General features: G+C 42.1%; 1 pseudogene; it reads right to left on the bottom strand.

Moving 5' to 3' along the window:
• Positions 1–22,945: 22,945 nt before the first annotated feature.
• LOC141408096 (uncharacterized) lies at positions 22,946–60,149 on the bottom strand (annotated as a pseudogene).
• Positions 60,150–72,089: the final 11,940 nt, after the last annotated feature.

Below are 72,089 nucleotides of genomic sequence, written 5' to 3'. Positions count from 1 at the left end.
GAATTAAGTGCTGTCCGGATGACTTTACAGAGAGAGGAAAACTAGAAATGTGTTTCTGGTCTCTCCCGGACTCTACCCTTTGTGTCTTTTATTTTGCTGGTTTAAATGTTTATCCTTTCGTCATAATAAACAGTATGAGTTTAACAGCTTTTCTGAGTTTTGTGAGTCCTTCGAGTGAATTGTCGAACCTGAGGGTGGTCTTGGGGTGCCCCGTCACAGCTGCTTAGTAAATGTGTCAACTTTGAGTTTCTTAAGTAGGTTTCAAACCCGACTCTAAAACTTTGTGTGCTGCTGATCAGGTTAGTCAAGTTGTTCCTGCATTTCTGCATAAGTAAAACTAGCATAGTAACAGCTACATTACAGTGTCAGTGTCAGGATTAAAGAAATAATGTAAGACAGGTGCCTGGCAAGTGTTTAACTAAATGCAGCTTTTTTTTTTTTTTTTTTTTTTTTTTATCACATTGGAGTAAGGGGTGGAGGAATACAAGATTATTAAGACATTTTCCAATGGCTAGTAATCTAATCAAGGGAAAATCCTTTTCTTGAGGACTGTGGGGGAAATGAGGTTATTTTCCACTTGGTCCACTCTTTGTAGACTGATAGTTCAGTCAGTCAGTCATACAAACCGTCCCTCCTACTCATAGGCGCTGCTGTCCTGGGGCAGAGACAGGACACGCAAAGAAGGAAAGACTTTTTCTACCTAAACCTGAAGATACAAGATTTATATACATGCAATTAGCCTATATATATCTCTCTTTTATCATATCAGTAGTAGGACATGGACCTTCAACGGGATACAACTGGCCTTTAGTAACTTCGTAATTAATCATTCAGGACAGCCCCAGATGTTCCTTTTAGCCTTATTTTGCGTGAATAATGACACTGGAATGCAAGGGGACACCACGGGAGTGGCCTCCACTTCCCATTCTTTCCATGCCCCCTGGGTCCCCTGATACACATCGGGCCAAGTAAAGCCCTGCCTAGGGAATGGCAAGGGAGGACAGGGAGTCAAATCTGTCTCTTGAAACCCCTGTTAGTAGAATAAACATTTTTAAACATCTGAATCAGTCTAGGTTATTTTTTGTTTAAAGATTTCTTTTCCTGGCCGGGTGCGGTGGCTCACGCCTATAATTTCAGCACTTTGGGAGGCTGAGGCGGGCGAATCACCTGAGGTCAGGAGTTTGAGACCAGCCTGGCCAACATCGTGAAACCCCGTCTCTACTAACAATACAAAAAAAATTAGCTGGGCATGGTGGCACACACCTGTAATCCCAGCTACTCGGGAGACTGAGGCAGGAGAATTGCTTGAACCCGGGAGATGGAGGTCGCAGTGAGCCAAGATCATACCACGGCACTCCAACCTGGCTAACAGAGTGAGATTCTGTCTTTTAAAAAAAAAAAAAAAAAAAAAAATTTCCTTTGTTGCTGAAACAGGATCTCACTGTCATCCAGGCTGGAGTGCAGTGGTACAATCTTGGCTCACTGCAGCCTCAACTTGTTATGCTCAAGCGATCCTCCTACCTTGGCCTTCCAAGTAGCTGGGACTACAGGCATATACTACCATGCCCAGCTAAATTTTTATTTTATTTTTATTTTTATTTTTATTTTACTTTTAAGTTCTGGGATACGTGTGCAGTGTGTAGCTTTGTCCATGATGGTTTGCTGCACCCATCAACCTGTCATCTAGGTTTTAAGCCCCGCATGCATCAGGTATTTGTCCTAATGCTCTCCCTACCCTTGTCCCCACCCCCCGACACACCCCACTATATGTTGTTCCCATCCTTGTGTCCATGTGTTCTCATCGTTCAACTACCACTTATGAGTGAGAACATGTGGGGTTTGGTTTTCTGTTCCTTTGTTAGTTTGCTGATAATGATGGCTTCCAGCTTCATCCGTGTCACTGCAAAGGAGATGATCTCACTAATTTTTTATTTTTTTGTAGAGATGGGGTCTCACTATGTTGCCCAGGCTGGTCTAAAATTTGCTGGGCTCAAGCGATCCTCCTGCCCTGGGCCTTCCAAAATGGGACTACAGGCATGAGCCACTGCAACGAGTAAGCAAAGGAGTTTTCAGAGTGGGACTGTTTGGGTAAAAAAAGACTAAAATGACCTTTCTTTTAATGCATTTAGAGGAGATCTAGACTTGAGGACTCCCCCAGGCATCCCGGAGCTAGGCACTGGCTACTGCAGAGTGTTTTGTAGTTAGGAAACGTGATGTGGACTTGGTTCGTGGCAGAAGAGGGTCAGGAATGGGGAGGGAAGTATTTGTATATATCCCTCATCTTTCCCCTTTCCTACTGTTCCCACTGGTTTCTAAATACAAAATCTGCCCTGGGCCCTGTGAGAAGCAGGGCAGGGCTTTGGCTTCACTGAGGTGGAAGTAAAAGGAATAGGCAGGGAATTCTTAGGCAAGGGAAGCTGAAAGAAAGGAGTTTCTGGGATATAAATCAGAGGCTCCAGTATAAGAAGCCAAATAGCTTTTCAACAGACTGTATTGAGGTCACAGGGAAACTGCAGAGCAACTTGTCTCTTCCTTAAGAATGGAGACGTGTACTGACCCAGTTTAAAGCCACTTACCCTGATTTTTCTGTTCATATCCAGACCCATATCTATGTTATTTCCTCAAACCCACACCCCTCTCGCAGCACAAAGCAAGCCGACCTCAGATATTTACAAATTCACACCTGCAGTAGAGCTCTCTTTCCATTCAAACCCTATTGAATAGATAAAGCACACATTTTATTGCCATAAATACTCAGAAAAGAACAAAGTCCTTTAGTCTGTCTTGAATCAAAAGTAATCTGAAAAATTAATTTTTAGCCAACAATACTGGAAACAATGCGAAAAAGTCCCCACATATACACACATGTAAGCATTATTGAAATTTTCACTCAAAAAGGAAAAAAGCAATTCTTTTTTTGCTTTTTTGAGATGGAGTCTGCTTTGTCTCCCAGGCTGGAGTATCGCAGTATGATCTCGGCTCACTGCTGCAACTTCTGCCTCCCAGGTTCAAGCCATTCTCCTCCCTCAGCCTCCTGAGTAGCTTGGATTATAGGTACACACTACCATGCTTGGCTAATTTTTGTATTTTTAGTAGAGGCGGGGTTTCACCATGCTGGCCAGGCTGATCTCGAACTCCTGAACTCAAGTGATCCACCTGCCTTGGCCTCCCAAAGTGCTGGGATAAAAGATAATTCTAAACCCAATGATATGTGATCTCAGGTAGATAATCTATTTTTCTTTGTTTTTTTGAGACAGGGTCTTACCCTGTCACCCAGGCTGGAGTGCAGTGGCATCATCATGGCTTAATCATGACTCACTGCAGCCTCGACCTCCTGGGCTCAAGCAATCCTCCCAGTTCAGCCTCCCTAGTAGCTGTGACTACAGGTGTGCGCCACCATGCCAGGCTACTTTTTATGTTGTTTTGTAGAGGCAGGGTTTCACCACATTGCTCAGGTTCGTCTCGAACTCCTGAGCTCGAGCAGTCTGCCTGCCGCAGCTTCCCAAGGTGCTGGTATTACAGGTGTGAGCTGCAACTCGCAGCAGCATTTCTGTTAAAACAAATAAAAGGAGACTGAGTTAGGTCCATATGTGCTGGTTCCAAAATCCCAGAAGAGAAAAATTAGACTGTGCAGCTGAAGCCAGGAGGACAGAGACACGTAGCGGCTGAACACTTAGAAAGGATTATGGGAGCAGACTCTTAGAGAATAGAGAATGACAAATTCTCTTTTAGGAAGCATGGAGGCAGAGAGGAAATAATTGGCATTTTGAATGTAGAAATCTTATTCATCATTATATTCCTGGTATCTAGTATATATAATGATCTTAAGTAAAACTGAGTTGAACTAAGGGATAAAAGATAGGCAATTGCAAGTATATAAGATAAAGATTGAATCTATTTTGTTTCAGTTAGGAGGCACTGACTTTCCTTCATCTGTACTGTGGATGCTGTGGTGTGCTTCCCAGACACCACTTCTCATCTAAGGCTTGAAGAATTCCTCCAGCAGTGGGAGTACTGGCAATCAACTCTCAGCCAAGTCTCTCTTCTAGAATTGCCCTTGGGTAAAGAGAACTGCCTAGCCCAAGGTCATACCTCCTTCCAGGAGGCAATTCGTATCCAAAGACTTGTAAATGCAGAGGCACAGAGGCCTAGCGTTATGACTGCAATTTGGGGCAACTCTGAAGGGTCATCCCAACTCCAGATCTCCTAATAGGATGGACTGAGGCCTTTGTTTTGACAGAATCATGAAGTTTGACTTTTCTCTCTAAACAATCTTGGGTTTTTTCATTCCCCCACAGGAGCTGATCCTAAGATTATTTGCCAATACAGTTCCTACATGCAGATCTCTGCCTCAGAATTTGGTTCATGGGGAACTCAACCGGAAATAGCTGGCACCAGGAGTGTCTGAAAATGAAAACTCTTAAGACAGGACTTTGGAAATGGATCATTCACAGACCAAATATCAATGAGGTCCCCATCACTGGTAGTAGGTGGCACACAGACAGCAAATAGTCCATGGCATGCAGTAGCCGTGCAATTTTTAAAACTTTCACTAGCAGTGAACTTGGATAGTCTACCAATGGAAGGAATGTACTTGTAGGTACAATGTATCAGTCATTTGAGAAAGACAGAGGAAATACTAACTATAAGGACTATAAAATTGGATGGCTATTGCGGAGGGCCATTCAGTTCTGCAGAAAGATAATGAAAGAGTCATTAATTATCAATTAATTAAAGGCTAAGTGTGAAAGCCAGAGGGTCTCCTTGGCAGCATAAATAGACTCTCATCTCCTGTAGGATATGTATGGTAGAGCTCCAGAAATGGTAGATTCTCAACCATGGAAAGTTTTCTCTGCACTAATTGGGAGCACTAATTGGGAGCCCTAATTGGGAAGAAATGTAACCCTGACACAGGGAAGGGAGACATCTGGGTTGATGCACCGGAGAATCTTGAATCCTGAAATTCTTCTACAGAAATAGTCCACTTTTCCCTTGTAAAGACTAATTCTCCCTCTTCAGGTAAGCAAACAGTGATCCCTCTAAGTAAGCAAGTAGGCAATGATCCAGCCAGGTGAGTCAGGAAGGCTCTGTCATCAGCCATTCCAGTGCTGGTTCACTGGTACATGAACAGAGTAGTCATGGTGGCAGGGATGAAACCTGTACATGAGTCCAACAAAAGGGGTTGCACTTACCCAGGCTGATCTAGCTTTCATTGCTGTTGAAAGCTATGGAGACAAATCCTGAACCCCAATATAGCACCATCCCTCAAGGAGATCAATCATCCACTTGGTGGCATGTTAACTATTTGGATCCTGTCATGAATGGAATGTTTATTCCTATGTTGAAATCCTAACTCCTTAGATGAAGGTATTAGGAGGTAGGGCCCTTGGGAGGTGATTCCATCATAAGGGTGGAGTCCTCATGAATGGGATTAGTGCCCTTTTAGAAGAAAGCTTGTTTGCTCCTCCTTCCATGTGAGGATGCAGCAAGTAAAAGGCTATCTATGAGCCAAAAAGCAGGCTCTCACTGGACATTTAATTTTTTTTTTTTCTGAGATAGGGTCTTGCCTTGCACTGTACTCTAGGTTGGAGTGCAGTGGTGAGATGCTAGCTCACTGCAGCCTTGACCTCCTGGGCTTAAGCAGTCCTTCCACCTTGGCCTCTCAAGTAGCTGAGACTACAGGAATGTGTCATATGCCTAGCTTTTTTAGAAACAGAGTCTCCCTGTGTTACCTAGGCTGGTCTTCAACTCCTGGGCTCAAGCAATCTGCCCACCTCAGCCTCCCAAAGAGCTAGGATTACAGGCATGAGCCAACATACCTTGACATGTCAAGATCTAGATATAGAATCTTGATCTTGAACTTCCCACCTCCAGAAATTTGAGGAATAAATTTCTGCTGTTTATAAGTCACCCAGTCTATGTTATTCTGCTATGGCAGCTAAATTTATCTTGACTGGAATTGATGTATTCTGAGTATGAGTTTAACTTTCTTGCCTGCAGGGCCTCATCTAGCATAACTTGTTGAGGGCTTACAAAGTATTTGATCTACTTGACATGGGATCTGGATGACATCGCATTGGACTAAGGAACCTACTTAACAGGATAGGAAATGCAGCAGTTCGCACACGACTTAAGATCCACTGGTTCTCTCACCTACCATTCCACCCAGAGCCTGGTGGTCTGATAGAGTGATGAAACAACATTGGTGTAAACAGCTCTGATGAAACCTGTTAAGGTACCAGCTTGGAGAGAACACCCTGAGAGGATGGGGCACCATGCCGCAGAATTAGTATACATCTGAAGTCAACCAGAGCTGTATGGTGTGGTATCTTCAATAAATAAGTCTGATAGATGGAGTGAATTTACAACTGGACTAGAACAGCACTGTCTTTGTCTCTGGTGGATGCCTTGATGTCTGGTTTCTGACTGTCAGACAAGATAAGGAAAATGGAATTTATGATATGCTGTTTGAAGTCTGAAACTCCCCTCCTAACTGCCAGGGCCAGTTTCTATACTGATAGTCTTAAACTGGCCTAACCGGTTTGATAGGCCTGGCTAAGGGGACATAAAAACTCCACTGGGAACTTCCTTATTGAATTTCCCCAAAGCTAAGGTTCCTTGCACAGATCTTGGTGATTTGACCTAGATTCTGAGTGCATTGTGTGCAAGTCAGGACGCTGGGGAGCTGTGTCGGAGCTGTCTCTCAGATTCCAGTGCTTGCCTGTACTCACCATCTCTTGATGCAAATGCATCATTTGCCTTTAAATAAAAACCTTGAGTCTGGTAAGTCGTTTAAAATATCCGAACTTGAGAAGTCTTTGCAGCAGAATATATACGTCTGGGAACTAATGGATGGAGGCAAGAGTGGCTCCACCAACCATTACTCCCCAGTAACTCAATGGGGAAACTGTTTCTTAGAGATCTCGATCCAAAAGAGTGAGCACTTTCACCAGAGGATACAGAAAGCATTGCATTAAACCTCATACCAGCAGTCAAAAAGGAGATTCACTCTCCTGGAAGAAGTAATCAACCTGACCATTAGGAAATAATATGTTTGGCACCCACACAATCCACTTGGTTTCTTGATACAACAGGCACACACGTCCTGAGATGGGGATGATGACCAGGGTGTTAGATCCTCTCAGAGATGACTGCCTGGGTCACCCTACCTTGGTGATAAGGTTTGGCTCTGTGTCCCACCCAAATCGCATCTTGAATCGTACTCCCATAATTCCCATGCGTTCTGGGAGGGACCTGATGGGAGATAATTGAATCATGGGGGTGGTTTCCCCCATACTCTTTTCATGGTAGTGAATAAATCTCATGAGATCTGATTTTTTTTTTTTTTTTTTGAGACAGGGTCTCACCCTGTTGCCCAGGCTGGAGTGCAGTGGTGTGATCCTGGCTCACTGCAACCTCTGCCTCCCAGGATCAAGCAATTCTCCTGCCTCAGTCTCCCAGGCAGCTGGGATTACAGGCACTCACCACCATACCCGGCTAATTTTTGTATTTTTAGTAGAGACGGGGTTTCACCACATTGGTCAGGCTGGTCTCGAACTTCAGACCTTGTGATTCACCCACCTCAGCCTCCCAAAGTGCTGGGATTACGGACTTGAGCCACCGTGCCCAGCTAATCTGATGGTTTTATCAGGGGTTTCTGCTTTTGCGTCCTCCTCATTCTCTCTTTGAGATGGAGTCTCACTCTGTTGCCAGGCTGGAGTGCAATGGTGCAATCTCCGCTCACTGCAACCTCTGCCTCCCGGGTTCGAGTGATTCTCCTGCCTCAGCCTCCCGAGTAGCTGGGAATACAGGTGCGCACCACCATATCCAGCTATTTTATATTTTTAGCAGAGATGGGGTTTCACCATGTTGGCCAGGATGGTCTCGATCTCTTGACCTTGTGATCCACCTGCCTCGGCCTCCCAAAGTGCTAGGATTACAGGTGTGAGCCACCGTGCCCAGCCTGCATCTTCCTCATTCTCTCTTTGCCTGCTGCCATCCATGTAAGACGTAACTTGTTCCTCTTTGCCTTCCACCATGATTGTGGGGCTGCCCCAGCCATGTGGAACTGTAAGTCCAATTAAACCTCTTGCTTTTGTAAATTGCCCTATCTTGGGTATGTCTTTATCAGCAGCGTGAAAACGGACTGATACACTAGGTAAACCACCTAGGTCAGGAGAGAGAAAGGGAATCTAAGAGACCTATATAGTAGAATGATGATGAGTATCATTTGTGCTCTTGAGATTAGCTGCATGGTGGGGATGGAGGCCCTGTGAAAATTTAAGGACCTGCTCTTGGAACTTGAATGAAGCAGGTGGATCCAAGAGACTCAGGAGTGGACGATAATGGATGTTGTACTATCCCACCTTGATCTCCCCACTCTAGGACTGAAGCCTTTGTTACCCCTGCAGCTGGGAGTGTTGTTAGTCAATAGATCTCAGCTGAAATCTTCTCCAGTTCTTGGCCTTGGTTGAAGAAAACAACCTTGCTCAAGGTCTTGCCCCTTTCCAAGAGTAGCTAAAATCCAAGTGTCAGGTTGTTTTGGGAGCATAAAGGCCCAGTCCTCTTGTTCCACTTTGGAGCAACTCTGAAGTGTCATCCTATCTCCAAAGCTCACTTTAAGATGGACTTAGGCTTTTGCTGTGACTCACAGTTTAACTTCTCTCTCTGCCCAATTATACTTTCTTTCTTTTTTCCAATTGTACTTTCTTCATGTCCCCACAGGTTTTGTTCTTGAGAGTACTTCCTAAGAAACATTCTGTACACAATCTCTTAGAGTTTGCTTTTCAGTGAACTCAGTCGGTGACCATCTGAATGCATCTTTCTTTCTTTTTCTGTTTTCTTTTTCTTTTTCTTTTTTTTTTTGAGACAGAGTCTTGCTCTGTCACCCTGTCACCCAGGCTGGAGTGCAGTGGCGTGATCTCGGTTCACTGCAACCTCCACCTCCAGGGTTCGAGCAATTCTCCTGTTTCAACCTACTGAGTAGCTGGGACTAGAGGTGCGCACCCCTGTGCCCATCTAATTTTTGCATTTTTAGTAGAGATGGGGTTTCACCAAGTTGGCTAGGCTGGTCTTGAACTCCTGACCTCAAGTGATCCACCCACCTCGGCCTCCCAAAGTGCTGAGATTACAGGCATGAGCCACCATGCCTGGCACTGAATGCATCTTTCTAAAATCCAGTCTAGTCTCTAAGAAGCCTGTAATTGCCTTCTTATTCTTGGTGTAAAGCTGCAATGGTTTTTAAACTGGTTCCAAAAAACCCTTCTGTGGAGGTGCTTCATTGCAAATATTTAATTTGAATTTCATTCTTAAAAAACAATGAATACATTTTTTTAAATGTGTCTAAGAATGACACATGTGTCATTGTCATGCTGATAATGTGTCATGCCTATAATGTGTCATGCCTATAATGAGCCACTATATTTGGGAGACTAGGGTGGGAGGATTGTTTGAGGCCAGGAGTTTGATACCAACCTGGACAACAAAGCAAGATCCTATCTCTACAAAAAAAATTTAAAAATTAGCTAGGTGTGGTGGTGCATGCTTATGGTCCCAGCTACTTGGGAGACTGAGGTGGGAAGATCGCTTGAGCCTGGGATGTCAAGGCCACAGTGAGCCATGACTACGCCACTACACTCTGGACTGGGTAAAAAGAGTGAGACTCTGTCTCTCAGAAAAAAAAAAAAAAATTAACAATGTGAAAAGCACTAACACCAAAAATACAAACTACTGAGAAAAATGAGCACAGAAATATACATGTGCTATATTCTAAAGTTTACACATGTTTTTACAGTGTATTAACTTGAGGTGCCAACTCCTAGGATTTTTGTGCAGAGCTCAGGAGGAAGTTTCACTTTTCATTATTGTGCACATATTTCAACTTTGAAGAAATTATTTTTGGCTGGGCATGTGGCTCACGCCTGTAATCCCAGCACTTTGGGAGGCAAGTTGGGAGGATCACCTGAGGTCAGGACTTCGAGACATCCTGGCTGACATGGTGAAACTCCGTCTCTACTAAAACCACAAAAATTAGCTGGGTGTGGTGGCATGTGCCTGTAATCCCAGCTACTTGGGAGGCTGAGGCAGGAGAATCACTGGAACCCGGGAGGTGGCAGCTGCATTGAGCCAAGATTGCACCACTGGACTCCAGCCTGGGTGACAGAACAAGACTCTGGCTCAAAAAAAAAAATGTATTTTTGAATATATATGTACATAGTTTGGAATTCAAAAGATATAAAGGAGTATATGTATGTATAGATGTATATACATATACATATGTGTGTATATATGTATATATGTGTGTATATATGTGTATATATACTCCTTTATATACATATGTGTGTGTATATATACTCCTGTATATGTATATATACTCCCTTATATACATATATGTGTATATATACTCCTTTATATACATATATATGTGTATATATACTCCTTTATATCTTTTGAATATATACATATGTGTGTATGTGTATATATACATATGTAGTGAAAAGAATAATTCCCTTTCACCCCCATCTTCTAGTTCCCCAGTACCTCTCCAGGGGCAACTATAGCACTTAGTTTCTTGCATATTTTTCTAGAGATATCTTATGTATTAAATTATGTATATATAGTAAAAGTTTCCAGAATCAAAATGGAGTCTCTTGTGTCAGACCAAATCAACAACAATAAAATGAAGCTGGGAAGTTAAGAATGAAGGGCCCTCACTCACACATGCCTATGATAAGAACTATTACAAAGACTCTCTAAAGGGTTCTTACACATGTATGCCTATAGCAGGAATCTTTGCCAAGGATTTCCAAACTGTATCTTGCTAGGTGAGTCATAAGGACAGCTAGCAAGATCCATAAGAACACTTGCCTGACACAATGTCTCTACTAAAAAACTAGTGTCATCTACTGTGATAAGCCTCTGTAAACAATGTTCTCTGTTTTAGAACAAATTATGTGTACTTTTCTCTTCTGCCTTTAAAATCATCTCCTTGCCTCAACCTCCTTGGATAAAATGGTAGTCTCCTTAGCCTGCATATCTTGGATTTGCAGATCCACTCTGCACTCCCCATTAAACTCATTATGTTTGAAGACTATCTCTCTTGTCTGTTACTCAGGTTGACAACACACACATATGCACATACCTTTTTCCCCTATATACACTGTAATGTATGCTAAATGCTGTTTTAAAGATTGCTTATTATTATTTTTAACTTAACATACCTGCAACATTTTTGTTTATGGAAAAGGTCTTTAATATGTCATTAGTTCGTAACTGCTGCTTTGCGTATTAAAGACCTTTACCTTTTCTAAAAGACCTGATCTTTTATATAATAAATATGTGGATTTTGGGAAAGAGATTCCAAAGCAGAATATCATAGCATGGATTGGCTGATATTAGCTGCATTCATAAGGTTATAAAAGAAAGAAATGAACTCAGAAAAAAAAAATAGCCTACTTGCAAGCAGCACTAAAAAGTAAGAGATAATTCAGACATTTTAGAACTGTGTCGAAAGATACCACTTTTTCTTTCTTTCCAACTAGCAAATGATAGAAGGAGGAATAATTTCATCTAGGAAGGTCAATTAAGCCTTAGGACAAAGACCAAATCAATGATGTAGCTATGAGATGTCTGTTAAGACCTTGGATTGCATTAAGCTGGACCATACTAACCCATGCAGCTGAACAAAATGGCTTCTAGAAAAGCGACTTTAAGTGCAAGGTCCTGTGGAAACCTGATAAACTTAAAGGACCTGTAATTAAATCTAGAAAGAAAGTCATGTTCCAAGAAGAATTGTTGGTGTGACTGAAGTCAAAAAAAATGAACACATGTTTTTGAAAGAGATTTATTGTCGAAAATGCCATGAGCTTGTATTACAGGAAACTGGAAGCGTTTAGGCTATAAACAACTTTCGGGGCCCCAGATTTCCACGGGCCGAGAAAGGTACCCATCTGCCAATGAGACCATTTTCTCTATTGCCCTCGTTATCCAAGGAAAAAAATGAAAGATCTAGAAAGTGCAGCCAGGCACCACAGAGAGAAGTGAACTAGGGGCAATAGTTTGAGGATCAATTAAGGGCCTCCCACAAATGACTTCTCTCGGAGTAGCGGGGTGTCCTAGCCTTCCCAGCAGCCTCCTGAGAAACAGCAAGATTCCAGAGGGAATGGATGCATGGTCTCCAGGGAGGGAAACCACAGGGCTGGATTGGTTATTGATTGCCTGTGCGACAATGTTGACAGTAGTAGTGCACATCTGAGCTATACCCTGTGTAGAAAAATGATTGATTATTGAGGGCTGACCCAGCCCTACAATGCCAGTGCCACTCCACCTCTTTTGCATTTTGGGACTGTATAGGGCTTCAGAACTCTGGGCTGAAGCCAGTTGCAATGACTCATGCCTGTAATCCCAGCACTTTGGGAGCCTGAGGCAGGCAGATCACTTGAAGTCAGGAGTTCAAGACCAGTCTGGCCAACATGGTGAAACTCCATCTGCACTAAAAAAAATACAAAAATTAACCGGTGTGGTGGCAGGCGCCTGTAATCCTAGCTACTCAGGAGGCTGAGGCAGGAAAATCACTTGAACCCATTAGGCAAAGGTTGCAGTGAGCCGAGATTGTGCCATTGCACTCCAGCTTGGGCAACAGAGCAAGACTTCATCTCAAAAAAAAAACCAACCAACCAAACAAACAAACAAAACGACCCACAAACAAACAAAAAACAAATTCTGGGCTGAATGAAAACAACAAATAAGATTGAGGCTGAATTTTAGTCCATCAGGATTGGGATTGAGAGTTAATTAAAATGAAGAATAGAATATAAAGAAGTGAGTTATTTCTTGTATACTGTAGTATACTGGAGTTTTTTGATTCCTATCTGTTATAAATTCACTTACCCGTTCAGTCATCAAACATTTTCTGAGTGTACACTTTTTGTCAGGGCCTGAACTAGGTGCTGGAAATACATTGGTGAACAAAACCCTCATGTAGTTTACATCCTGATACACAGATGTCTCAGTCTGTTTTCTACTGCTGTAATAGAATACCACAGACTGGGGAATTTATAAAGAAAAGATATTTATTTGGCTCATGGTTCTTGAGGCTGGGAAGTTCAAGGGCGTGGTGCCGGCATCTGTTTGGCCCTCTGGTGAGGTCCTATTTGCTGTGTCACACTATGGCCAAATGACGGGAAGGGCAAGAGAGCACATGCAAGAGAGTTTCCTTCTGTAACAAAGTCACTCCTGAGATAACTAACCCGCTCCTTTAATAATGACATCAATTCACTCATAAGGGTGGAGCCCCCATGATCTAATCATTTCTTTAAAAGCCGCTACCTCTCAATACTGTCACATCAGCAATTAAATATCAGCATTAATTTTGGAGGGGGCATTCAAACCATAGCAATAGGATTTGTGACATTTGGCTGGAAAATTGGAAATAAGAGTATATATGTTGCCATGACATCCTGTTTATAAGTCCCACATCCACATTCAAATAATTTACTACTAACAAAGAGGTAGGTGCTGTGTAATTATATTGCTCCTAGAACAGGGTACAAGTAACATTGGAATAATATTTTCTCTAAGGCAGGCTGGCTACACAGCTATCAGCACAAGCAATCTTTAGCTAATTAGGATTTCAAAGGAAACATAAACATTTAAATGTAATAGGATTATACCTGGGTGGAGACATTAAGGATATTTATCTCCCTCCATAGCTTTCAGAGTTAGTCAGAGAGCTAGGATGGTTAAGATTTAATTTTCATTTATTCAAAAAGAAATCAAATGCATTCTTCCAAGTGGGAACAAGAGGATTGGTGTCAATCTGGTCTTTCCACAGTCCCACTCAACCAATTAACCAGACATTTCACAGCAAATATCTATCTGTCTGTCAGATGTTTAAATTGTTAGAATTTTTGTTACATGTTATCTCTTAAAAAATAGACCAATATTATTAATGTGAATAGTTTATTTATATAGGATTGTATTATTAATAGTCACATTAATAACATTAATGTTAATTATTTTGTTATTAACAATAAATATCAATTCATTATTAATACCAATAATAAAATATAGATTAATAATGATTAAGCTAATCAAGTTTACGTTGTATTAGTCTGTTCTCACACCGCTAATAAAGACATACCCAAGATTGGGTAATTTATAAAGCAAAGAAGTTTAATTGACTCACAGTTCAGCATGGCTGGGGAGGCCTCAGGAAACTTACAATCATAACAGAAGGGGAAGCAAATACATTCTTTTTCACACGGTGGCAGGAAGGAGAAGAATGAATGCCCAGTGAAGGGGGAAGCCCCTTATAAACCATCAGATCTCATGAAAACTAACTTACTATCATGATAACAGAATGGGGGAAACTGCCCCTGTGGTTCAATTATCTCCACCTGGTCCCTCCCATGACACGTGGGGATTATGGGAACCACAATTAAAGATGAGATTTTGGTGGGGACACAGCCAAACCATATCACACATATTAATGTGAAAAAAGCAGGTAAAGTTCTGATTTTTTTCCCTTCAAACAACAAGACAATAAAACCCTAAATAAAACAAATAACATGATTATAGAAAGCATAATGTGGCAATAATCTCCCATTGAGGTTGCAATTCTAGTTCTTTCTTTATCAAAGTTTCAATGCCATAACAATTTGTCAGAGGAAAATTAGGCAGAAAAAAAGCATCTTTTCTTTCCCTCAGAAGATTGAGGGAAAGGATAAGGAGAGGGGAAAATAATGTGAGTAAATATGGTCAGCTTAAAATAGAGTAAATGTAACTCCATATCTAAAATTGTTTACCCAGACTGCTTTTTTCCATGAAGAACACCAATAATTATCAGTATTTGGCAACAAAGTTTGCAGATTGCTTCATGTGAGGTTAATATTTAACTTCCATTTTCCCTTGGAAAAGACTTTCAAACAGAATTTCTATCTGGGTGTTCTTGAGGGTATTGTACTGGTTCAATTCTTTGTTATAAACTATTTTGGGGGAAAAGCTGAAATGTTTCATACTTACGTTTCTTTGCTTGGCAAAGTTGATTGTGTTGGATTTTGTAATTCTATTCTTTTGTTAAAATGACAATTTTTTTTTTTTAAATTTGAGACACAGTCTCAATCTGTCACCCAGACTTGAGTGCAGTGGCGTGATCTTGGCTCACTGCAACCTCCGCCTCCCAGGTTCAAGTGATTCTCCTCTCTCAGTCTCTTGAGTAGCTGGGATTATAGGTGCATGCCACCAAGCCAGGATAATTATTGTATTTTTGTAGAGATGGAGTTTCACCATGTTGGCCAGGCTGGTCTTGAACTCCTGACCTTAAGTAATCCACCTGCCTTGGCCTCCCAAAGTACTGAGATTACAGGCGTGAGCCACTGTGCCCAGCCTAAAATGGCAATGTTAATGAGCAGATATTTTCCCCTCTAGAAGCCCTTCTGAATTCAATGGGAGGCCTTCTTTGGATTACTTGTCTTTACTTAGAGGGATATTCTGAAAGCCAACTGTGGTGAATACAAAAATAAGGGAACTACAGGTCATAGAAATGTATCAAAATGTGTGGCTCACAGACGGTGTAACTTAATTGATTTAACAGGTTTTATAATCAAGTTCTAGTGGTTGATTTCAATCTCCTGTCAATGTGGGTTGACCAACTAAATAATTCCAGGTTTTCCTCCCCTCCCCTGGCATGTAAAGTAATCCAGGTTTTTCATAGTGAAATTGGTGTGCTTTTTTTTTTTTTTTTTTTTTTTTTTTTGAGACAGAGTCTCCCTCTGTCGCCCAGGCTGGAGTACAGTGGCGCGATCTCGGCTCACTGCAAGCTCCACCTCCCGGGTTCACACCATTCTCCTGCCTCAGTCTCCCAAGTAGCTGGGACTACAGGCGCCCACCACCACGCCGGGCTAATTTTTTATATTTTTAGTAGAGATGGGGTTTCACCGTGTTAGCTGGAATGGTCTCGATTTCCTGACCTCGTGATTCGCCCACCTGGGCCTCCCAAAGTGCTGGGATTACAGGCGTGAGCCACCGCGCGGCCGGTATGCATTTTTTCAAAAGAATCAACTAAGCTTGGGTGTTTGGGATAATAACAAAAATGCTTTCTTACCTTCTACCTTATTAGCTGAGTTAACTGAGAGGGTGTTACTGAACTCCATTATTTCTCATTCATTCTCCTCCCAGCTCCCTGGGATTCCAGCAATTATGGTAGTTCTTACTTCTGATTTTTTTTTTTTTTTTTTTTTTTTTCCCCCTCCACATGACCTTTGGTATTTATGCGGCCAGTCTCATCAGCATTCAAAGCTTTTCGGGATTTCCAAGTCATAATCTCAGATCCTACAAGGCTCTCGGTTTTGGTTCCTTGGGGAGTTTGCCTCAAGACATCAAGAAATGTTCATCGAGCTGGGCGCGGTGGCTCACACTTGTAATCCCAGCACTTTGGGAGGCTGAGGCGGGTGGATCACCTGAGGCCAGGAGTTCAGGACCAGCCTAGCCAACATGGCAAAACCCCATCTCTACTAAAAATACACAAAAATTATCTGGGTGTGGTGGCGCGCCTAGCAAATTACCACAGGAACAGAAAACCAAACACTGCATGTTCTCACTCATAAGTGGGAGTTGAAAAATTGAGAACACATGGACAAAGGGAGGGAACATCAGGTACCAGGGCCTGTTGAGTGGTGGGGAGTGAGGGGAGGGAACTTATAGGATGGGTCAATAGGTGCAGCAAACCACCATGGCACACGTATACCTATGTAACGAACCTGCACGTTCTGCACATGTATCCCAGAACTTAAAAGTAAAATTAAAAAATAAAAAAAAGAAGAAAAAAAAGTTCTGGCACATAGTAGGTGTTTTATTTAAATTTTTGAGTAACTAATAAATTCACATGGTTTTATAAATAAATAAAGTGGCCAGGCACAGTGGCTCATGCCTGTAATCCCAGAACTTTGGGAGGCCGAGGTGAGCAGATCACTTGAGGTCAGGAGTTCGAGACCAGCCTGGCCTGCATGGTGAAACCCCGTCTCCACTGAAAATACAAAAATTAATTGGGCATGATGGCACACACCTGCAATCACTTAGGTTGGCTGCTCAGGAGGCTGAGGCAGGAGAATTGCTTGAACCTGGGAGGCAGAGGTTGCAGTGAGCCCAGATTGCACCACTGCACTCCAGCCTGGGTGAGGGTGTGAGACTTCATCTCTAAATAAATAAATAAATTAATTAAAATGGTTTTAAAATCAAGAGGTATAAAAAGTTGTACAGTGAAAAGTTCCCTCCTTATTCTTGTATTCAGGTATCCTCATCTATCCCTCTTCCGTTCCTCACTGATCATCCCTGGTACTACTTTTGGTTTCCTTCTGCAGTTTCTTTATGTGCATTTAAGTGCTGTTATAGATTGAGAGATTTTCATCTTTTAACACTCACATGGCTTAAAATTTCATATGTTTATTATCTCCACCTCCTTATCATCTCTCATCTACTTAAAAAAATACTTTAGACTGGGCACAGTGGCTCACACCTGTAACCTCAGCTCTTTGGGAGGCCAAGGCAAGGGGACAACTTGAGCCTAGGAGTTTGAGACCCACCTGGGCAACATGGCGAGACCCCGTCTCTACAAAAAACAAATTAGCTGGGTGTGGTGACATGTGCCTCAAGTCCCAACTACTTGGGTGGCTGAAGTGGGAGGATCACTTGAGCCCAGGCGGTAAAGGCTACAGTGAGCCGTGATTGCACCAATGCACTCCAGAGTCTCACTCTGGGTGACAGAGTGAGACTCTGTCTCAAAAGAAAAAAGTCATAGACTTTATTTTTTAGAACATTAAGTTTCCAGCAAAATTCGGCAGAAGGCACAGAGATTTCCCATATATCTCCTGCCCCCACATATGTATAGACTTCCCAGCTATCAAAATCCTTCACCAGAGTGGTACATTCATTACAAACAATGAACATATATTGGCACATCATTATCACTCCAAGTCCAGAGTTTACATTAGGGTTCATTCTTAGGGTTGTACATTGTGTGGGTTTTGACAAATGCATGATGACATGCATCCACCATTATAGTATCATACAGAATAGTTTTGCTTCCCTAGAAATCCTCTGCCTGTTCATCCGTTCCTCCTAACTCCTAGAAACCATTGATTCTTTTACTCTCCATAGTTTTGCCTTTTCCAGAGTGTCATATAATTGGAATTATACAGTATATAACCTTTTGAAATTGGCTTATTTTGCTTAGTTGATGCATTTAAGTTTCCTCCATGTCTTTTTATGGCTTGATAGCTCATCTCATTTTAACACTGAATAATATTCCATTGTCTGCATGTTCCACAGCTTATTTATTCATTCACCTACTGAAGGACGCCTTGGTTGCTTCCAAGTTTTGACAATTATGAACAAAGCTGCTATACACATTCATATTCAGGTTTTTGTGTGGACATAAATTTTAAACTCATTTGGGTAAGCACCAAGGAACACAATTTCTGGATCATATGGTAAGAGTAAGTTTAATATTATAACTGGCAAACTGTCTTCCAAAGTGGCTGTACAATTTTGCACTCCCACCAGCAATGGATGAGAGTTTCCCACTTACTTTTCAACAAACTGCTGGCACTTTCCCACTTTCCCCACCCCACTAAAACTTCTTTTGCTAAGAAAAGCAATGGCGTCCTAGTTGCTGTCAAAGTGCACTTTTTAACTCTTATTTTACTGGACCTATCTGTTGACGACTCACATATACTTTATTCTCTTATCTCTTCACCTCGAATACTAGTCTTTTTGGTTTCTCTTCTCCCATTTAGATGGCTCCGTCCCTTTTTCTGTTGTTAATGGTTTTTGGTCTTGGTTTATCCCTCAATTGTTGGTATTTTAAAATTTTCTCCTTCATACTTTTGTAACTCCACACACTCTTCAGAGGTGATTTCCAAAATCTAACAGCAATCCAAAGATTGTTTTTGTTTGTTTGTTTGTTTGTTGTTGTTGTTGTTTTGATTCAAAGTCTCGCTCTGCACCCAGGCTGGAGTGCAGTGGTACCATCTCAGCTCACTGCAACCTCTGCCTCCAGAGTTCAAGCAATCCTCCCACTTCAGCTTTCTGAGTAGCTGGGACTACAGACATGTGTCATCACACCTGGTACTTTTAAAATTTTTAGAAGAGACAGAGGTCTCCCTATGTTGTCCAGGCTGGTCTCCAACTCCTGAGCTCAAGTAATCTTCCTGCCTTGGCCTCTCAAAGTTCTGGGATTACAGCAGAAATTCTTAACTAAGTTGGAGATACACATTTTCATCAGCTTATTGCTAATCTCCACCTGGATGTCTATTAGACTGCTAAAATTCAGCATATTACTCCATTCCTGAGCACCAAAAATCAGCAAATCTCTGCTTCTCTTTCTTTATTTTTGATCCAGGTGGGTGGCACTACTGTCCATCTTAAACTGCTCACACCTGAAATCTGAAGTCTTCTTAGATGCCTTTTTCTTGCTTGGCCCTCCACATTCAGGAAAATTGATTTTACTTCCTAGAGGAGCCTTCAGTCTGCCTCTCCTTCACATTGCCATAGTCACTGCCTTGGATCAGCCCTCCTTCTTCATTTCCAGTACTGATGCAATGGCCTTCTGATTGTTCTCCTACTTCTGGTCTCACTCTCTGCTCTTCGCCCTCCACACCAGTGTCTGGGTGATCTTTTTATAAAGTAAACTTCAACAGTGTCATTCCTCTGCAATACTCACGGCCTTGAGGAAAAAAAGTCTGAGCTCTCAAGTGTGGTGGGCAGCATCCTTCATGGTCTAACTTTGCCTGTTCTTTTGACTCTTTTCCTCCCTGAATTTCCTGGGGCTTTCCGTGCTTTCTTAGGCCCCTGGAATGTCACATCTCTGCCTGTGCCTGAAATACCCTTCTCTTGTCTGCCTAGGTGCTGTCTTTATTCTAAAGGACCTCTTTTATTTGGAGCTTCTCCCTCTTCTACTCCCATCCCCACCCCCAGCTGAGTTAAGTGCTTCTTTCTTTCTGGACCATAATCCCTTGACATCTCAGCAGCACTGCCAGTCACGCCATTTTATACCGCTCTATTTTCTCGTTCAAGATCCTGTGGACTTTTTATGTGCATAACTTTTACTTTAACACTTACAAATGACTTTCCCATACACTATTTCCTTTGATCTTCATGGTACTTCTTTTGTCCTTGAATTGTGTATAAAACCCTAAAAGCTAACAACAACAACAACAACAGAGTCTGAAACAAAGTTTATACATTAACACTTTATTTGGAGTGGAATTCCAGGGCAGCAAGAGTGAGGGAAGAAGGAAGGGGGGAATTCAAGCAGAGAGGGAGGGTATGCAAACATAAGGTGGCATCTTTCTTATCCTGCAGATCCCTATTTCACAAAGAGACGCAGCCAAGCCCACATACAGGGCATCTCCTGAGAGGCTGCATAGATCCACTGAGCCCTGGAACAGACCATTAGGTTTGGAAAGGTGGAAAAGTAAGTCATTTATTAGTCAGTGGCTTCTTATTTTGTGCTTTTCATTGGACAAAATTTAACCAATTTCTCTTTCTTGCTTTCTTGCCTTTTTAAAAATTTCAGAGCAGAAGAACTTGGCCATCTAACTATTTTTAAATTTCCCGGACCTCCAGGGTGTTACTTGCCTCCCCACCCGCCCCCGCTGCCACCTTTCCCCAGCAGCTGCTGGGGATGCCAACAGCTGGGGCTGGTTGGGTAGAACTCGGGCGCCTGAGCAGCCCAGGCTCCTGCTGGGGCAGATACGATGCAGCTGTGTGGAAGCTCAGCCAGTGGCATGAGGAGAGGAAGCAACTGTAGTGGCAGGGGGCTGTCACTTTGGCAAATTGCCAAGGGGCCAGGGCAGGTTGGATCAAGCAATTCTTTTTTTCTAATTGAGATTTTATTGGTTGTGTTGGGGATCAGTAAGTACATAGACATTTCACAATTTTGCACAATTTGTACATAATTTTGTACCAAAAATCTAAAAAGCCATGTATTGTAAGCTTTAAAAGCAGATATTCTCATGACTTTGCAGCTTGAAATTTGAAGGCCAAATTTCCTTAAGAAGATATCAAATGCCAGTGTCTTCAAACGTGGATAAACTGTTATGTAAGTACCACCAATTAACAATTTTTTATTTTTATTATTATTATTACTTTTTTTTGAGATGGAGTCTCGCTCTTTCGCCCAGGCTGGAGTGCAGGGGTGTGATCTCGGCTCACTGCAAACTCCACCTCCCAGGTTCATGCCATTCTTCTGCCTCAGCCTCCCAAGTAGCTGGGACTACAGGCGCACATCACCACTCCCGGCTAATTTTTTGTATTTTTTAGTACAGACGGGGTTTCACCGTGTTAGCCAGGATGGTCTCAATCTCCTGACCTCATGATCCACCTGCCTCAGCCTCCCAAAGTGCTGGGATTACAGGCGTGAGCCACTGCACCTGGCCAACAATTTTATATCATAGACACTACATACTGAAATTTTCTTTTTTTCTTTTTTTTTTTTTTTTTGAGACGGAGTCTCGCTCTGTCACTCAGGTTGGAGTGCAGTGGCCGGATCTCAGCTCACTGCAAGCTCCGCCTCCCGGGTTCCCGCCATTCTCCTGCCTCAGCCTCCCGAGTAGCTGGGACTACAGGCGCCTGCCACCTCGCCCGGCTAAGTTTTTGTATTTTTAGTAGAGACGGGGTTTCACTGTGTTAGCCAGGATGGTCTCGATCTCCTGACCTCGTGATCCGCCCGTCTCGGCCTCCCAAAGTGCTAGGATTACAGGCTTGAGCCACCGCGCCCGGCCCATACTGAAATTTTCAATCTTTCACAGCACATTAACAAAGTTCCTAGGAAAACAGGACTGCCACAACCACAGATGCTACAGAGTGCACACAGTTTTGACAGGGAGGGCCACCATCAAGGAATGGTTTTCTTTTTTTATTGAGACAGAGTCTCGCTCTGTCACCCAGGCTGGAGTGCAGTGGCGTCATCTTGGCTCACTACTACCTCTGCCTCCCAGGTTCAAGCAATTCTCCCGCCTCAGCCTCCCAAGTAGCTGGGATTATAGGTGTGTGCCACCACACCCGGCTAATTTTTTGTATTTTCGGTAGAGATGGGGTTTTGCCATGTTGGCCAAGCTGGTCTCGAACTCCTGATCTCAGATGATCCACCCACCTCAGCCTCCCAAAATGCTGGGGTTACAGGTGTGAACCACTGCACCTGGCCCAAGGAGTAGTTTTCTTAGGAAACAATTCTACTAAAAAACAACATGGGAATAGGATTAGAAATGTTCAAGGCATTAAGTACGGAACTGTGACCCCATATTGCCATGTAGTATGTTTTCTATATAGGATATAAAAACTATCCCCCATTTGTGGAATATTAAGCTGACACCCAAGACAGTCAAGATACTGGATACTCCCGTAATCCAGTATCCCACATTATTTGCTTGTTGTACCAAAAAATAAATAACTAGAAAATGATTCCATCTCTTAAATAAAAGCATTCACACTTAAAAAAATGGGATGAAGAGGGATTCCCTCCTCTTAAAAATGTTTCTAGAGGCCGGGGATGGTGGCTCACATCTGTAATTCCAGCACTTTGGGAGGATGAGGTGGGTGGATCACCTGAGGTCAGGAGTTCCAGACTAGCTTGGCCAACATGGCGAAACCCCATCTCTACTAAAAAAAAAAAAAATTAGCTAGGTGTGGTGGCGGGCACCTGTAATCTCAGCTATTCGTGAGGTTGAAGCAGGAGAACTGCCTGAACCCGGGAGGCCAAGGTTGCAGTGAGCCCAGAATGTGCCACTGCACTCCAGCCTGGGCAATAGAACGAGACGCTGTCTTAAAAAAAGAAAAAAAAAAAAGTTTCTAGAGCTACTAAAACACTTGTCATTTACAAAATAGTTGATAAAAAATATTCATACTAGGAAGGGAGACAGGAACTGCGGATAAGACAGGGCATATGATACTAATCAGACGTGGCTTCTTTGTCTCCAGCTTCATCAGAGGCTGGACTTTCCCCATTTTCAGTTTCTCCATTTTCTGCAGGTAAATCTTCTTGAGTTTCTTGGTTAGCCATTTTGGCTTGTTTTCCCTTTACTCTTCTTTTTCCCTTTTGTTTCCTTTTTTTTGTCTGAAGGTTTATCCTTTCCTGCTGCCGTTTTTGTTTTTGTTTCTACTGTTGCAGGAGCAGGTTTAGCTGACAACCTCACCCATCTCCTCTTGGCATCTTCCTTCCCTGTGTCTTGGGCTGAGCTGACCTTCCTCTTGTGTATCTTGGTGGTGAGGAGGCCACTGCCGCTCTTACAGCTCACGCTGCTGAGACCTGCAGCTAGGGCAGTGGGAGAACCTGATGGAACCTGGGTCAGGTCAAATTGATACAGCACATACACAGTCAAATTCACCAACGATGTTAGAAAAACCCAGTTTTCCTCATATTGCTGGTGAGGGAACTGAAACTAGAGAAACAAAGTAATTTGTCCAAAGTCACACAACCATTATGATTGAGTTAGAATGTATTTCAAAGTACTTTTCCCTATATATTTTACAATGTTTTGCACTGAACAAATGTTATGTCTGAAGTTTCTATTCTTTTTTTTTTTTTTCTCTCCTTCCTTAAACACTTATGACGTTTTTTGTTTTTAACTTTTATTTTAGGTTCAGGGATACATGTGCATGTTTGTTATATAGGTAAATTGTGTGTCATGGGAGTTTAGTGTACAGATTATTTCATCACCCAGGTAATAAGCATAGTCCCCGATTGGTAGTTTTTTGATCCTCACTCTCCTCCCTCCCTCCAAACTCAAGTAGGCCCCAGTGTCTATTATTACGTCTATGTCTATTGACATAAAGTCCACTCATTGTGAGAACATACAGTATTTGGTTTTCTGTTCCTGTGTTAATTTGCTTAGGATAATGGTCTCCAGCTTCATCCACGTTGCAGCAAAGGACATGATCTCATTCCTTTTCATGGCTGTGTAGTATTCCATGTATATACATACCACATTTTCTTTATCCAGTCTTCCACTGATGGACATTTAGGTTGATTCCATGTGTTTGTTATTGTGACTAGTGCTATGATGAACATACACATGCATGTGCCTTTATGGCAGAACAATTTATATTCCTTTGGGTATATACCCAATAATGGGATTGCTGGGTCAAATAGTAATTCTGCTTTGAGTTCTTTGAGAAATCTCAAAACTGCTTCCCATAATGGCTGAACTAATTTACATTCCTACCAGCAGTGTACAAGCATTCCCTTTTCTTTACAACCTTGCCAACATCTGTTATTTTTTTGAGTTTTTCATAATAGCCATCTGACCAGTTTGAGATGGTATCTTATTGTGGTTTTGACTTGCATTTCTCTTTTGACTAGTGATACTGAGCATTTTTTCATATGCTCTTTGGCCAGGTATATGTCTTCTTTTTTTTTTTTGGAGACAAGAGTCTTGCTCTGTTCCGGAGTGGAATGCAGTGATGTGATCACAGCTTCCTGCAGTTTCTACCTCCTGGGTTCAAGCTATTCTCCTGCCTCCAGAGTAGTTGGGACGACAGGTATGCATCACTACACCTGGCTAATTTTTTATTTTTGGGAGAGACAAAGTCACTATGTTGCACAGGCCGGTCTCAAAGTCCTGGGCTCAAGTGATCCTCCCACCTTTCGGTCTCCCAAAGTGCTGGGATTACAGATGTGAGCCACTGTGCCTGGCTGTATGTCTTCTTTTGAAAAGTGTTTGTCCTTTGCCAACTTTTTAATGGACAAATGCTTGTTAATTTGTTTAAATTACTTATAGATTCTGGATATTACTCCTTTGTTGGATGCATAGTTTGCAATATTTTCTCCCATTCTGTAGGTTGTTTACTCTGCTAATAGTTTCTTTTGCTGTGCAAAAGCTTTTTCGTTTAATTAGGTCCCATTTGTCCATTTTTATTTCTGTTGCAATTGCTTTTAGTGTCTTCATGATGAAATCTTTGCTTAGTCCTATGTCCAGAATGGTACTTCCTAGGTTCTCTTCCAGGGTTTTTATAGTTTTAGGTTTTACATCTAAGACTTTAAACCATCTTGAATTGATTTTTGTATATGGTTAAAGGAAGGGGTCAGTTTCATTCTTCTGTGTGTGGCTAGCTGGTTATCCCAGCACCATTTATTGAATAGGAAGTTATTTCCCCATTGCTTGTTTTTGCCAACTTTGTCTAAGATCAGATGATTGTAGGTGTGCAGCTTTATTTCTGGGCTCTTTATTCTGATCCATTGGCCTATGTGTCTGTTTTTGTACCAGTACCATGCTGTTTTGGTTACTGTAGCCTAAATACTGATGACTTGATTTAGCCAGCCAATTAACAGTCCAGCCCTTTCTGTCTGGACTGGTCTGTCCCTTTCCAAAACTCTTATTTGTACCCCAAGTTCCTGAACTCCAATTTTTTTTTCTGCAAAGGGCACTGGTGGCATTTTAAAGTAGGGCAAGTCCCTTCAGACTTTAGGTTATCTTTAGGCTGTTTCCCAAAGACTTTAGGCTGTTTCCCATGCCCAGGATGCATGGGAAACAGCTGCAGGTTCAGGCAATAATGATAAACCCAGAGATACTAAGTTCTGGACTTCTTAGTGGCCTATTTGATTGGTAATTATCTAGTCTACAAGTCCTCAGGACCAGGTAGGACAAAAAGGACACTATTGCTTTATCTTGATTGGCTCTCTAGACATGGTTACCTTTTACATAGAAGGGAGGCTCTATCAGAGGAAAGTTGGAGATGGGACAAATCTCAGGTGAACCCTATTCTAATTGAGTGCAATTGCCCCATTAATCAGCAACAGCTGAGCAAGACCAGCATCCCTAGAACCTATTATCTTTGCGGCTGCCTTATCTTTGTTGCTTCTTAGGTCCACGAAGACCCTGCTGCTTGTGTTTGTGTGTAGATAGAAAGGGGATCTCTGGGGCAGCTGTATCTTCCTCTATGGACAAGCGTGATACATATGGAAATTCCAAGTGGTGACACCTGTGAAGAAGTGGACAATTCTGGAACCCTGGTGTCTGTGGCAAAGAAAGAAAGGAAGCAAGGAGAACCAGCCACCCTGAAAGGAGGTAACAATGGTTAGCCTTATGCAGCGTTTCCTTAGGTCACTGTATCTTCTTCATTTTTTTCTCTCATTTCTTCTTTCCCCCAAAGTAACAGTGCCAAATATAAAATACTGTTGCATTGAACCAGGTCTCCTTCTAAGCCCTGGAGAACTGGAACTTTCCTCCATTTTATTACGCATGTTTTTCTTGCTTACTTCAGGTCAGAAAGCCTATATACAGGCAGGAATAAAACAATGAAAGTCAATCTTTGCTGCTGGCTCTATGCATGTGGTCAAATGATTATTGGCAAGAGCACTGTCAGGATGCTAGCAGGGGATTCTGAAGGTGTCTGCTAATAACATATTCTCACAGGGTGATTTAGGGAGGTTGCAGGAGTACAAGGCTCTTTCTGGTGTGAAATGCAATTCCACTCTCCTTGGGGACTGTCTGACCACCTTGTCCTTTTTCCTCTCCCCCGAGACTGCCCTGTGGTCCCACCCAGTGTTTTCATAAAGAAACATTTTTAGATAATAACACATAGAAATTACCTGCTTGGCCACTTAACATATCTGGGTGCCAGAAAGCCACCATGGAAGGGGCAGGCATTCTGTGGGACTCCCCTGCTTTTTAAAAGCTAAGTTCAATCTCTGCTCTTCCAACAGTGTCTGGTGGAATCGTTTGAAACTTTCAAAACAATTTGATAGGAATTTTATGTCTGTTGAATCTGATAAAAAACTTGATTTTGTATTCCTTTTTTTTTTTAATTTTCTTTTTCTATTGACTCATTTTTAGTGTATTTTATTAGGGAATCAGGGGTGATTGGGAAAGAACAACAAAAAAAACTGTTCCCTAGGCGTTTTGAGAAGCAGCGCCCCTAAGTCATGCTGGTGCCCAACTTCTCTTACCCATATTGGCGCAGGGATACCCTCTGCAGAGGTCTCCTCCCAGAGTCCCAAAAAAGGAATGGAGCAATTTCCCTGCAGTCCCCGGTGTTCCCACTCAGCCTGTCCGCCTTACTTCCGGGAAACCGGGAACATGTTGTGGGACTGCCTCCTCTCTTCCTCTTTCTTCCTGTCCTACAATCCCCTTTGTCAGGAGAGGGCGGATGTTTCTTTAACTTCCAATCTATCTACTATAGTCCATTGGACTAGCTCTTCATATACTTAATGTGAGTTAAAAATGTAGAGAATCCTTTTTCTCTCAATTGTGTCCAGTTTATTGTTATGCTACGCCATCTCTTGAATGTTATAAGTTGAATAATAACTCCTGCTCTTCTCATTCCTCTTTTCACAGTCTGGATCCAATCTGCACCTCCTTCTCTTCTAGGATACTTTAGGTTTTGACAAAGATTCTTTGCCTGGCCAAACTTTAGTGAGGCTTCCAAATCTTCTGCTCAGCCCATCTGTGCACTTTCTTGCAACATCCAGTTTTTAGCAAAGAACCCTGCTAAGTCAGTTTAGCCAGAACCCCTCATCCTCAATATCTGATCATCCTGGATATCTGATCAGAATTTTCTGCTCCCACATCCCCAACGCGATGCCTGTTCACCCTGGCCTGTCTTCAGCAAGAATCCTGTTGGGTTGGTTTAGCCAGAATCCCCCTTACCCCTGATGTTTCCTCTTAGTAATTTTCCATCCACTGACCCCAACCCTGCTCCTTGGCATCAATTATGATTCCCACCTGCTTGTGCTGTATTTGGAGTTTCCCCAGCCTCCCTGACTGCAAGACCCCATTGCCATGGTCCCTGTAGCTATTGTGATGGTTCTGAATGACGTTTTCCTTGCCATGCTTAACTAGTATCACTGAATAAGTTTTCCTTAACAGTTAACTAGGGAGAAGGTCGCATAGTGTAGTTTTTCAAAATACTATCTTCCCTTGCACAGCTTCGTGCATTGAGTTATGCTAACAGCACCACTTCTGTTACGGATCCCATACCACACGCTAATAACATGTAGAGCTGTAAATATATGGCATAATTATTTCTGTTGCATCACTTGTAGTGAGCATAAAGCGGGCTCATTCTCACCCTTCGAGTCTCAGCCTAAATGCTGCCTCCCCAGAGATGCCTTTCTTGATGAGTGTCCTCTTCTAGTTAGTTTCTATCTCATCATTTTGTTTTTTTTTAAAATAACTTTATCACAATGTTTTATGCCACTTATTTTTTACTTACTAATTGTCTCTCCCATAGAAATGTAAGATCCATGAGGCCAGGATCTTTTATTTTTTATTTTTTTTTGAGACAGTGTCTCACTGTATTGCCCAGGCTGTAGTGCAGTGGTGTGAACATGGCTCATTGCAGCCTTGACCTCCTGTGCTCAAGCCTCCTACCTCAGCCTCCTGAGTAGCTAGAACTACAGGTGCATGCCATGACACCTGGCTAATTTATTTATTTTTTATTTTTTGTAGAGATGAGGTCTCACCATGTTGCCCAGGATGGTCTCGAATTCCTGAACTCAATCATTCCTCCTGCCTTGGCTTCCCAAAATGGGATTACAAGTGTGAACCACTGCTCCTGTGTTTACATTTTCGGTTTTAATTTTAATTTGTTGGGAGGCCAAGGCAGGTGGATCACTTGAGCCCAGGGGTTTGAGACCAGCGTGGGCAACATGGTGAAACCCCGTCTCTACAAAAAAAATACACAAATTAGCCAGGTGTGGTGGTGGGCACCTGTAGCACCATCTACTTGGGAGACTAAGGTGGAGGTGGGAGGAACACCTGAGCCTGGGAGGTTGAGGCTGCCAAGAGCTGTGATTGTGCCACTGCATTCCAGCCTGGTGACAGAGAAAGAACCCGTCTCTAAATAAATAAATAAATAAATAAATAAATAAATAAATAAATATTTTTCTTTAGAGACAGAGTTATGCTCTGTCACCCAGGCTGGAGTGCAGTGGCACAATCATAGCTTGCTACAGCCTCGAACTCCTGGGCTCAAGTGATCTTCCCACCTCAGCGTCCCAAAGTACTGGGATTACAGGCATAAGCCATTGCAGCTGGCCCTTTTAATTTAGTATAGTATCTCCAGAGCCTGGTGCACAGCAGGTGATTGTAAATCTTTGTTGAGTAAGTGAAAATGTACCAGAGAGCTCCTCCTTGTGGATGCTTAGGCTGCAAATCCCTTTTGAGGCACGGATGGAATTGCAACATTACTCCTGCCCGTGGCTTTTGGTATTTGAAACATCTGGAGTCCTGTAAAGGTGATTGCATTTTGCTATTCAGGAAGGGTGGCTAATTTCAGCTTAAGATGTTCAAGTTTCATTAAAAAAAAGAAGCTGATAGGTGATGGAGCTCCCCCAGGAGAATTCAGAGAGAGAACCTGAGAGAAGATAGGGGAAGAGAAAATGGTCACGACTCAGACAGAGGTCCTACTGTCTCTATTATGTCAGTTGCCTAATTTGAGGCATACTTTTGTGGCCCAGGAGGTGTCCAGGCAAGCGAGCAAGGGAAATGATTGTTGTAAATGACCGTTATGCCAGTGCCCGGGGCAGTGGCTGAAGTGGAGGACCAGTAGGTGCCATATTTTAGAGTAAAGTGGCCCAGGCAGGCTGCCACTCTCTGCACCGCATGCCACTTTATGGTTGAAGCTAAAGATGACACCTGCGCTTTCCCTGGGGTATCTTGTGAGTCAGAGACTGAAGCCTGCACAGCTGCTCCTCTGCAGGGCATTGTCATTCCCTGCTGCAGCCCCGTATCTGGGAGCAGCCCTGGTCTCCCCCTTCTCTCTTCCCTTCATCATTTGTCAATAGCCAATTGATTTAATCTTCCAACTCTCTCTTGACTATGGTTTGCTTTTCTCCTTCTCCTTTGCTTGAGACCAAGCTGTCATCTTTTTTGCCTAAATGATGGCAAGAACCTCCTGAGAGTTTATTCCAAATCAAACTTGATTGCTTCTATTTTACTTTTCAGAATGATCTCAATCAGGTCCCTCTCCAGATTAAATTCTTCAATGGATCCTCTGTTGTTTCATTGATCAAAGATCTCCATCTTTCTCCTTCCTTAAGCCTTATCTTATCACTTATATTTTCTTCCCTCCTCTCAATTCTTAAGATTTTCCCCTATTTTTCCAGTTTCTAGAACTTACAATGCATTTTTTTTTAAAATTAGTGCTTTTGCACTATAGTTTCACTTTGTCCACAATATGATTAATTTATGTATACTGGCCTTCTGAGAGATGGTAAAGCTCACTTTTACTTCTATTAGCTTTAAACAATTCCATAATAATTTCCATAGAGATACTCATGTTGTCTGCAAATGAAGACAGGTTTACTTCTTTCTTTTCAAAGTGTCTGCATGTACTTCTTTTTCTTTCTTTTTTTTTTTTTTTTTGAGACAGAGTCTCACTCTGTCGCCCAGGCTGGAGTGCAGTGGCACAATCTCAGTTCATGGCAACCTCTGCCTCCTGGGTTCAAGCGATTCTCCTGCTTCAGTTTCCTGAGAAGCTGGGACCACAGGCTTGCGCACCCAGCTAATTTTTGTATTTTTAGTAGAGATGGGGTTTCACTATGTTGGCCAGGTTAGTCTCGAACTCCTGACCTCAAGTGATCCGCTTAGGCCTCCCAGAGTGCTGGGGTTGTAGGCGTGAGCCATCATGCCCGGCCATGCACTTCTTTTTCTTGTCTTATTGCCCCAGCTGGAATCTCTGGTGGTGTTAAATAAGCATAGGGAGCGTGGATGTTCTTCCTGATCTTAGGGGGAAAGGATTCAGTCTTTCACCTTTAAGTGATGTTAGCATATGTTTTTTTATAGGTTTTCTTTATCAGGTTGAGAAAACTTCATTCTATTTTTTTTTTTTTAGCTTGTTGAAAATTTTTATCATGAAGAGATATTGAATTTTGTGAAATACTTTTTCTGCAACTCTTAAGATAATCATATGCTTTTACTTTTTACATGGACTGATTTCAAATGTTGAACAAACTCTGTATTCCAAGAGAAACTTCACTTGTTTATTCTTTTTATACGTTGCCAGATTTGATTTGTTAATATATTGTTAAGAATTTTAGCATCTGTGTTCATGAAGGATCATGATATATACTTTTCTTGTAATATATTGGTCTGGTTTTGCTATCAGGTTAATGTTGGCCTGATAAAATTAGTTGGCATTTCATCTTCTACTCTCTGTAAATGTGTGTAGAATTTGTGTTATTTCTTATCTAAATGTTTCATAGCCTTCACCACTGAAACCATCTGGGCCTAGACATTTTTCTGTGGGAAGGTTTGCAGCTATAAATTTACTATCTTTTGTGGATGATATTCAAGTTATCTACTTTTTCAATGAGATTTGGCAGTTTTAGCTTTTAAAGGAATTTGTCCATTTCTTATAGGTTATTAAATTTATTGGTATAAAGTTATTCATAATGTTTCTTTATTGTATCTCTAGGATCTATAGTGATGTCTCCCTCTTTCATTCCTTTCTTTTTCTTTCTTTCTTTTTTTTTTTTTTTTTAATATTTTTTAGAACAGGTTCTCGCTATATTGCCTAGGCAGGTCTCAAACACCTGGGCTCAAGTTATCCTCCCACCCCTACCTCCCTAAGTGTTGGAATTACAGAGCCACTGCTCCCAGCCTCTTTCATTCCTGATATTTGTTAAATTGTGTAATTTTGTTTGTCTCTTAAGTCTAGCTATAGAGGTCTACAGATTTTATTAAATTTGAAAAAACCCAGCTTTTGGTTTTGATTTTCTGTATTGCTTTTCTGTTCTCTATTTTAATGATTTCTATATTTTCATTATTTCATTTCTTCTGTTTGCCTTGGGTTTAATTTGCTCTTCTTTTTATAGTTTCTTATCATCAAAGTTTAGACCCTTCTTTCTTCATGTAAGCATTTAATATGACATACCTTTCTCTCTAAGGACTGTTTCAGCTGTATCCTATAATTTTGAAATGTTGTTTTCATTTTTTTAAAATTCAAAATATTTTCTAATTTTTTTGTGACTTGTTCTTTGATTACTGAATTATTTAGAATTGTTAATTTCCAAAGATTTGGAGATTTTCTAGATGTCATTTTAATATTGATATTAGTTGAGTTGTGGTCAAAGAACATACTGTTTATGATTTAAATTCTACTACATTTATTGCAATTTGTTTTATAGCCCCAAATATAGTCCATCTTGGTGAATGTTTTATGTGTACTTGAAAGGCATGTGTTTTCTGCTGTTGATGAATGTTGTTCTATAGAAGGCAATAGGTCAACTTGGTCAATGGTGTTGCTTAAGTCTTCTATATCTATTTCTGTGTACTTGTGCTACCACTTACAAAAAGAGGAAATTTGGGGCCGGGCGCAGTGCCTCACACCTGTAATCCCAGCACTTTGGGAGACCAAGGTGGGCAGATCACGAGGTCAGGAGATTGAGACCATCCTGGCTAACGTGGTGAAACCCCGTCTCTAGTAAAAATAGAAAAAATTAGCTGGGCGTGGTGACGGGCGCCTGTAGCCCCAGCTACTTGGGAGGCTGAGATAGGAGAATGGCATGAACCCGGGAGGCAGAGCTTGCAGTGGGCCGAGATATTGTGCCACTGCACTCCAGCCTGGGTGACAGAGCGAGACTCCATCTCAAAAAAAAAAAAAAAAAAAAAAAAAAAAAAAAAAAAAGAACTTTTAAGGACCCTTAGATCTCCAAAATGTGTGTAGGTTTTTCTGTTTCTCTCTCTCTCTCTTTTTTGTTTTTTAATTATACTTTAAATTCTGGGTTACATGTGTAGAACATGCAGTTTTGTTACATAGGTATGCATGTGACATATGGTTTGCTGCACCCATTAACCCATCACCTACATTAGGTATTTCTCCTAATGTTATCCCTCCCCTAGCCCCCCAACCCCTGACAGGCCCCTCTGTGTGATGTTCCCCTCCCTCTGCCCATGTGTTCTCATTGTTCAACTCCCACTTATGAGTGAGAACATGCAGTGTTTGGTTTTCTGATCTTGTGATAGTTTGCTGAGAATGATGGTTTCCAGCTTCATCCATGTCCCTGCAAAGGATATGAATACATCCTTTTTTATGGCTGCATAGTACTCTATGGTGTGTATGTGCCACATTTTCTTAACCCAGTCTATCACTGATGGACACTTGAGTTGGTTCCAAGTCTTTGCTATTGTGAATAGTGCTGCAGTAAACATACGTGTGCATGTGTGTTTATCATAGACTGATTTATAATCCTTTGGGTATATGCCCAGTAATGGGATCACTGGGTCAAATGGTATTTCTAGTTCTAGATCCTTGAGGAATCACCACACTGTCTTCCACAATGGTTGAACTAATTTACATTCCCATCAACAGTGTAAAAGCATTCCTATTTTTCCACAACCTCTTCAGCATCTGTTGTTTCCTGACTTTTTAATGATCGCCTTTCTAACTGGAGTGAGATGGTATCTCATTGTGGTTTTGATTTGCATTTCTCTAATGACCAGTGATGATGAGCATTTTTTCATGTGTCTGTTGGCCGCATAAATGTCTTCTTTTGAGAAGTGTCTGTTCATATCCTTTGCCCATTTATTGATGGGGTTGTTTGTTTTTTTTCTTGTATATTTGTTTAAGTTCTTTGTAGATTCTGGATATTAGCCCTTCGTCAGATGGATAGATTGCAGAAATGTTCTCCCATTCTGAAGGTTGCCTGTTCACTCTGATGATAGTTTCTTTTGCTGTGCAGAAGCTCTTTAATTAGATCCCATTTGTGAATTTTGGCTTTTGTTGCCATTGCTTTTGGTGTTTCAGACATGAAGTCTTTGCCCATGCCTGTGTCCTGAATGGTATTGCCTAGGTTTTCTTCTAGGATTTTTATGGTCCTAGGTCTTGCATTTAAGTCTTTGATCCATCTTGAGTTGATTTTTGTATAAAGTGTAAGGAAGGGGTCCAGTTTTAGCTTTCTGCATATGGCTAGCCAGTTTTCCCAACACCATTTATTAAATAGAGAATCTTTTCCTCATTGCTTGTGTGTGTCAGGTTTGTCAAACATCAGATGGTTGTAGATGTGTGGTGTTATTTCTGAGGCCTCTGTTCTGTTCCATTGGTGTATATATCTGTTTTGATACCAGTACCGTGCTGTTTTGGTTCTTGTAGCCTTGTAGTATAGTTTGAAGTCCGGTAGCATGATGCCTCCAGCTTTGTTCTTCTTGCCCAGGATTGTCTTGGCTATGTGGGCTCTTTTTTGGTTCCATAAGATGTTTAAAGTCATTTTTTCCAATTCTGTGAAGAAAGTCAGTGGTAGTTTGATGGGGATAGCATTGAATCTATAAATTACTTTGGGCAGTATGGCCATTTTCACAATATTGATTCTATCCATGAGCATGGAATGTTTTTCCATTTGTTTGTATCCTCTCTTATTTCCTTGAGCAGTGGTTTGTAGTTCTCCTTGAAGAGGTCCTTCACATCCCTTTTAAGTTGCTTTCCTAGGTATATTATTCTCTTAGTAGCAATTGTGAATGGGAATTCACTTATGATTTGGCTCTCTGTTTAGGTTTTTCTATTTCTCTTATCAGTCAGGCTCTGTAATTATGTAGATACATATTTAGAATAGCTATATATACACACACACACACATGTATGCACCATAAAATTATATGGTCATAAAAAATTGTACACATATGAATATATGTACACATATAATATATACATATATGTATATACATATATATGCATATATGCACATATATACTATGTGTATATTTATATATACATATGTGTACATTTATATATACATATGTGTACACACATATGTGTGTGTATATATTATACATATAATTTTTTTGAGATAGAGTCTCACTCTGTTTCCCACACTGAAGTGCAGTGGCGTGATCTTGGCTCACTGTAACCTCCAACTCCCAGGCTCAAATGATCCTCCCACTTCAGCCACCTGAGTAGCTGGGACACAGGCATGCACCATCGTGCCTGGCAAATTTTTGTATTTTTTGTAGAGATGGGGTTTCACTACGTTACCCAGCTCCTGAGCTCAAGCAGTCTGCCCACCTCAGCCTCCCAAAGTGCTGGTTACAGGCATGAGCCACTGCACCCGACCATTTTTTCTTAATGAATTGGCTTCTTTATCTTTAAGAAGTACTTCTTTTTATCCCTAGCAATACTTCATGTTCTAAAATCTATTTAATCTAATATTAATATAGGCATTTTAGCTTTCTTTGGATTAACATTTTTTCTTCTAATTTTAACTCTCTACGTCTATATATAAAGTGAGTTTCTTCTTGTAGACAGTATGTAGTTGAGTCTTTTTAAAAAAATCCATCTGACAATCTCTACTTTTTGATTGTTTAAACAATTTATATTTAATGTAATTATCTATATGGTTAGGTTTAAATGCACCATATTGCTGTTTGTTTTCTGTTTGTCTCAATTGCTCATTTTTCCTTTTTTCCTTTACCTGACTTCTTTCGGATTAAGTATTTTTGTTTTTTTCCTGATTTCATTTTATCTTCACTAGGCTTATAGCCCCCCCCCTTTTTTTTTTTTTTTAAAGGTGATTGCTCTAGGACATACTATATATATATACATACACATGCACACCCACACATTTTCACTTTTCAGTCTGTTTTAAAATATACCATTGTATGTATAGTATAAAAATGTTAGAGAAGTATATTTATTGTCTTTTCTTTGTGCTACTGTTATATTTTACATCATATTTTTAATTTACTTCTACATATACTATAAATTCCAAAATTTATTTTCTTACTATCAGTAGTCAATTATCCTTTAAAAGATAACTTTCAGCCAGGCACGGTGGCTCATGCCTGTAATCCCAGCACTTGGGGAGGCCGAGGCGGGCAGATCATGAGGTCAGGAGATTGAGACCATCCTGACTAACACGGTGAAACCCTGTCTCTACTAAAAATACAAAAAAAAAAAAAAAAAAAAAAAAAAAATTAGCCGGGTGTGGTGGCGGGCGCCTGTGGTCCCAGCTACTCGGGAGGCTGAGGCAGAAGAATGGCATAAGCCCGGGAGGAGGAGGAGCTTGCAGTGAACCGAGATGGCGCCACTGCACTCCAGCCTGGGCAACAGAGCGAGACTCCGTCTCAATAAAAAAACAAAAACAAACAAAAAAGATAACTTTGTAGCAGGTACGGTGGCTCATGCCTGTAATCCCAGCACTTTGGGAGGCCAAGGCAGGCGGATCACTTGAGGTCAGGAGTTCAAGGCCAGCCAGGCTAACATGGTGAAAACCCATCTCTACTGAAAATACAAAAATTATCCGGGCATGGTGTTGAATGCCTGTAATCCCAGCTATTTTGGAGGCTGAGGCAGGAGAATCACTTGAACCTGGGAGGCAGAGGTTGCAGTGAGCCGAGATTATGCTATTGCACTCCAGCCTGGGTGACAGAGCAAGACTCCATCTCAAAAAAAAAAAAAAAAGTCTTTGTATGGCTGGGTGCAGTGGCTCACGACTGTAATCCCCGCACATTTTGAGATTTCGAGTTGAGGCCAGGAGTTTGAGACCAGCCTGGCCAACATGTTGAAACCCCATCGCTAATAAAAATTAAAAAAATTAGCTGGGTATTGTGGCACGTGCTTGTAATCCCAGCTACTCGGGTGATTGAGGTGGGAGAATCGCTTGAACCTGGGAGGCAGAGGTTGCAGTGAGCCAAGATCATGCCATTGCACTTCAGCGTGGGTGACAGAGCGAGAGACTGTCTCAAAAAACAAACTAAAACTTTGGGGAAATATAATTGATATAAAATAAAATACATTTATTACTTGTTTATTTGATAAAGGGTCTTGTTCTGTCACCCACACACACTGAAGTATAGTGGCACAATCATGGCTCACTGCCATCTCGACCTCTCGAAAATACCCATATTTAAAGCATATAATTTACATATTAAGTTTTTTAAAAAACAGAGATGGAGTCTTGCTATGTTGCTCAAGATGCCCTCAAATTCCTGGGCTCAAGTGATCATCCCACTTCAGCTTCCCAAAGTCCTACATGTTAAATTTCGTTTTATTTATTTATTTATTTATTTATTTTAGAGATGGAGTCTCACTGTCTTGCCCAGCTGGTCTCAAACTCCTGGCCTAAAGTGATCTTCCCACCTCAGCCTCCTGAAGTGCTGGGATTATGGGCATGAGCCACCACACCCAGCCCATATTAAGGGTTTTTTGTTTTTGTTTTGTGACAGAGTCTAGCTCTGTTGCCCAGGCCGGATCTCGGCCCACTGCAACTTCTGCCTCCGAGGTTCAAGTCATTCTCATGCTTCAGCCTCCTGAGTAGCTGGGACTTTACTTTAGGGAAGGAAATTAACATTTATTGAGCACGATGCTGGCTGCACAGGCTGACAACAAGCAGTCCTTCAGCCAGACAATATTGGTTTTGTTTTTAAACTCACTCTAGGCAATTTGTGAACTTGCCAATTCCTTCGACCACCCTTTCTCCTTATGAAACTGAGAGTGACTGTTAGAGGTTCCTTAATATCACTATGCTATTGCCTAGGAGAGAGACGTGTTAGTATTATGGCTCCGGAGGGACTGGATCCACTTAGGATTGAGGCTGCTTTATGAACTCCGGAACCCTCTGGAATTGATTAGGGTGCCACATTCCACATCCTAGGCCACTGTATGTGATTAGCCTGACTCTCTTTTGCTTTGACTTTTCTGCAGAATCCTGCTTTTATACTAGAATAACAAAACTCTGATTTTATCTTAGCAGAGCAGGCACTTGAAGGCAGATTCTATTGCAGGAGAGAGGAAAAAGGCTAATCTGATAGGCAAAGCATAGTCTTTGGTGGATGGCGCAGATGGGGTGTAGGAGGTTAGGCAGTTGGCCATGTGATGGAGGTCCAACAAGAAGTAACAAGTGGAATGCTGGCAACAAGTGGGGCCCCAGAGGGCAAGCCAAGAGCACTGTAGATCTAGACAGGCAGCCAGCAGCCTGCATCAAGAATTGCTGACAATACAGAGGAAATAAAGATTAATCATTCTCCTGGGCACCATATTCTCTATCCCCGGTGTCCTGCCTATCATTGGCTCCTGGGATCCAGAGTTTTGGAATGCATGATCATTGGCAGTTGGTGGAGTCTAAATTATTCATGCATTCTTTGACTTAACAGCTTGTAGAAACCACAGTTCCATTCTTTACACTTTTTATAAAAGCTTTGTTTGCATGAACAGGGGAATCTCTGGCTAAGGTTAAAACTAGGAATAGTAAGAGAAATTCAGGGAGAGGACATTGAGAGTTTTCTCCCTTATGCATTATTAATCTTAAAACATGTTTAGGGATAAATAATGAGGCAACAAATAGATATATAAACAGATTGCTTTTTCTTGAATAAGCATGTGCTTCATCTACTGTCAGCATTTGATTGCTTTGGGAGTTTTGTGTAACCAACACTACATTTCCCCATTATCTAATAATCATCCATTCATGAGTGTCCCCCACACCAGACTGAACTCTTTTTTTTTTTTGAGACGGAGTCTCGCTCTGTCGCCCAGGCTGGAGTGCAGTGGCTGGATCTCAGCTCACTGGCAAGCTCCGCCTCCCGGGTTCACGCCATTCTCCTGCCTCAGCCTCCCGAGTAGCTGGGACTACAGGCGCCCGCCACCTCGCCCGGCTAGTTTTTTGTATTTTTTAGTAGAGACGGGGTTTCACCGGATTAGCCAGGATGGTCTCGATCTCCTGACCTTGTGATCCGCCCGTCTCGGCCTCCCAAAGTGCTGGGATTATAGGCTTGAGCCACCGCGCCCGGCCAAGACTGAACTCTTTGTGGATAGAAACTGAGTCATATTTAATCTCGTATCTCTGGCACCTAGCAGTGATGAATGGTAAAGGTTCATCCTTTCCTTCCCAAGCATGTGCTGTTCCAGAAGCCATTTAAATTAGAAATTCCTTCACAGCAAACATCATGTCTTTCTTTTCTAGTGAAAGTAGGAAGTAGCTCAAAACAGCACTAACAGGCATTTAGTGACTGTTGATGATGCTAATGATGACATCTAGTTTCCATGGCAACATGCACTTATCCTCATAATGTTTCTTGGATTATGTGAAATTTGAAATATATATATATATATTTATTTCCACATTGTGAGAAAATCTTTTGTATTACAGTATTTTACCTCATCTTTAAAAAAATATGTTTAATCTAAGTAGTTGAATCAATTGTCTACATACTGTGGACTATAATGATGTCAAGTTTAGGAATGGGAGCTTAGAAATGGTATTGGAGAGGGGGAGAAGCAGAGAATAAGTTGTTAAAAATACATGGATGGCAAAACCATTTTTAGCACGTTTTTGTTCCTCCCTTTTTCTCCCTACTCTGATCCTCATCTACTCAACTAAATCTAGCTCTCTTTAAACCTTGAAATCACTTCAATTTCTGCATAGACCATACTGAAAACTGTGAAAGGGGGATCTAAAAAGCTGTGGGAGGGGGAATCTTGGCTATTTCTAGAACGTGTCCATCTAGGATGGATATTCAGCCGGCGGGCACCAGTGTGACTCTCCAGTTGTTAAATACTGGAAAGCTTTCTGACTGATTGGTCACTCTCACTTCTGTCCCTCAGCCAGCCAGTGCTCTTCTCTGGGGACAATCTCAGTTAACAACTTTTTATTCATTTTTTTTTTTTTTTTTTTTTTTTGAGATGAGGTCTCGCTGTGTCGCCCAGGCTGGAGTGCAGTGGCCGGATCTCAGCTCACTGCAAGCTCTGCCTCCCGGGTTTTTACGCCATTCTCCTGCCTCAGCCTCCCGAGTAGCCGGGACTACAGGCGCCCGCCACCTCGCCCGGCTAGTTTTTTGTATTTTTTAGTAGAGACGGGGTTTCACCGTGTTAGCCAGGATGGTCTCGAACTCCTGACCTCGTGATCCGCCCATCTCGGCCTCCCAAAGTGCTGGGATTACAGGCTTGAGCCACCGCGCCCGGCTATTCATTCTTCTAAAGATAGTCTAATATCGTTTAGACAAATATAGAAATATATGTTCCTTTTTTCCCCACAAATGAGAGCATATTATTTATACTGCTCTACACCTTGCTGTTTTTCCTTGCAGGTGTATCCTAAAGATGCTTCTATATCAGTTCATCGAGGTCTATCTCATTTAATAGCTAGAAAAGATTTTATTGTATGGATGACCCATGTATTAGTCAGCTTTTGCTGGGTAACAAACCATCACAAAATAGCAGCAGCATATAGGAATAAGTATATCTTTCTCATGCATCTGTGGGTGGACTGGGGTTGCTCTGTTTCTGATTGCAGGTTGAAAAACCAGCTGAGGTGGTGTTGCTTCATATGGAGGGGCAGTCAGTACTAGGCTATGTTTGTCTCTTGGCAATGACGGATGCACAAGTAAATGAGGTTAATCATTTAAGCGCGTTTCAAGCCTCGGCTCACATCACATCTACTAATATCTCTTTGGCCAACTCAGTTTACATGGCCAAACCCATAATCAGAAAGTGGGAAAGTTTACTTCACCTACCTTGAGGTTATGGCTAGACATATAATCTTACTGCAGGTGATAGGATTGGGACCAAAAGTCCAATTTACCATAAATCCTATTTATTTTAACCTATTTTATTACCAGCTCGTTTGATAGACATTTAATTTGTTTTTACCTTTTGCTTCTTTATATACTTTAATTCCAACTCTGAACTCCCATTCCACTAAGATGATGAGAATTCACTCTGTCATTATTCAGACTCACCCTTGGCCAGGTGCAGTAGCTCACGCCTATAATCCTAGCACTTTGGGAGGCTGAGGCAGGTGGATCATCTGAGGTCAGGAGTTCAAGACCAGCCTGGCCAACATGGTGAAACCCTGTCTCTACTGAAAATACAAAAAATTAGCCAGGTGCAGTGGTGCGTACCTGTGGTCCCAGCTGCTCGGGAGGCTGAGGCAAGAGAACTGCTTGAACCCAGGAGACAGAGGTTGCAGTGAGCCAAGATTGTGCCACTGCACTCTGTCGTGGGTGACAGAGCAAGACTTCAACTCAAAAAAAAAAAAAAAAAAAAAGACTCACCCTTGCCTCAGTATGGTTACCTGGCATCAGGATCATATGCAGGTCAAATATCAGAGAAGCTTCTCTGATTCTCCATTATTGGTCCCTTCTGGTTACCATGAAGACAGGTCCAGGGAACATGACCTTTTTAGGACCTGTGACACTATTTCCATGTCACAAGATTCTTTGGCCTTGTGCTTCAAGTTCAATCTCCAATAACAGTCACTCTTTCCACAAATACCTTGACATTACTTAGATGTGGTTTAGCAAAAGTAGAATCTTTTGGGACACATGTTTTGCAAAAAAGGAAAATCATCTACTTGGGCTCCTTTTTATTTTGGCAGCAGAGCACATTAGGTACTTTTACTGCTGCAAAAATATTCAGATGGGATTATAGGAAAAGAAGATGAGATCTTATATAAGTTTGCTCGGGGTATACACATATCTATACATTGGGTAAGTTTCTCAGTGTATGCGAAGAATATTGCAACATAGCTTTGTCCAGCCATGCATTTCCAAGAGTGTATAGTCTTCATAAAAGAGAAATTGGGAGGCATAATGTAAAGAAATTGATTGCAGTATTCTGCCACAGTAACAAATATAACTTCAGACATTTTTCAAGTATATAGCTACATGCTTAGAATTCAGAAAATTATTCTGCTGTAACAGGCTGGGACCATCTTTCTTTTATCTGCAAGAAGGAACATTATTCATTCATTTATTATTTTACCAATTCTGTACTGAGCATTAAACTCAGCCCTGAGCACTGGGGATACAAAGATAAGAAGGTGACATCTGTCCCTCAAGGCGCTCGTAGTACAAAAGGAGGCGGTGAACCAGCAAGCAGAGACTAGTCCTGTTGAGTATAAATGCAGGAATAGGAAACTGTGCAAGGTATGAGGTTGGCACAAAGGTGGGGTGCCTAGGCAGATGGGGGCAGATTTCACACAAAGGGAGACACTGGAACCGGGTTTTGAAAGATAAGTGAGACTCCAACAACAAGACAGTGGAGGAAGGGTGTCCCAGACATTAATGCTGATAATAGTAGGGGCATAAAACAGCATGGTGTTTTGGGGAAGCAGAACTAGTGAGGATGGCTGGAGATTAAGACATGAGGAGGGTGACTGGCAAGAACATGAGTGTGAGACGTTAGGCATGGATTCCATTGTAGAGCTGAGAGCAGGCCAAAGACTACTCTGCAAAGGGTCGGGGATGGATTGGATGGGCAGGAGACTGAGGATTGGCAGGAGGCCAGGATAGGAAGCAAGAGACTTTGGTAACATCCTAATGGGAGTTAAGAGGTTTGAGGGAAATATAGATCCCAGAATGATTGAACTTGACATTTTTTGTGGCAAATCCCATCATGCAGCTCTCCCACTTAAAATCTTTTAGTAGGTCGGGCGCGGTGGCTCACGCCTGTAATCCCAGCACTTTGGGAGGCCAAGGCGGGTGGATCACCAGAGGTCGGGAGTTTGAGACCAGCCTGACCAACATGGAGAAACCCTGTCTCTACTGAAAATACAAAATTAGCTGGGCATGGTGGCGCATGCCTGTAATCCCAGCTACTTGGGAGGCTGAGGCAGGAGAATCACTTGAACCCGGGAGGCAGAGGTTGCGGTGAGCTGAGATCACATTGCTGCACTCCAGCCTGGACAACAAGAGCAAAACTCCATCTCAAAAAAAAAAAACAAAAAACAAAAAACAAAATATCCTTTAGTAGCTCCTATTGCTTTCAAGACAAAATATAAGCTCATCAGCTGGGCCGAGCAAGTCTTTCCTCTATAGGTCTTCAGCTACTCTTTCTCAGCCTTCAGTTCCTCAGTTTGCATTTTTATGCTTGTACTCTCCTCAAGTCTCTGAACCTTGCTGGTTAACCTAGAGTAGGTTGCTCCTTCCTTCCATAATGAGCTTGTGTTTATATTTCAAATCTTACTTCCGACACCACCTTCCCTGCGCAGTCACTGGATTCCTTTTCCCCCCCTACCTTGCATTTTTTTTCACCATCGAATCTAGGCCACCATGCTGTAAACTGAATCCCCGAGTCGACGGTGAACATGTTGAGGGCAGGAGCTGTCTTTCTTTCCTTTCTTTCCTCCCCTCCTCCCCTTTTCCTCCCCTCTCCCCCCTCCTCCTCCTCTCCCCCTCCCTTCCCCCTCCCCTCCCCCTCCCCTCCCCCTCCCTTCCCTTCCCCTCCCCCATCCTCTCCCATCCTCCCTTCCCCTCTCTTTGTTTCTTCTTCTCCTTTTCCTTTTTTTTTTTTTTGAGACAGAGTCTCACTCTGTCGCCCAGGCTGGAATCCTATGACGTGATCTCAGTTCACTGCAACCTCCGCCTCCCGGGTTCAAGCAATTCTCCTGCCTCAGTCTCTTGAGTAGCTGGGATTACAGGCATGCACCACCATGCCTGGCTAATTTTTGTATTTTTATTAGAGACGGGGTTTCACCATGTTAGTCAGGCTGATCTTTCTTTCTTCTCTCTCTTCTCTACTCCCTCCCTCCCTCCCTCCCTTCCTTCCTTCCTCTCTTTTTTTTTTCTCTCTTTCTTTTTTTTCAAAAATATCAGTAGATTTTATTATTAACTGTAAAAGTCTGTATAATTCTTAAAAGGCCAAAAATGAATTGGAATAATGAAGAAAAGAAGATCTGGAATAGAACTAGCTAGACTAGCCTAGCCCCCCATCTGTTCTACTAAGGAGAGGTTGGTAGATCCACATCAACCTCACAGGTATGCTATTCGAAGGTTAACATACATGTATAATCTTTTTTTTCCCGGTTTCCAGTGGCTTTAATTGGTAAATATGCTCTAGAAAGGAATGACCAATCCTGTTGCTTCCACGTCAGTGGAATGAAGAGCCGTATCAAGGGACACACCAAGCAGTGCTGAAGGAGACTGCTGCTGTGTCCACCTCTTATTCGTAGGCCCAGTCATAGGCACAAGTTCTTTGGGCTTAAACCATGGGCTGATTTCTTTTTGAACACTTTTTACTGAGTCACTGCCATGAATGATGTTCCTGCCCACCTGAATGCATGTCTTTTATTTCTAAATCTCCAGCCCTAGAATAATTCAAGGCTAAGTGAGTAGGCTTTCAATTAATTCTTTTGAATAAATGAATGAAGTAGCCCCAATAATGCCTGGGACTCCTTATGTTCAAGTTCTACCTCTACTGGAGCTGTTCCAATACATTGGAGAAATGCGATGTTAAAACTTAGATCTGAGAAAAGAGTCAGAACATGTCGCATTGCTGCGAGGTCCAAGTCTAAGAGGAAGCATCTGCCTCAGGTCTTGGCAGATTTCCTTGCCTCCCTCTAATCTGTTCTTTTATCCAACAGATGTCTAAGTACTGCAACCTCAAGATGATTAATAACTCAAGGACTGGGAGGGAAGTATTTTTGTACTTTTTACCAGTACTTTGGAATCAGATCTTTCCATCTCAATGTGTGACATCAATTTTGTTTTCTTCTTTTGAGGTGTATACTTATATAGGTTTAACTATGAATAACTGTTAGGAATTTATAATCAGTAGTTTCAGAAGAAGTGACAGATGGGCTAGTATCCCAGAAACCAGCAAAGAAGAAGGGGGACCAGGAATCCTAGCAAGTGATAGAAAACATTTGGGAAAGGAAAGTAGTTGGTTTAGAGGAATCAGAAAACAAGAAAAAATTCTGCAGCCCAATGTGTTGAGGCCACCTTTGGTTAATCTCCTTAATGATTTAGGCAATGATTCTAAGTATCTGACTATGACATTTTGAGAGACCTTGGAATTATTGTGAGGGAACTGAAATCCAAATGAAAGCTTTTATTTTCTCAATCACTACAGTAAAATACAGTAAAAATACAGTAACTGGCATATGAGGGTTTCCATACTTAAAAGTTTGGGAATGGATTTTAAACTAGTAGTGTTCACCCTGAGCTGGAAGCGCTAGTTTTATATTTGTATAGTACCTTGTAATGTACAAAGGTCTTTTACTTACACTAATTTATTATAGTCACCATAACTTTGTAGGGTAAGATGGGGGAGGCAGCGCCATTTTTCAAATGCAAAACTGAGACTTAGGCTGTGACTTGTGTATGGTTTCATGACTTGAATCAATTCAGTTGAGACAACCTTGCAAATCCCATAGATCTTAATTCAGTCCTTTATATTACCAATATTTTTTTTCTTGTGGAAGAATTATATCCAGAATGAAGGATAGGGAAATGTGGGGCTATAAATAAAATATGTGCTTCTTAGGAACCAATAAAAAGGAAGAACAGGGCTAGGAGTGGGGCTGGGTTCATCTGTTGACAGCAGTGTTAAAAACTAAGGGATTCTGGAAGTAAGACTTGGTTATGAGATTGAACAAAGGTACATTATGGCCAACCATAAACATGTGTGCTTTAACATCTACCAGATCCTCTTCATTCTTTAAGAAGTGCTTTCAGTTTTGCGTTCAAGAAAGACCCAAAATTATTTTGTTGATCTATTTTGAGAACAGATATAGGAGATAATTTAAAAGATTATATTCCCAAGGTCTCAGATTTAAGAATGAACTTTGAACTTCCATATAAGTACCAAACAAAGGAGCATATATGACATACATTTAATTAAAAAAAATGAGTGCCTTTCTTGAATCACTAGAATATTTATAGTTTGATGTTGGTTCAGTCTTGTAATCTTAGTTCTTTGGGAGGCCTACGTGGGAGGATTGCTTGAGTCTAGGAGTTTGAGACCAGCCTAGGCAACATACTGAGACTCCATTTCTACAAAAAGTAAAAAAAATTAACCTGATGTGGTGGAACGTGCCTGTAGTCCTAGCTACTTGGGAGGCTGAAGCAGGAGGATTCTTTGAGCCCAAGAGTTCAAGGCTGCAGTAAGCTATGATTGCATCACTGCACTCCAGCCTGTGTGACAGAATGAGACGATGTCTTAAATAAATAAAATAGAATGTTTACTCTCTAGGCAGTAGCATGGCAAAGAATGCATAATTCCTGCAGGGAAATCTGTATCTATCAGACTCAAATTGTGTTAAAGAAAGCATTTAAAAATTGATCATAATCTCCTGTTTACCTCAGTTAAAAGGGTAAGAAGCATCGATCCACAGATAAATGGATATTCTATGGAAGTCTTCCAAGTAGCTAATAGAAATAACTATGATTTATTGATTGTTTATTATGGACGAAGTAGTCTATTAAGCACTCTATCCATCTACTATCTATCTATATTAATTATTAGAAAATTTCTAGTAAATATTCACAATTAACTCAATTTTTACAAATAAGTACCTTAAAGCTTAAATAAGGTAAATGACTTGTCCAAAGTCATATAGGCAAAATGTGGTAGGAGGCTGAACAAGATTTTGTACTCGGAGATACCTGAGCTTAAAATACATACTCTTAACCTTATGCTAGGTGCTCTTAAAATGAGCTATAAGGAGTTTCTCAGAAGTCTCTGGAATTCAAATCAAGGTCTGGCTATCGTGAATAACTTGTCTGACTTTTTAGCTGTCAATTCTGTAACCTCCATCCACACAAGAAAGTTTGGGTGCATTCTCTAGAACAGTCACTGGGTGGAGCCAGTGCACTAAAAAGCCATCAGACTTTTTGGAGACCAGGCAGGATTTATTCTAGGAAGTCAGGGGAAGTCAGCAAAGGCTGGTTTTGATTGGAAAAGTGCTAAAAAGATTACTCCCTCTGACAGCTGGCTTTTTTTCTTTTCTGGATAATGTAGATGAAGAGGAAGATGAGAGATCTCCGGAGGTGTAGAGAATTGCTAGAGCCAAGAGCTATGTGGGATGAATGCATAATCAACCAATTTTGTTCTTTCGCAGGAGTGGTTTCAATAATCTGATGTGTGGCTGGGTTGTGGGTTGTGGAAGCAAAGCACAATAGCCCCCTGCCCTGTGTGGTCTGCCTTCCCTTAGAGGCCCCAAGCTTTCACGGTATATAATACTGGGTATATGCAACTGGCCCCACACTAGTTTCTGACTAAAAGGACAATAATGATGATGATGATAATTGTTATTATGGTAACAAACATGTGCATGGCACTTTATGGATTCCTTTCACTTGCATTTGTTATTGAGGTGAGTGGACCTTCTGGCAGCAGAATAGAACTTCATGGGATAAAGGAGGAGATAAGGGCAGGATGAACTTTTCCTCTATGTCCAGGAAGAGTTCTCCAGAGAAACGGAATGAAAGAATCTCTCTAAATAAATAAATAAATAAATAAATAAATAAATAAATGCTCCCATGATAGGCAACTCCAAAATCCATAGGGTAGACCAGGATGCTGGAGACCCAGGGAAGAGTTGATTTTTGCGGCTTGAGCCTGAAGGGAGTTTGCTGGCAGAAAATTCTGTCTTCCTTAGGGGATCTCAGTGTTTTTTTTTTTTTTTAAAGGTTTTCAACTGATTAGATGAGGCTCACCCACATTATGGGGAGTAATTTGCTTTACTCAGAGTTTGCTTATTTAAACGTTAATCTCATCTAAAAATGCTTTCACAGAACCTCCAGATGTGTTTGAGCAAATATCTGGGTACAGTGACCTAGCTAAGTTGACACATAAAATCAACCATTGTAGGTAGATAACAAATTCTATGCTGGGCTTGAGGGGAAAATAGAGTTCCTTTTGCTGTCTTTGGTAGGGTTCAGAGCTGTTAATTTCTTTCTTCTTTTTTTTTTCTTCTCTTTTTTGAGACAGGGTCTCGCTGTGTCACCCAGGCTGGGGTGCAGTTGCATGATCTTGGCCCACTGCAGCCTCCACCTCCCCAGTTCAAGCGATTCTCCTACCTCAGCCTCCCGAGTAGCTGGGATTGCAGGTGTGCGCCACCATGGCCAGCTAATTTTTGTATTTTTAGTAGAGATGGGGTTTCACCATGTTGGCCAGGCTGGTCTCGAACTCCTGACCTCAGTGATCCGCCCACCTCAGCCTCCCAAAATGCCGGATTACAGGCACATGCCACAGCGCCCGGCCCAGAGCTGTTAATTTCAACTGTAGCAGAAGCAATCTACTCACCCTCCCTCTTGTCCCTGAAAGCTTGATGAGTTGGCAGTGCTATTCTGGATAATCATACAAAATGTTTATATAAATATATAAAAAATCAAGAATTCTGTAAAGCATGACTTCCAACCATATCATTCTGTGTTCTGATTATAAGGTGGCTCTGAGATTTCTTTAAAAAAATTTTTTTTCTTTTTTTTCTTTCTTTCTTTTTTTTTTTTGGAGACAGGGACTTGCTTTGTTGCCCGGGCTGTACTGTAGTGGCACAATCATGGCCCACTGCAGCCTCAACCTCCTGGACTCAAGCAATCCTCCCACCTCAGCCTCTCAAGTAGCTGGAACTACAGGTGTGAACCTTCATGCCTGGCTAATATAAAAAACTTTTTATTTTGTAGAGACAGGATTTCACTATGTTGTCCTGACTGGTCTTGAACTCCTGGGCTCAGGGGGTCCTCCTGCCTCTGCCGCCCAAAGTGCTGAGATTATAGATGTGAACCACTGCTCCTGGCCCTGAAATTTCTTTTTTATAGAAGTACTTTGAAAAGGCATTGAATGAATAAAGTGCCTTTCAAGTAAAATGTAGAAGCATCCAATGTTATTTCTGAAAGTGTCCCTAGAGATGGTAGGTTTGGATTTCCCCATTTTACAGCTAAACGGAGACATAGAAGAGTGAAATGACTTATTCAAGGTCATATTGGTATTTAATGAGAAAAGTGGGACCAGAACCCAGGCCTTCTGCCTGCAATTTCGTCGTGCTTCCTGTTGCAGCATGCTGCCACCACACAAAAGTGCAAGGATAATCACTTGGACTGCAAATGCCCAACCAGCTGTGCTAAGCAACATGTGTCTAGACAGGCCCAGCCAAAACAGGAAATGCCGGTCTTCAGTGGGGGAATGGTTAATCAAAGAGAAAAATATGAAAATGCTGAATCCCAATCATTCCCAGTGAAGTAGAGACACTAACTTGAATAAACCTCTGCTAGAGTGTGGCAAAAGGTGGGAGGGAAACAACTGAGGCTTAGGTTTCCGTAAGCCTTAGGTTTAGTGGTGTCACTGTACTATCTGAGTATAGTCTTATCACATCTTAACAAGTGGCTTTGTGATCTCAGCAAACTGAGATATCCCAGGTAGACACTACTACAGAAGTCATATATATAAAAGAATAAAACAGTTTCTGTAATTAATGCTACAAATAGATCTAAGCAGAAGCTACAGATTGGAGGCAATGGAGGCCTAATCGGTTTCTTCAGCCAGGGGATTTTGGCACTCAAAGTTGGCCACCAGGAACCTTATGTAGTAAGTTGGGGGAAATAACAAAGATGACATTGGAATTAATATTTGGGCTCTTGGAGAAAATGTTGCCATTCAAATATCTTGCAATTATTAGCCCCAAGGGAACTAATTAAAAAAATGCTATAAGTGAGAGACCTAAAGGGGATGGAGAGAAAAGAGATGCCACTAACAAAGTCATAAAAGTAGTGAGGAAAGAGTAGTTCCCCGGCCCACGCAGTGGCTCATGCCTGTAATCCCAGCACTTTGAGAGGCGGAGGCAGGCGGATCACGAGGTCAGGAGATTGAGACCATCCTGGCTAACTAACACGGTGAAATGCCATCTTTACTAAAAATATAAAAAACTAGCCGGGCGTGGTGGCGGCGCCTGTAGTCCCAGCTACTCGGGAGGCTGAGGCAGGAGAATGGCGTGAACCCAGGAGGCGGAGCTTGCAGTGAGCTGAGATCGCGCCACTGCACTCTGGCCTGGGCGACAGAGCGAGACTTGGTCTCAAAAAGCAAAGCAAAACAAAACAAAATAAAAAACAGAGTAGTTCCCCATATTAAATCAAACATCGTTGGCTGAATGGAAGGGAGAGCAGTGTGCAGGCTAGTGAGTAGAACCATGAGGTCGATGTAAGAGTGGTGGTGTAGAGACAGGATTAATGGCAGTAGTAATGGTAAGGCCGTCCAATGTTAGCAGGAGTTGGTTAAGTACAGCACCACCTGCACATTTTTGTTCACCAAATTCAATTTGAATAGTTGGAAACCATTTACCAAGTTCCTGGTATATGCCAGGTGTAGATTGCAATATTTTTCTTTCTTTTCTTTCTTTCTTTTTTTTTTTTTTTTTTGATGGAGTCTCACTCTGTTGCCCAGGCTGGAGTGCAGTGGTGCGATTTCAGCTCACTGCAAGCTCCACCTCCCGGGTTTACTCTATTCTCCCACCTCAGCCTCCGGACTAGCTGGGACTACAAGTGTTCACCACCATGCCTGGCTATTTTTAGTAGAGACGGCGTTTCACTGTGTTAGTCAGGATGGTCTCGATCTCCTGACCTCATGATCCACCCGCCTCGGCCTCCCAAAGTGCTGGGGTTACAGATGTGAGTTATCCTGTCTGGCTGAGTGCAATATTTTTAATGCAATTCGAGATTTAAGATACACAGGAGCTACACAGAGAAAGGAGGTTAAATTTATTGGGAATGAGACAGTATAAGAGAAGGTGGTCTAGATATATTACTGATCTGGATTTTAAAGACTGAATAGGCATTTTCGTTTTCTTTCTCCTCCCTCCCTCCCTCCCTCCCTCCCTCCCTCCCTTCCTTCCTTCCTTCCTTCCTTCCTTCCTTCCTTCCTTCCTTCCTTCCTTCCTTCCTTCCTTCGATGGAGTCTCGCTCTGTCTCCCAGGCTGGAGTGCAGTGGCATGATCTCGGCTCACCACAACCTCTGTGTCCTAGGTTCAAGCTATTCTCCTGCCTCAGCCTCCTGAGTAGCTAGGATTACAGGAGCCCACCACCACACTCGGCTAATGTTTTGTATTTTTAGTAGAAATGGGGTTTCACCATGTTGGCCAGGCTGGTCTTGAACTCCTGACCTCAGGTGATCTGCCCGTCCCAGCCTTCCAAAGTGCTGGGATTACATGCGTGAGCCACCGTGCCTCGCCTATGAATAGGCATTTTCTTTTCTTTTCTTTTCTTTTTTTTTTTTTTTGAGAGGGAGTTTCACTCTCATTGACCAGGCTGGAGTGCGATATCGGCTCACCGCAACCTCTGCCTGCCGGGTTCAGGTGATTCTCCTGCTTCAGCCTCCTGAGTAGCTGGGACTACAGGCACCCGCCACCATGCCTGGCTAATTTGGTAATTTCAGTAGAAACAGGATTTCTCCATGTTGGTCAGGCTAGACTCGAATTCCTGACCTCAGGTGATCCACCTGCCTCAGCCTCCCTAAGTGCTGGGATTACAGGTGTGAGCCACCACTCCCAGCCTGAATAGGCATTTTCTAAGTAGACAAGAAGAAGAAAAACATGTGAAACAATGGAAACAGTAAACATACATTTTTACCAATAGGCATTGTTATGTAACAGCCACCCAAAACTTAATGGCCTAAGACAATGACAATAATTTATTTTGGTTGTGAATCCATCATTTGAGCAGAGCTAGGCAGGAATAGCTTACTTTAGTGGAGGCAGCTGCACTTGGGGCTGGGGAATCCCCCTTCACATTGATTTACTTACAAGTTGGTCCTGGCTACAGGCTGGGAGCTCAGCCAGGATGGGGGCTGTGGGAGGTCCTTACAGCGTGATAGGATGGTTGCTATTTTCAGGAGTGAATGTTCCAAGTACTTCAAGCAGAAGCTGTATCACCTTTTATGATCTGGCCTAAGAAGTCACATATCTCACTTCCTCACTTCTACCATAGTCTCTTTTTTTTTTTTTTTTTTTTTTTTTTTTTGAGACAGAGTCTTGCTCTTTTGCCCAGGCTGGAGTGCAGTGGTACGTTCTCGGCTCACTGCAACCTCCGCCTCCCAGGATCAAGTGGTTCTCCTGCCTCAGCCTCCCGAATAGCTGGGATTTTAGGCACACGCCACCATGCCCAGCTAATTTTGTATTTTTAGTAGATACAGGGTTTCACCATGTTGACCAGGCTGGTCTCGAACTCCTGACTTCAGGTGATCCACCCGCCTTGGCCTCCCACAGTGCTGGGATTACAGGCGTGAGCCACCACACCCAGCCTATAGTCTTAAACTAATCCAGATTCAAGGGTTGAGAACATAGACTCCACATCTCAATGGGAAGAGTGTTAAGTCACATTGTGAGGAGATATTACTGTGACCACCTTTGGAAAATGCAATCTGATATAGGCATGTGGGAGTGAAGTATCATGGCCTGTTCAAGAAATACATCATAACACAGGTGTTTTTCTCCTCTTCCTCCTTGTCTTCTCCTCCTCCTACTCTCCCTCTCCCAACCTCCTTCTCCTCCTTCCTTTCGCCAAACAGTAAGCAATATAGATTTTCTTATATTCATGGGAGACAAGGATTCACATAGTAAGTCAATCTTGGTAAATTTCTCAAAATTTTTGAAACTCAATGTTTTATTTTTTAAATAAGAATAATCACACTTCGTTTACCTACTATCAGCATGCTTTTGAGGGTCAAGTGAGATAATTCCTGTAAACATTACTTGAAACTTTATGTTTATTTATCCAACCATCTATTCATTTATCTACCTAACCAATATCAATCCATCTCCACACATCTGTTTTTTCATTATCAAATATATATTAAACATTTACACTGTGTCAGGTCTTTTACTATGGGATGGGCCCATTGTAAGTAATTATTGGTTCTCTGAGGAGTATTCCTAATGTAATTTTTTGAAGTAATGCCAGTGAATTAGAATCTCTACACTCTCGAAAATGTGTAACTAGTATATGCAAAGTAACTGGTCACCAAAGGCAACTGTCTTATTTTAATGTTCAAATTTTCTGTTTGTTTCACCTTTTTCATTAAATTTAAACTCTTTCTTCAATACATTCTGAGAGCAATTCTACTTTCTACAATAGCAACACAAATAAGCTCAAATAACATGGTTTGTTAGATTTATCACAAATAACAACTTATCTGTTTTATTTGGCCAGAATTGTAGGTTGGTTATCACAGCATTTTCTTAGTGTTATATATTTTTCAATAGATGTCTTCCAACATATTATTAGGTTCACATTATAGTACAGCATTACTCAGCTTATAAACAAATTGATAATTAATTACTTACATTTTATTTAAACAACAGTCTTGTAGTGGTGTAGTATGAGTTATAGCAGCCCAGATAGCAAATCCTACAACATTCTGTTGTCTTATTAATTACCAAACATCATCTATATCTAACATCAAACAAATCCCTCATTTATAGATTATTAAAATTCTAAGAAATTTTATTGCAGTTCCATTTATCTGAGATCTCCACATGAATAAATCTTTGCTAGAAGAACCTCTATGCAGGCGTAATGTATAGTGGCTAAGGCATGACTTTAAGGGAGTAAGATAGAATGTTTTTTGTTTGTTTGTTTTTTGGAAACGGTCTTGCTCTGTTGCCTAGGCTGGAGTGCGGTGGCATGCATGGTCGTGGCTCACTGCAGCCTCAACTTCCCAGGCTCAAGTGATCCTTCCACCTCAGCCCCCTGAGTAGCTGGGACTACAGGCGCACACCACCATGCCCAGCTAATTTTTTGTAGAGATGGGGTTCCACCATCTTGCCCAGGTTTGTCTCAAACTCCTATGCTCAAGCAATCCACCCACCTTGGCTTCCCAAAGTGCTGGGATTACATCTTAGAGGTATGAGCCACTATGCCTGGCTAAGAGTGAGTTTTTATTCTGGTTCTACAGATACTTGCTGTGTGACCTTGGGCAAATTATTTAACTTAAGTCTTAACTTTTCCATCTCTAAGATGTATACAATGTTACACATTTATAGAGCTGTTACTAAGAAAATGAAAGAAAAATGCATATGAAGCTATTGGTAAAATTCCTTGCATAAGGTCTACACAAATGTTGGTTTTAGTATCTATGTTATTTTGACTAAATTGAGGTGAAGAGGTACTGTATAGTTCTTTTTTTCTTTTTCTCTATGTTAGAAGTTATAGATTATTTGCGATAATATAATTTGTATATATTTCATATAAAATTAGGTTCAGCTGTGTTACAGAGGCCTAAAATAACAGTGGCTTTAAAAATAGATATTTTTTTTTCCTTTTTCAAGTAAAAGGAGGTAGGCTAACCAGGACTGGCATTTTTCTACTTTGAAATTTTTCTACAAAATTTTCTACTTTGAAAATTTTCCAAGAATTCTGAATTCTTAGTTTGCGCTTCTGTCGTCTTGAGGCTCTGAACATTATCCTCACGATCCCAAATGCTAACTATGACTCTGGTCACTAAATTCACATCTTAAGAAGTGGTATATAGGAGTGATTGAAGAAGACAGTGGATGGGGAAGGCAAAAGGTAGCAGATCGTGGCTTTTAAAGGAGGTTTCCAAACCACATGGTATCTCCATGTACATTCCATTGTCTAGGATCAGTCACATATTCAGACCTAGCTGCGATGCAGGATAGAAGGTGTATTCTTGATTCTGAGTGGACATTTGCTTAGCTGAGAATTGCAAATCTATTTGCAAATCTATAAAAGAACTGGGAGAAAGCATACTGGGGGACACTGGCACACATCTCCACATTATGCAACTTGTTTTTAAAACTGACTCAACTCATTGTGGTGTAAATCTGAATGATTGATTTGTCCAATAACTTCCACCAACTTTTCTCTGCCAAGTCACCACTTTATCTTGGGAACCAGCTCCCCTAATGATAGTTCAGTCTGATTTCTTTTATTTTGGTCACTTTGGACTATTCAGAACAGTCTTGTTCTAGTTTGTGAGCCCTAGTTCTCTTCATTTTAAAACATTATCTTAATCTGTTCCTGCTGCTATAATAAAATACCGAGACTGGATAATTTATAAATAACAGAAATATGGCCAGGCGTGGTGACTCATGCCTGTAATTCCAGCACTTTGGGAGGCTGAGACAGGCAGATCACAAGGTCAAGAGATCAAGACCATCCTGGTCAACATGGTGAAACCCCGTCTCGACTAAAAATACAAAAATTAGCTTGGTGTGGTGGTGGGTACCACCTGTAGTCCCAGGTGTGCACCTGTAGTCCCAGTTACTCAGGAGGCTGAGGCAGGAGAATCACTTGAACCCGGGAGGCGGAGGTTTCAGTGAGCCGAGATCATGCCACTGCACTCCAACTTGGTGACAGAGTGAGACTCCGTCTCAAAAGAAAAAAAAAAAATATATATATATATAAAATATATATATATTTTTTTTTTTCACAGTTCTGGAGGCTGGGAAGTCCAAGACCAAGTTGCTGGCAGATTTGGTAGAAAGTAGAATTGCTCCGAGAATGTATTCAATAAAGAGTTTCAAATTTAATAAAGGAGAAACAAGCAGAAAATTTGAACATTAAAATAAGACAGTTGTTTTTGGTGACCAATTACTTTGTGTATACTGGTTAAACATTTTTGAGAGAGTGGAGATTCTACTTTCTACAATAGCAACACAAATAACCTCAAATAACCTGCTTTATTAGATTTATCACAAATAACAACTTATCTGCTCTATTTGGCCAGAATTGTAGGTTTGTTATCACAGCATTTTCTTAGGGTTATATATTTTTCAGTGGATGTTTTCCAACATGTTCTTGGGTTCACATTATAGTACAGCATTACTCAGTTTGTAAGCAAATTGAGAATTAATTACTTACATCCTATTTAAACAACAGTCTTGTAGACGTGTAGTATGAGTTATAGTAGCCAAGACAGGAAATCCTACAATATTCTGTTGTCTTAATAATTACCAGACATCATCTATACCTAACACCAAACACATCTCTGAGATTTGGTTCTGGTAAAACTTCTCTCTCTGCTTCCAGGATGGTGTCCTGTTGCTGCATCTTTTGATGAGGCACATAGCAGAAGAGAAAAAGGGGCAAACCCACTTCCTCAAGCACTTTTGTAAGCACAAAATCTCATTCACAAAGGGAAAGTCCTTATGACTTAATCATCCTCCAATGGCCCCACTTTCTAATACCATCACCTTGGGTATTAGATTCTAATGTATGAATTTTGGAGGGACGCATACATTCAAACCATAACAAACATCTGTCTGATGCTTAATTCAAAGCTCTCTTACTCCTCTCTCCGGTTCGGGTTCTGGAGGCCTAGAGGAAAGGAGTGAACCCTCTTTGATTATCAGGCCCAGTGAGGCATTGAATTGTGACAGTGTATGACAGCAGTAATGTTTCACTTCCCTTTGAGTTAAATCATTACATCTCAAAGCCACCTGCTCTGTGGGCTCTAGACTAACTGATGCCAAGTAGCCATAAAATGCACTGCACTGGACACCATAACTCATACACTGTAGTTCAACAATGTAAAACCAATCACTAACCAATGTTAATTCCGTGAATCAGTGAGAATTCCTGTCAAACAACTTTGTATCTGCCCACTCCTTCTCCCCTTTTGCCTTTAAAAGCCTGCTTGTAACAAAGACCAAGTAGAAGTACTCCTCAAGGCAGCTTAAATGTGTGTCCCAGGTAGCCATCCTCAACCTTGGCCCAAATAAACTCTCCATGTTAATTGTGCCTTCATTTCTTTCTTTAGGTCAACAGGCTGGCTGTCATCACCTGTTCTTTCCATCTCCTTCCTCCATTGCTTACCTCCCTGAGACTGAGTCAGGAACAAGGCTGAGGGATACAGATGGTAGCACCTCTCCACTTTTCTTTTCATCATTCTCACTGGCTGGCTGTTTGCTTGAAGGGTAGTGGTTTGCCAGTGGTAGTACTGGGAATGACGTTAGGTGCTGCTGATGAGGCTCCATCCCAGGTGCTCTGTTGGCGTTGGCACTGAGGACATCTGCCTTCCAAGGTGCCCTACTGAGGGTCTGCAGCAAATTGTGGAATCCATCTTTCGCATGCCTCAGGAAACAGAGACCCAAGGGGACCATCTGTGCCCCCCCCACATTGAGCTATAACCCTGAGCCCTGCTCCTTGGTGCTCTTTCTCTTGCTCTGGGGCAGGTCAGCAAGCCCAGGGCCTTAGGCGGCTTTGTCTTCTTTGTCTCCCGTCACCCTTCCCCCTTTCATCCCCCTTCCTCTTTCCGTCCCACTTCCCCCTTCCTTTCCCCTTCCCCCTTTCTTTCCCCTTCGCCCTTTATTCCCCCTTCCCCTTCCTTTCCCCTTCCCCTTCCTTTCCCCTTCCCCCTTCTTCTTCTTCTTTTTCTTCCTCCTCTTCCTCTTCTTCCTCCTCCTCCTCCTCCTTCTTATATGTTTGCATTATTTAATTTTTAAATTTTAACTTTTATTTTATATGTGGAGGGTGCATGTGCAGGTTTGAATCCAGGCTGTGAGCATAGTAGCCAATAGGTAGTTTTTCAACTCACACACTCTTCCCTTGCCTCCCCTCTCTAGTAGTCCACCGTGTCCATGTTTTTCCATGTGTGCTCAATGTTTACTTCCCACCAACAAGTGAGAAAAAGAGGTATTTGGTTTTCTGTTCCTGTATTAATTCACACAGGATAATGACCTCCACCTCCAACCATGTTGCTGCAAAGGACATGATTTCATTCTTTTTTATGGCTGTGTAGTATTCATTCCATGGTGTATATGTACCACATTTTCTTTATCCGGTCCACCATTGATGGCCACCTAGGTTGATTCCATGTCTTTGCTACTGTGAATAGCCCAGTGATAAACATACCAGTACACGTGTCCTTTGGTGTAATGATCTATTTTTCTTTGGTTATATCCCCAGTAATGGAGCTGTGGGGGTCAAATGTTATCTCTTTTTTAAGTTCTTTGAGAAATCTCCAAACTGCTTTCTACAATGGCCAAACTAATTGGCATTCCCACCCACAGTATCTAAGTGTTCCTCTTTCTCTGCTGCCTTGTCAGCATGTGTTGTTTTTTGACTTTTTTTTTTTTTTTTTTGAGAGGAAATCTTGGTCTGTCACCCAGGCTGGAGTGCAGTGGCGCAATCTCAGCTCACTGCAACCTCCGCCTCCCAGGTTCAAGCGATTCTCCTGCCTCAGCCTACTAAGTAGCTGGGATTACACATGTGTGCCACTACTCTCGTCTCATTTTTGTATTTTTAGTAGAGATGTGGTTTCACCATGTTGGCCAGACTGGTCTCAAAGTCCTGACCTCAAGTGATCCGCCCACCTTGACCTCTCAGAGTGCTGGGATAATAGTCATGAGCCACAGTGCCTGGCCATTTTTTGACTTTTAATAATAGCCATTCTGGCTAGTGTGAGATAGTACCTCATTATGGTTTTGATTTGCATTTATCTGATGATTAGTGATGATGAGAATTTTTCATATGTTTGTTGGCCTCTTGTATGTCTTCTTTTGAAAAGTGTCTGTTCATGTCCTTTGCCTATTTTTTTAATGGGGTATTTGTTTGTTGCTTGTTGATTTGTTTTAGTTCCATATAGATTCTGGAATGTTAGATCTTTGTCAGATGCGTTTGTGAATATTTTCCCTCATTCTGTAGGTTGTCTGTTTACTCCGTTGATAGTTTCTTTTGCTGTGCAGAAGCCTTTAGTTTAATTAGGTTCCACTTGTCAATTTTTGTTTTTGTTGCAATTGCTTGTGGGGACTTAGCCAAAAAGTATTTGCCTTAGGCTTTTCCTTTTTTTTTTTTTTTTTTTTTTGAGACAGTCTGGCTCTCTTGCCCAGGTTGCAGTGCAGTGGCACAGTCTTGGTTCACTGCAACCTCCATCTCCCGGGTTCAAGTGATTCTCCTGTCTCAGCCTCCCGAGAAGCTGGGACTACAGGTGTGCACCACCACGCCCAGGTAATTTTTGTTATTTTAGTAGATACAGAGTTTGACCATGTTGGCCAGGCTGGTCTCGAACTCCTGACCTCAGGTGATCCACCCTCCTTGGCTTCCCAAAGTGCTGGTATTACAGGCACGAGGCACCGCACCTGGCCGCCTTAGGCTTCTTAAACATACAACTGGGGCAACCCATGCCCCTCTTCTCTTCTTTCTTTGCTTATTGTGGTAAAATATTTATAAACAAACATTGCCATTTTAACTCTTTTTGAGTGACAATTCAGTGGCCTTAATTACACTTACGACATTGTGCAACCATCACTATTATTTATTTCCAAAACTTTTTAAATCACCCAAACAGAAACTCTTTACCCATTAAGTAATAACTCCCCATTTCCCCTCCCCCAGTTCTCTGGTAACCTATAATCCACATTGTGTCTTTATGAATTTGATTACTCTGAAAATTTCATGTAAGTGGAATTTCATACAAGTGGAATTTGTCTAGCTGATTTCACTTAGCATAATGTTTTCAAACTTCATCCATGTTGTAGCATGTATTATAAGTGGATTCTTTCTTTCATGGCTGAGTAACATTCCATTGTATGTATATACTACATTTTGCTTATCCATGTCTTTTGGTTATTGTGAATAATGCTCTAAAGAACACTGCCATACAAGTATTTGTTTGAGTCCCTGTTTTTAGTTCTTTTGTGTATATACCTAGAAATGGAATTGTTGGGTTTTGTGGTAATTTTGTGTTTATTTTTTGAAGAACTGCCAAACTGTTTTCCACAGCATCTGAACCACTTTACATTCCCACCAGCAATGTATGAGGGTTCTAATTTCTCCACATCCTCACCAACACTTATTTTCCACATTTTTGATTATAACTGTCCTTGTAGGTGTGAAGTGTGTCTCATTGTGGTTTTGATTTGCATTTCCCTGATGACTAATGGTGTTGAGCACCTTTTCATGTGTTTATTGGCCATCTGTGTATCTTCTTTGGAGAAATGTCTATTCAAGTCCTTTACCCATTTTTTAATTGGGCTGTCTTTTCTTTCCCCACTCTTTTTTTTTTTCAGCTACCATAGAGAGAGGAGAAGGAGAAGGACTTCTCTTTTACTTTCTCAAGCCTCTGGTCTCTCTCTCTCCCTCTCTTTTTTTTTTTTTTTTTTTGAGATGGAGTCTTGCTCTGTCACCCAGGCTGGAGTACAGTGGCACAATCTCTGCTCATTGCAACCTCTGCCTCCTGGGCTCAAGCCGATATTCCTGCCTTAGCCTCCCCAGTAGCTGGGATTACTGGGGTCTGCCACCACGCCCAGCTAAATTTTGTGTTTTTAGTAGAGATGGGATTTCACCATGCTGGCCACGCTGGTCTCAAACTCCTGAACTCAAGTGATCCACTAGCCTCGGCTTCCCAAAGTGCTGGGATTACAGGCATGAGCCACCTCTTACGGCTGTTTGCTGGTGAATCAGTTCAGGTTCTCTTGCCCCTGGGGTGGGGGCATAGGTAGTGATGTAAGGCTTACAGCAAGAAATAGGCTTTAAAAACTGTTCCCAGTAGGCCATGCTTGGTGGTGCATGCCTGTGAGCCCAGCACTTTGGGAGCCTGAAGCGGGTGGATAGCTTGAGCTCAGAAGTTCAAGATCAGCTTGGGCAATATAGTGAGACCTCATCTCTACAAAAAATACAGAAAGTAGTTGGCTGTGATGGTGTGCACCTGTAGTCCCAGCTACTCAGGAGGCTGAGGTAGGAGGATGGCAGCCCACGAAGGCAAGGCTGTAGTGAGCTGAGATTGTGCCACTGCACTCCACCCTGGGCGACTGAGTGAGACCCTGTCTCAAAAACAACATCAACAACAAAACGCTGTTCTCAGTAATCTCCCTTAGAGGCTCAAAAAGACCTTAATCAGATCTTATACAAATCTGTTTCATTTATGCATAGAATAATTCAGTCTTAGAACAGGAAGGGACTGTGGAGTTTATCACATCCAACTCCATTATTTTACAGATAAGGCCTGTCAGGTCCTTCAAGGTGAAGTAACTCTGCCTACTAATTTACCATCTTAAAACAGATTTTTAAAAAATGCTTGACTTATGTGTCACTCTGACTGGCTGCAAAGGTATACCTTCTTCTTTTTTTTTTTTTTTTTTTTTGTAATCTGGAAGAGGAGTACATTACAGATATGACCTATTTCTGTTTTCCCTTCTCCATTTGATAGTGGCAGATTTTGGGTGAAAATATTTTGTCACCAGCTCTAATATATGGATAGTTTCTAGGCCTTTGGAGTTCAGGTTATTATGCTAAATGAATACAGATGAGCATTACGCCTATATAGTGCTCTACACTTTGCAAAGTGTTATAACGTCCTTACCATCAGTGAACAGGTGTCATTATTCCTATTAGTTGGAGAAGGACATGGCCAAGATAATCAGTCAACTGGTGGCAGCTTTTGGTGCAGAACAAGTCTGTTGTCTCCAGGTAGGTGATCTGGCTGTGATGCCTGGCACCCTACTGATTACCAGCAGGATACAATGGAAAGAACATCAGAATTTGGAGCCAGAGAACTCAGGTTCAATTCTCAACTCCATCCCTGATAGGCTCTTAACCTGAGGCAAGTCACTTTGCCTTTCTAATTCTCAGTTTTCTCATCTGTAAAGTGGAGACAAAAATACCATCTATCCAGTTTTTGTGGGACTCAAGACAGAAAATGGAATAGAGTCCTTTGTGAATATAGAGAGTTATACAAATGTTAGTGATTGCTGTTATCTGGCTCTCGAGGTAGGGGGTCACTCTGTGTATTATAAATAAGACTTTGTATGGTTTAATGGGTTTAGAAGCTTACACAGAGCTTCAAAGAGCTCCTGCAGAGTAAAACATGATGTGTTCTTCATCCTTAGGTCTTATCCTAACCCATAACCATTGTTATTTAGAATTCAACAGACACAACAAGCATAGTCTTCTTGAAATACTCCTCTCTTTGTAAATACAGCTTTGCTTTTACAGTTCTTTCACCCGCAGAAAGATGCAACATTTGCTCATTTCACCTAGCATTTGAAGGGTCAGTCATGGAAATCTGAAAATCTTTCCAACACACAAACCCAGTCATGACGCTCCTATTATTAAAAACCTTTTTACTCCCTGTGGCTCACAGGATCAGGTCTAAATGCCAGGGCTGCAAATCGTTTCCCTATCTAAGTGGAATATACATATGCAAATGGATTTATTAATCAGAGGCCTATCATTACAGTACCAGCCCTTTTCTATGCTTCCAGCCTTTCATCATAGTCCACCCATTTCTTTCCTACAAACTGTATGTGCCGCAGCACCTCTCATGGGAAACAAAGCCCAGATGCTCTGCTGGTCATGGCCGCCTTCTGTTTACATGGGCTGCCTCAGCTGCATGGAGCCCTTGGCCTTCTCTTTGCCCCTTCCATATCTTCCCTTTAAGACCCCACTCAAAGCTGCTTCCCTGTGAGACCAATTCTGACCTCTTCTTCCTCACGGGGAGGATTCATCATTCCTTCTTCATGCAGGGCAAAAAGAAGAAAAAAAAAATTTCCCCCAGGATTCTGTCTTTTGCTCTATTTAATTTGAGATTTGTTTAGCCATTAGTCCGCAAGTGTTTTGAGGGCTGGACAAGAATTGTATTCTCTGCATCTCTGTGCGCCAGTGCCCAATGCCCGATGTGGAAACAGTAGGTACTCAATACATGTTTGCTACCATATACTGATAAAGGAAACAGGAATCTGTTTGCCAACAATCCTTATAGCCTGGAACTGTGCCCATTTGGGTCTTCCTTCCCCTCTCTCTGAGATTAAAAATATATCGTCATCCTCTAGTCATTAACTGGACATAAATTAGATAATAAAAGCAGGCCTTACTTTAAAGTTTCACCCTCCAGGCCTCTCTTTTAGCCAGTTGGCCCATGGGCTGGAGAGCCAGGGCCTGTGACACTGGGTCCCTCTGTCTGATAACACTAACAAGCTATGTGTCTTTAGCCCATCTCTTGGCTTCAGGTTTTGGACTGTCTGGGAGTTAGAGTAGATATTCTCAGGGATCCTACTCCATTCTGACCATTTCTCTTTGACATAGTTGATGCTGAAAAGCTGGGTGAGGTCCAGCCAAGGCAAATACATTCTGGCTGGAGCAGAAGACCAAGGTAGAAACACAGGCTGGAGATGGGGTGGGGGGTTGGGTAAGACTGGTATCAGCACAAAAGCCCTGGGACTCCCTTCAAAATTAGAATATTGTTTTGTTACTGTCTAGTTACTTCTCGCAGCACAGAGTAAATCCTCCCAGCTCAAACATGCCTTCTTCAGAATGCTCACCCCTCCCCCATGATGCCCCCTAATCCTGAGTGGGCGTTTTTCCTCAAACCTGGTCACAGAATCCTTTAGAATGTCCCCCATTAGATTTCTTGTGCACTCTTTTTCTGCACTTGCTTAGAATTTCAACACGTTGCTGCCAGTGAGTTGAGAATGGAAAAGTGCAGAAGGGTCAGGTGAACTCAAGCATGTGCTTGGATGAGAGCAGAAGAGCCGGCAGAGAGGAGTAGGAAGGGCAGAATTGGTGAGAGCTCTGCATTGAAAACGGGACATAGACAAAGGGGAGGAGTTAGGGACAGGATACATTAGGAGTTTTACTGCAGACTTGTTTGTTTCTAATGCAGTTGAAGTTTTGTTTGTTCGTTTGTTTTTGAGAGAGGTTCTCATTGTATCGCCCGGGCTGGAGGGCTGGATGGAGTGCAGTGGCACGATCTGGGCTCGTTGCAACCTCTGCTTTCCCTGGTTTAAGTGATCCTCAAGCCTCAGCCTCCTGAGTAGCTGGAACCACAGGCGTGCACACCACGCCTGGCTAAGTTTTGGTAGAGATGGATTTTACCATGTTGGCCAGGGTTTTTTTTTTTTTCAAAGAAAGGAATGTGTTAGAAGAAAATATGAAGTATGAAGCTTGTACTCCAGCATACGAGTGAGGATGAGAATAACCCAAGAGCAGGAAGTTAAATATTTCACAAAAAACATTTATATGAACTTTGTCATGTCTTTTGTTAAGTGAAAAGCAGAGAGACACATTTATTGGATGGACTAGCTATGAATCCAATTTTTAGATAAATCCTAATATTTGTTGCTTTAAAAGGGTCAAGGTCCAATACCCAACCAAAACTGAGAAAGCCACCATCAAGGAAAGGCCTAGATTCCGGGCATAGTGGCTCACGCCTGTGATCCCAGCACTTTGGGAGGCCGAGGTGGGCAGATCACAAGGTCAGGAGTTTGATACCAGCCTGGCCAACATAGTGAAAACCCGTCTCTACTAAAAATATAAAAAATTAGCTGGATGTGGTGGTAGGCACCTGTAATCCCAGCTACTGGGGAGGCTGGGGCAGGATAATCACTTGAACCCGCGAGGTGGAGGTTGCAGTGAGCCAAGATTGCGCCACTGCACTCCAGTCTGGGCAAAAAAGGCCTAAAAAACCCCAGTTATTTTCTTTTATAAAAGCGAAGAAAATGAGGGAAAACAGATTAAAGAAAAAGAACAAAAAATGGAAAGAGGACACACGAAGTCTTGTTCTAAGGTGGCTGTGGACCAGCCGTTATCCAGTGAACCTCAGGGCAGGACTTCCTCCCCACTTTCCCATCTCAGCTGTTTTTTTACATAATGAGAACAGGATAACACTGGGTAGTCAGAAAAATGTTGCTCAAGATTCTACTAAAGATAAGTAACAGCAAAGATATATCCAGTCCCTCAGCAAACTACTGATGTCGCATAGCAACAACTGCCTAGTTTTATTTCTGTCACACGATTGCCATAAGGAAGCTTTGAAATTAATTTTTTTTTAAAATTTAAACAAACAAGGTAGCATACCTCACTGCACCCATCCAAGTCACCTGCCTCTTTCCAAAATTAGAAAGGCAGCCTCTTCAAAGAAGAGATAATTAAGGTAGTAGAAACAGAAACACAAATTTATTGGGTCTCTGCTAATCTCTATCCCATGGCATCTCATTTAATCCTGGTAATAACCATGTGAGGTAGGTTTGACTCTTATTTTGCAGATGGGGAAACTAACTTAAAGGCATTGAGTAACTTGGCCAAGGTCACCCAGTTGGTAAAGGGGTAGAGTTAGGATTGAAAGGATTCCCCTCACCCTTTTTCATCTGATTTGTAATCCAGTGCTTTTCCCATCACTCAACCTACTGCAATGAGGTCAGTGGTACTGCAGCTGGCTGGAGTCCCCCTGCCACATCTGAAGGTGTCTGGGATTGTGTCTGTAACAGGCCAGTCTTACTTCCAGAGGAATACCTGGAAGAATTTGGACCCAAGTTTTATTCTATGGTCTAGTTGTTTCATGGTATAGACCTACCTGGGAAATCTAAATTTATAATTAGCCTAATGCAAGACAGTCAGAGAGGGGCAAGGGGCAGGACCTGTGAAAACACAATAGCTCTTCAGGGCACTTGTGTTCTGAACTGTATGAGGGGAGTCCCTGTCACCACTTTTGGTATTGGTGTTTGCAGGCAGGTATTTAGGATTTATTCAAGAAGAAAGTTCCCTACGTATTATGACATTTACTTGAATTTTTTTTTTTTTTTTTTTTTTTTTGAGATGGAGTCTCACTCTGTCACCCAGGCTGGAGTGCAGTGGTGCGATCTCGGCTCACGGCAACCTCTGCCCTCCGAGTTCAAGCGATTATTCTGCCTCAGCCTCCCGAGTAGCTGGGATTACAGGCGTCTGCCACCGCGCCTGGCTAAGTTTTTGTATTTTTAGTAGAGATGGAGTTTCACCATCTTGGCCAGGCTGGTCTTGAACTCCTGACCTCGTGATCCACCCTCCTTGGCCTCCCAAAGTGCTGGGATTACAGGTGTGAGCCGCCATGCCTGGCCTCAAATCCTTATTATTTTTCCTAGCAGTCACTTCAGTGTCTGTGAGTAGGAATAATAGAACGAAACACAAGGAGTCCAAGGCAGACATTTTTGGTTTCCCCTCTGCTCATGACTCAGGGGTGTGTTCTGGAAAGATCCCCCCTCTGCTTGCTCACCACCCATATGGCTCTCACACAGAGGAAGAACTCAAGTCAACCAACATCCCCTGAGCCTCTATTGTTTGCTGAGCAGAAGGGATAGAGAGCAGTGTTACCCATGACGCCTGACCTCAAGAAATTCTTCAGCCTCATCAAGGACATAGAAATCAAACAGTTACTACTGTATGATAGACTGGTTGTAGCCTAAAGAAGTATGGCAGGAGCACAAAAATAAGTGTCATCCAGTCTAGTTCATTGGAAAAAGGTTTTTAATGAAAAGGGCCCACTTGATCATATTAATGCAGGCCTTGGGATCACTGGGGCGTTCTAGGTGGAAGGACAGCATGGGATCATGAAACAGGGAACCCTAAGCAGTTCAGTAAGCCTGGAGTATAAATTACTGGGAGGAAAGTGGGGGAGATAAAGTTGGAGAGACAGGCAGGAGTCAGTGATGTCTGGTATGTGTGTATGTTGGGGCAGGTGATGGTCTGAAGGTCAGGGATAGGCGTCCATTTTATGGTAATGGGGAACCTTCGACAGATGTTTGAGCAGAGAAATAACTTGCTAAGATCTGTGCTTTAAGAAGTCATACATTGTGGCATTTAGGAAGTAGATGCAGCTGAGCAAGATTAAATTCGGAAAGATCAGAAAAACACTGGGTAAATAAATTTGAAGAGGTTTCTTTGCCAGAGGTCTCTTAAAATATTTTAATGTGCAAATGGGTCCTGTGAAATGCCTTTGTTGTGGATATTCTCCTTTTGTCCATCTAGATTTGATCCCCATCTTTCTCTACCCTGACTCCAGGAGGCTGACCTTCTGGAAACATTCCAGCTTGACTCCCTTGCCTGCTCCCTTCTTGTTGGGTTCAGCCAATGGGGGAAACCAGCAGGAGATCAGAGGTGGGAAGAAAGACAGAACAGAAAATTTTCTTCCTATTTTTCTTTCCATTTGAAAAAATGTTTGTTAACAGGGCCTCGCTCTGTCACTCAGGGTGGAGTAGAGTGCAATGACACAATCATGGCTCACTGTAGCCTCTGCTTCCTGGGCTCAAGCCATTCTCCCATCTAAGCCTCCAGAGTAGCTGGGACTGCAGGCATGCACCAATAAACCTGGATAATTTTTTAAATTTTGTATAGAAACAAAGTTTCGCTATATTGCCCAGGCTGGTCTCGAACTTTTGTGCTCAAGGGATTCTCTCACCTCAGCCTCCCAAAGTGCTGGGGTTACAGGTGTGATCCACCATGCCTGGCCTAGAAAATTTCTAACCCTCCTCAGTTGGGCCTCCGTTTGCCAGTGGCTCTACCTGAGGTCATAATTCATGCTAGGAAGTCCCTTTTCTTTTTCATTTGTTTATTATTTTTATTTTTTTAACTGACAAATGAAAGTTATCTATATTAATTGTGTACAATATGCTATTTTGAAATATGTATACATTATGGAGTGACTAAATTGAGCTAATTAACACGTGTTACCTCACACACTTACCATTTTTGGTAATGAAAATAAGAGGTCCCATTTCTATAGCTACAGCTCACTCTGGATTCTATAGCCATAGTTCTCTCCTTCCTCTGCCCCTTCAGACCTCGCAGTGGCGATGATTTCCTGCTATTGCTAATCTAGGGGTGCATCACTATCATTTGTTGGTTCCTGTACCAGCCCACACCTTTGAAAATAATTTCTTTATTCAGATGTCTTCAAGTGTCACCTCTGTGTGCGTAGCCAGCTTCCTGCTGGATGCTGACTGATACAGTCACGGAACAGTGTCTGATATGGTTTGACTGTGTCACCACTCAAATTTCACCTTAAACTGTAATAATCGCCATGTGTCCAGGGTGGAGCCAGGTGGAAATAACTGAATCATGGGGGCAGTTTCTGCCATACTGTTCTCGTGGTAGTGAATAAATCTCACGAGATTTGATGGTTTTATAAATGGGAATTCCCCTGCACAAGTTTTCTCTTTGCCTGCCCACCATGTAAGACGTCCCTTTGCTTCTTGTTCATCTTCCTCCCTGATTGTGAGGCCTCCCCATCCTGTGGAACTGTGAGTCCATTAAACCTCTTTCCTTTATAAATTACCTAGTCTCAGGTATGTCTTTATTAGCATCATGAGAACAGATTACCACAGTAAATTGGTGCCGGGAGTGGGGCACTACTATAAAGATACCTGAAAATGTGGAAGCGACTTTTGAACTGGGTAACAGGCAGAGGTTGGAATGGTTTAGAGGTCTCAGAAGAAGACAGAAAGATGTGGAAAAGTTTGAAAAACTTCCTAGCGATTGTTGAATGGTTTTGACCAAAATGCTGATAGTGATATGGACAATAAAGTCCAGGCTGAGGTGGTCTCAGACGGAGATGAGGCACTTGTTGGGAACTGGAGCAAAGGTGACCCTTGCTATGTTTTAGCAAGAGACTGATGGCATTTTGCCCCGTCTTGGAGATGTGTGGAACTTTGAACTTGAGAAAGATGATATAGAGCATCTGGCAGAAGAGATTTCTAAGCAGTAAAGCATTCAAGAGGTGACTTGGGTGTTGGTGCTGTTAAAAGCATTCAGCTTTCTATATTCACAAAGAGAAGCAGAGCATAAACGTTCAGAAAATTTGTAGCCTGATGATGTGGTAGAAAAGAAAACCCATTTTCTGAGGAGAAATTTAAGATAGCTGCAGAAATTTGCATAAGTAATGAGGAGCCAAATGTTAATCACCAAGACAGTGGGGAAAATGTCTCCAAGGCATATCAGAGGTCCTCATGGCAGCCCCTCTTTTCACAGGCCTGAAGTCCTGGGAGGGAAAAACGGTTTCCTGGGCCAGGCCCAGGGCCTTGCGGCTTTGCGTAGTCTTGGACTTGGTGCCCTGCATCCTAGTCATGGCTGAAAGGGGCCAAAGTACAGCTTTGCCTGTGGCTTCAGTGAGTGCAAGCCCCAAGCTTTGGCAGCTTTCATGTGGTGTTGAGCCTACAAGTACACAGAAGTCAAGAATTTCAGAGGATGTATGGAAATGCCTGGATCTCCAGACAGATGTTTGCTAATGTTTGAGTGGAGCTCTCATGGAAAAACTCTGCTAAGGCAGGGTGGAAGGGAAATGTTGGGTGGGAGACCCCACACAGAGTCCCCACTGGGGCACTGCCTAGTGGAGCTGTGAGAAGAGGGCCACCATCCTCCATACCCCAGAATGGTAGATCCACTGACAGCTTGCACTGTGTGCCTGGAAAAGCTGCAGACACAAAATGCCAGCCTGTGAAAGCAGCTGAAAACAGGGCTGTACCCTGTAAAGTCACGGGAGTGGAGCTGCCCAAGACTGCGGAAACCCACCTCTTGCATCAGCATTACCTGGATGTGAGACATGGAATCAAAGGAGATCATTTTGGAACTTTAAGATTTGACTGCCCCATTGGATTTCAGACTTGCACAGGGGCTGTAGCCCTTTGTTTTGACCAATTTCTCCCATTTGGAATGGGTGTATTTACCCAATGCCTGTACCCCCACTGTTTTTAGGAGGTAACTAACTTGCTTTTGATTTTACAGGCCCATAGGTGGAAGGAACTTCCCTTGTCTCAGATGAGACTTTGGACTGTGGACTTTTGAGTTAATGCTGAAATGAGTTAAGACCATAAGGGACTGTTGGGAAGGCATGATTGGTCTTGAAATGTGAGGACATGAGATTTAGGAGGGACCCAGGGGTGGAATGATATGGTTTGGCTGTGTCCCCACCCAAATCTCACCTTGAATTGTAATAATCCCCATGTGTCAAGGGCAGGGCCAGGTGGAGATAATTGAATCATGGGGTGGTTTCCCCATACTGTTCTCGTGGTAGTGAATAAGTCTCATGAGATCTGATGGTTTTGTAAATGGGAATTCCCCTGCACAAGCTCTCTCTTTGCCTGCCGCCATGTAAGACATCCCTTTGCTCTTCCTTAGTCTTCCTCCATGATTGTGAGCCATGTGGAACTGGGAGTTCATTAAATCTCTTTCCTTTACAAATTACCCAGTCTCAGGTATGTCTTTATTAGCAGTGTGAGAAGGGACTAATACATTGTCTTTGAGAAGTACCTATCCATTTCAAGGAACTGTTCGATCTGGGGCAGAGAGAACGAGAATTTTAACCAAGACTCACATAGTAAGTAAGAAGGTGAGGACATAGACTAGAGAGATATTCAGGAAGCAGAATTGACAGAAGAGTCGCTGATTGTAGGGTCAGGAGGAAGAAGAGGTAGAGAGAATGGCTCCTTTTCTTTGGGCCTAAGTGCGTAGATGGTGATGTCATTCACCACATCACAGAATGTAAAAGGAAGGACAGGTACCCAGAAGAAAACCAGCACTCTGGAGCATAGTAAACTCAAGGTGCCTGTGGGGCCTCTACGGGTAAAGAGGAGCCCTTGTTTACCTCCTGACTTGAAAAACATGCATAGATTCAAATATTTTTTTCATGCCTGCTTGGAATTTTCCTTTTTTACTTTTGAAGACCATTTTTCACAATCCTCTGTGAAAATCAGCGTACACTGAAAGTAGGTAGTTTCTGTTATCTTTCCTGTGACTTCATGACACCAGAGGGCTAGAAAGCTAAAAATATTGAGAACCTAGGGTCATATTGAGCTTCTTAAAACACCTGCATTTGTCTCTGCTCTTCACCAAGCTAAAACAGGGTCTCGGCCAGGCACAGTGGCTTACGCCTATAAACCCAGCACTTTGGGAGGCCGAGGCAGGTGGATTGGATCACTTGAGGTCAGGAGTTCGAGACCAGCCTGGCCAACAATGGTGAAACCTCATCTCTGCTAAAAATACAAAAATTAGCCAGGCATGGTAGCATGCGCCTGTAATCCCAGCTACTCCAGGGGCTGAGGCAGGAGAATCACTTGAACCTGGGAGGCGGAGGTTGCAGTGAGCCAGGATCGCACCACTGCACTCCAGCCTTGGCAACAGACAGAGCAAGACTGCATCAGTCAATCAATCAATCAATCAATAACAGGGTCTCTTTAAACTGAGTATGAAAAAGTCCTTGCCAGTCAGTCAAGCACTATAGCGCCCACAGCCCCTTCTAGTGCCCTGCCCCACTCCCTCTCTGGAGGACTCTGCTGCCCATCTGTGCCTGTCAGCAGGTGGTGGTCCTGTCCTGCTGGCCTGATGTGAGCTGGGGGTGTTGACGTCAATCCCTCTGCCTCTGATATCTCAGATCTCGTCCCTGTTGTGAATTTAGCTCAAAAACTTCCAACAATTACGGAAACAGAGTTTGAACTCTTTAGCCTGATGACCAAGTCACAGCCAAAATATTAAAGGAGAAAGCAGAGTTTCATGGGGTCTGGTAGTATTTGTAATGGTAACTGATGGGCTATCCCTATGACAGAAAGTAACTTTGAGGGAATAAGAGTCCAGGTCTCTTATTAGTGGGAGCTAAATCTTGGGTTCACATGGACATAAAGATGGGAACAACGGACACGGAGGACTCCAAAAGGAGGGAGATAGGGAAGGGGGCAAAGGCTGAAAAACTTTCTACTGGGTGGCATGTTCACTGTCTGAGTGACAGGATCAATAGAAGCCCAAACCTCAGCACCACGCAACATACCCCTGTAACAAACCTGCATGTGGACCTCCCGAATCTAAAATAAAAATGGAAATTTAAAATAAGTCAGGGTTGTAGGTCTAGATTCCGTTGCCTGAGAACGTGGTATGATTTTTCGAGAAAACAGTGGATTTTCTTTATTCTTTCATTTTTTTTGAGGTTCTATGATTCTTTCTAAATGCTTATTGTATATACTGTTCACATCATTCAGCAGGCAGACATATAATGATCTTATTCTAATTTTTCATGGCATTTACCTTTTATTCCTGATTAGATTAATACATCTCAGCATTTTGTATTGCCTACAACCCACTGTGCTTAAATGGGTGTGAAAAAATACTTGTTGAGTAAATGGATGAATATATCACTAAGTATGAATCACTGATATAGCACTCACCTTGAATTGGAAGACCTGAGGCAAGCACCCCAGCTTACCCTTTGAGGACAGCTCTGGTTTCTTTTCATGTCCATTCAGCTAATTATCTCAACATCAGTGAAGCTTGAGAGAAGGAAAAAGATTTTCCTAAAGATTGGAGTTGTGTTTGATAGGTCAGTGCGGAGGCTCCGCTACTCGCTATAGAAACTTGAACAAATTACTTAATCCACTTGAACTTTATTTACCTATGAAATTAATTCATTTTAAAGAGTCAGTGCAGTATGGTGAAAAGAGCATCAAACATAAGTCAAAACAGCAGGATATCCAAGAGAGATGGAGTTAGAGATGGACATAGACATAGACATAGACATACAGATGCAGTTACAGATGGATGGGGATAGGGTACTCAAGACTGAGGTTGCAGTCTTTTATAATCTAAGAATCTTGGAAGCGACCTGCCATTATTTCTGCTGTATATAGTGTCAATCATAGAGACCAACCCTGATACAGTGTGGGTGCAAATTACACAAGGATGTGAATACTTGAAACAAGGATTATTGGG

Source organism: Macaca fascicularis, chromosome 11 (assembly GCF_037993035.2).
Source record: "Macaca fascicularis isolate 582-1 chromosome 11, T2T-MFA8v1.1".
Classification (NCBI taxonomy): Eukaryota; Metazoa; Chordata; class Mammalia; order Primates; family Cercopithecidae; genus Macaca; species Macaca fascicularis.
This window is presented reverse-complemented; position numbering and strand designations above follow the sequence as displayed.